The sequence below is a fragment of the Crotalus tigris genome, unplaced genomic scaffold (assembly GCF_016545835.1).
Source record: "Crotalus tigris isolate CLP2741 ecotype Arizona unplaced genomic scaffold, ASM1654583v1 scf7180000023639.2272817, whole genome shotgun sequence".
Lineage (NCBI taxonomy): Eukaryota > Metazoa > Chordata > Lepidosauria > Squamata > Viperidae > Crotalus > Crotalus tigris.
Window position 1 is genome coordinate 143,205 of NW_024100096.1, and position 72,089 is coordinate 215,293.

The window sequence follows — 72,089 nt, forward strand, 5'->3', positions numbered from 1 at the left end:
GTCACTGAATCTCCACAACTTCCAATCTCCCCTATTCAAACACACAAAACTCATCAATCAGTATTTCCATCTAGTCTTCCAAGGTAATAACCCATTGAGAGATAATCTTGTTTGAAAGAAGTTTAAAGCCAACTAGGCTTGCAAGCATCACATTTATTGTTATTTATCAGATTATTTATAGGCCAACTTTCACAGCTCCAAAAAGGGTCCCAGCATTATTAACACATATAAAAAAACTCTACATAGTCCCACTTTAGAACTGTACTATCAACTTTTATGAAGTAAGACAATATAGGAGTATTTATATATGTAGATCTAGATGTATATAGAAACACGGCTGAGCTTCCCAGCATTCCTCAGCTAATCAAAGTTGCCATGGTAAAAAACAACAACAAAAACCCAGGTTTGTTCTCCTCCAAAATCTCACCTGTCTGTACCAGTTACAGATGGGGCATAAGGATGACTACATTGTACCTGTCTGCCTCCCATTGGGGAAAAAAAAGCCTGTAAACCTATAAGCCAAGTTCAAAGCCACAAATCGCCTAGCATGCATATAGACGGATGGACTCATTCTCCTCTTTGCAATTTTTAATAATGGATCTCAAGTTCTTTCTATCTCATTTAGAGAATATGACCTTTTAAAAAAAAGGTCAAAATTAAGGTAAAGCTGAGCTGAGCTGAGCTGAACTCCTAGACTAGAGCAACCCTGAGCAGACCGTGGAGTTTTCTGTGATGGCAAGGGGAGGTGTGTTGCATGCCTTCTTCTAATAATACCTAGGAAACTCCACACTGTACATTAAGTTAGAAAGTCAAAAGGCGTGCCTTCTATGGGATGCCTTTTGATTTTCAAGCTCAGTGTACAGTGTGGGGTTTCCTAGGTATTATTATTATGGTTGGTTACACAGTCAGCCAGATGTTCAGACTGGATTTGGTATTTTAATTCACCTGTCAAGTCCTTGTCAAGGATGTGGGATAAGCAGATGTTGATGTTTGATGGTGTTAGCAATAATGTCTCAGGATGTAAGCTGTTTCTTGTAAAGCTGCCTTTTGCAATTGGCTGGTGGTGAATTTGTCAATGCTGAGGGTGTTCAATTGGTGCTCCAATTATTTTGGGAGTGCACCAAAGGCAGCCATCCCATCTTCATTTTGTACATCTCAAGATGTTGCACTTATCACTTCCACCTCCTATTTTTCCTACAACAGCTCTGTGAGTGAGGTGGCCTGGGTGAGAGCAGTGACCCAAACTTTCCAGCCAGCTTTCATGCCACAGGGAGGATCAAAACTCATAATCTCCCAGTTTCTGTTCCATTTCCTTAACCACTACTCCAAGTGGTTTTTTCTTATTTAAGGGCTGACCTGATCTGAATCCACCTGCCTTTCTTAAGAACAGTCAAGCTCAGTTTAGGTGCTGCCACCTGATGAAATCTGGCAAGCAAGCAGATATACCAAAATGAAAATAAATGAGGTGAAATCCCAGGTGTGATGCTTATTAGGATCAGGATCCTGATGTTACTTTCCTCAACAATGATGAGCCGAGGTGGCGCAGCAGTTAGAGTGCAGTACTGCAGGCCACTTTAGCTGACTGTGTTCAGCAGGTCAGCGGTTCAAATCTCACCGGCTCAAGGTTGACTCAGCCTTCCATCCTTCCGGGGTAGGTAAAATGAGGACCCAGATTGTTGGGGGCAATGTAAATATATATATACACATTGCTTACTGGTGTACACCGCTTAGAGAGTGCTTGCACTTAAAGCGGTATATAAGTCTCATAAATAAATAAATAAACAAAGCACTTTCTTCTGCATAACTAACACTATGCTCAATGGACAGGGCAAATATTATTTGTTTTGCCTGAGATTACCAGTTTCTTGGGCATTATAAATAGTTGGGTAAAGCATTTGGGCTAATGTCTATCAAAAGTGCTCAGGCTACATCCAGTGGCCATGTACACAATATTTTCCCCTTCCCCTGCTCATATACATATAAACCTCATTTGCTGATTGTAGGGATACAAGTGCCAGCCTCTCCCTCTTGAGCAGGGGTGTCAAACTGCTGGCCCGCGGGCCGGTTTCATCATACCGAAGCCGCACCCACCCCATTGCCGGCAATGCAAAAAGAGTTGTGATATGTCGTGACACGTTACGTAATGTGGTGAGTTTGACACCCATGCTCTTGAGCCTCTTCCTCTAAAGCTCATAAGCTTTTGCTTAGCCAAAGGGAGGTGGCGACAGGGAGTGGAAACAATATAGGAGATCTGGGATGTGAGGTTCATTGGTTGGCAGTATACCTTTCTTTCACATCAATTATTTTCTTGCTTGATGGGGGAGAAGCCTTTGGGTGGCAGTCAATTTGCATGTTAAATTATTTGGTTTTATCTTTTGATAGAACTATAGATAGCAATTAAATCAAAACTGTATGTGTGTTGATCAGAGCTTGATCAATATCATGCTTCTAAGATTTTTTTTGGGTGGGGGATCTGGCTTGTTCTAAAATTTATATTAAAAAAAATGTAAATGTAGAAGCAGAAAACAACTTCTGGAATGCTTTCCAATCTCTTTTACCAACAGTGACTATAAGAGATATTTGTAATTTCTTCTATGTAATGAAGTAATGTGTTGGGTCTGACCATGTGTTTGTGTGCTGTCCCTTCAGGTCTATATGAGTTGATGTGTAATTCTACTGTGGGAAGTATGGGGTAAATTGCATACATTCTACTCTGGGACATGTGACCCGGACCAAGGAGTGGGGCTTAGAATGGGATTGCTTGTTTGTTGGCTGACTGGGGGATTCTGGTAGTTGGTTGCTAAGGCTGAGAAACACTGCCATAGAATAGGGCTGGCTCAGGAATTCTGGGAGTTGAAGTCCATGAGTCATAAAAGAGCCAAGGTTGCCTACCCCTGCCATAGAAGAAATCCGATTCAGTCCATTTCCAGTTCATTTGACCAACTTCGACCAGCTTCTCCTCCTGCACCAAATTTGTTCCATGGTTTTCAGAAAGTTATCCAGTTGACAGACAGACTTCATCGACAATCTGAGTTGTGAACCCCTTTATACAATTTTTCTTTCTTTCTTTCTTTCTTTCTTTCTTTCTTTCTTTCTTTCTTTCTTTCTTTCTTCCTTCCTTCCTTCCTTCCTTCCTTCCTTCCTTCCTTCCTTCCTTCCTTCCTTCCTTCCTTCCTTCCTTCCTTCCTTCCTTCCTTGTGGTATAAAGCTGTTTCCCAGACTTCCTTGAGGTTTCTTTTTCTTTTTTATATATTTTATATTTTTAACATAATCACCTTAATATTTGGTAAACAGCATGTTGTCTGGGTTATATTTACAAACAATCAATAACAATTAGTTTCTATAATTTCAAAATCCACATAGTAGCTTTCCTTGATTTTCTTTTCTTCCAATAATATTATCTTTTATCAATCTTAAATTAGTAGATTTCTTAGTATTTTAATAGATAACAATTGAATATAAACATTTTTCTAGTATTTCTACATGTAACAACCACATCAATGTGAAGCTTCTTTTCTAATTAATCATCTTAATCTTTCTTTCTAAATTTCTGTTGGGTTGGAAATAATAAAAAGGTAACCGGATTGAATTAATCAGGAAGTTTCTTGTATTTATAATTCTTGAACATTTCAACCTATGTAGCAAAATCATCATTTGCTCAAGAGTTGTGACCGTTGCAAAAACAGCACTGAATCTTTTCCAAGGTTGACTAGACAATGCTGAAAGGATTCAATTAGAATTGCTTCTCTGTCACTCCACATTAATTTGTTCCCTATGCCATCCATCTGGTAAACTCTCAAGATTTGTTTTTCTCGCCATGCACATGTATACAGAATCCGAACTAGACTGTGTTGTTTTTCTGGGTCATATAATATATGTGGGCATATGCATAATTCTGTATTTATTTATTTATTTATTTATTATCATATTTATGTAGTGTATATTGGAGGTGGTGACCTTTTGAGACAAATATGTAACGAAATCTCATTTTAATGTATGCCGATTAATGTACATTTAAAGTGACAATATTCTATTCTATTCTATTCTATTCTATTCTATTCTATTCTATTCTATTCTATTCTATTCTATTCTATTCTATTCTATTCTTTCTATTGCCAATTTAGCTTAAATTAAAATAATCACAATTTTACATAGGCCTACACTTTTTAAGAGAAACCATTAAAGTAAAATGTGTAAAATTTTATTTATATGCTCTGTGATTCTACTCTCCTTCATATTTTTATCTCTCATAATTCAGTCTTCTTCTAATGCTTTTATATGCAAATATGGCAATTCTAGTAAAAATCATCTCAGAGAGCAAAGATGCATGAAATTTTGACAGCCCCTGCTGACTTCAGTGATAAAATATGACAGAGTATATGGATCAATTTAAAATCATTTTTTAATTTTTTTTATTTCTCTATATGTTCAGAGACCGAAACTGGAGTAGTTTCATATTAAGTACTGAAAAATCTTCAGCATAATCCACACTCCACAAGACTTCTGTAACAGTCTTCAAAAATCTTTTTTCCTTCTGCGTTGAATTAGCTAATCATGCTGATTGTTAGATGGAAAAGATGAAAAAATATTAAATCTTTTTCATAAAACTTTCCTGCTGCTCTTTGGGCACTATGGTAAATTTGTAACACATCAACAAGATTATATATGATCTTTCTTTTTTAATAGCAAATTTTGTGGGGGGAATCAGACACACAAACAGTGTAAAAGTAAGGGGGACTTTTAAAGATACTTTAGTTATTCATGAGCTTATAATGTTGTAAGCCATTTAAAAATATAGAATAAACCTAAGAAGGACCAAGACTTTTGCAAATGAACAATCACTGAAACATCAATTGAGAAGCAGGGGTGGGAGAGCATGGGATCGTTCTGTTCTTGCTCCTGACATTGTAAATTGCTTGGGAAGAAAAATTAGGCTTGCAAGAGATGGTGATAGAAATGTTTCAAAAGAAAGTGGTAGAAATGGCACAATTTTTGTCTCTCACACTGCAAATCTCTTCCCCTCTGCTCATATTCAGGGCTGACACATGCCAATTCCAAATTTTCTAGCTTGGTGAGTTATCTTCTACAAAGTCAGATTCTATAAGTCATTGATGCTGCTCATGTTTTCTGTGACATGAGGCAACAGATCTCCACAGCTGCAGACTAAAGCTCTTTCCATCACTTGCCACTAGGACCAGTTCAAGATGTTTTGCTGCCTGAGGAGTTTGGTCCCTCACCTGCCCAAAGTAACCAACTTATCTGGCATCTGAGGAGAAAATCTCCAAAGCACCTCTCCATATCAGTAGCAGTAAAAATAAGAGAATATTAAACCAGGCTTTTGCTGTCTTTTCATAATTCTCCAAACCTACGCTAATTTCTGAGATGGCTGTCTCATTCTTCCTAGGAGTAAGACTATAATTATGGTTCTTTTAGCCCCCACCCTCCAGGAAAATGGAAATTTCTATTTCCTTCTCTTCTGAATTCCTCTTAGTCAAGACTGTAAAGTCTGTGTAGGACTACAAAATCCTTCTTCCAACCTGTCTGGATCTTTAGACAGGAATCTTGCCCAAAGATAGTAGACATAAAATTTTGTGGCATATCTTATCTTTGCAGTCCTCTTGAGGGTGCTTTCACATAAGGCGTTTATTGTGCAATAGCCCTGCCTTATTCTGTGAGGAGTCCAGACAACCTCATTTGTCATTTATTAACACTTTGATTTCCTCATCTTTCTTCCATCTTTCTTCCTAACCTTCTTTATTTCATAAGGAGAGACCGAATTCTATTGGCAGAGGTTGGGGCCTGGAAGCAGCCTGAGTGAAGCTTATGGACAAGGGAATCAGGTTTGCAAATGACAAGTGAGGAGTCAGTCAGGCCAACAATCTCTGAGTAAATCTTTAGCAAGGAAGTTATATATGTACACAAGCGCTTGCACATATACACTTCTGCATATTGGGCTACAGTAAACGCAGACCGAATCTGAGCCTGTGGATGGTTAAAAAGGGGGATTTAGAAACTAAAGTGCACAGTTGAAAACTGAATTCTCTATCTAACAACCTTCAAGTCTGGCCACTAGTTTAAAGCTGATAAGGAGGAGACTGGTTGTAAAGTTCCCATGGAATGTTCTCATCCTTTGTTGGCATTTGCATGAGTTAAGAAAGCATGAATCAGAATCTAATTTTGCCAAAGAGTGATTGGATCCCTCAGAGGCACTGGCCTATGAATTACCCGAACAACATGCTCTGTTGAGCTATGGGAACGATCAAAATCCAACACCCCCCCCCCTTGCCCTCTTCTAGCCTGATTCTTTCCCACACTGTTTTCTTGGCCTTTTTCTCTCCAAACCAGCCTGAAAATATACTGTAGTCATTAGTTAGGCCACAATGTTTTATGAAAACCTGACTTTTCTCTCAAATTCAGTTGAAAACTGGAAGTCGGGTTTTGCTCAGCATAGCCAATACCCTGGGAATTCACCAAGAAGCACATAGTCATTTTACATAAATCTGGAATTTGTGCATCATGAATGGCAAAAAAAAAAAAGTGTTTGATACATTGGCACCATTAAAGGCCTTTCTGCATGTCTAAAACTAAAGGGGAAATGACCCAAAATATATACAGAAATTGTTTCTTAAAGACAGATGCACATATATGATTCATGGCATAAACATGTAAAATCCTGTTAAATTATATCTCTCCCAGCTAAGCTTGATTCACATAGTTTTTACTTGTCACAAAGTTATCCCAATGGCAAATTTACCTTTTTCCCCAAAGGCCATTCACTTCAACAGAAGAAGCAGGAGTGATTTTTCATTGAGGTAGAAGTTAAACTTACTCCCTGAATTCTCTGATTCCTGGTTTGGTCATAGTCTGAAATTTTCCTTCCTTCTTTGCTTATTAGAGTAACTTTGCCCAACTTCTTGTCTTCTACAAGTTAGGATTGTAACCCCTAACAATTCCAGCCAGTGATCACAGATTATGTGGCTCGTGGTCCAAAAACATCTATAAAAAGTCAGGCTGGGGAAGAGCAAGAAAGCACATTCTAATTTTTTGTTAACTGCATTGGCATCTGCACATTTTTAAAGACACAAGAAAAGATGCCTTTTAAGAAAAACTAAACCAGTATTAGAGGAGCCTCCAAGGTCTAGAAGAGAAAGGGGAGGAAACTGAGCAGGGGATTGGTCAGGATATAATCTGAATTTTCTCAAATATGTTGGCGACACCTGCTTTTTACTAAGGTGGCTAAGAGGAGTCTGATCTTTAAATGTAAAATGAGAGCTAATATAGCTTAATGCTAATCTATATATCAAGCAGTTCTTATCACAGAGCACACTAGAGAGCAGTCTGCTGCCCCAGCTATTTGCCTGTCAATTTCCTTAACACAGAGGTCACCAACCTTTGTTAGTTGGTGGACCGGAGGAAAGGGAGGGGGAAGCATTTTACACGTGTGCATGTGCCCATGTGCACACAGGGCCACGAACATGCACGCACCACAAATGGGGAGGGCTAGCACTCACGTGTTACTCACTAGCCTTGCTGTGTTCTTGCATGGTGCAGCATCTTGTTTCTGCGGTGGTGGCTGTTTTTGCGCCTTGCAGAGAGGCAGTGGCCCGTTTTTCGCTCCACGGCGGTGGCCCATTTCGGCACCCCGTGGTGCGGTGGTGCCGATTTTCACACCCCAAGGCACAGCGGCGGCAGCCCATTTTCATGCCCTGAGGTGTGTCATCGTCCTGTTTTCATGCCCTAAGGCACAGCAGCACCCCATTTTTTCACCCCAAGGCACAGCGGCGGCCTGTTTCACATCCCATGGCATGGCATCCTGTTTTTTCAGCCCACGATTGTGGCGCTAGCACAAGTGAGGGGGTATGCATGTACACGCATGCACACTGGCCAGTTTGTCCCACAGCCTGGTGGCCAGTAGACCACAGCCCACTACTGGCCATGGTCCACAGGTTGGGGACCCCTGCCTTAATAGATAATTGCTCACAATTATCTTAGGTCAACACTACTTGCTACATCAACAAATTATGAAACTAATTTACTGATTTCTTTTTCCAATGTTATTTTTAGCTTTCATTTTTAAATGTCATTTCCTATGTACATTTCCTAATACAGGGGTGTCAAATTGCTGGCCTGCGGGCTGGATGCGTCATGCCGAAACCGCGCCGACTCCATTGCTGGCAATGGAAAAAAAGTCATGATACATCACGACACGTCACGTGACGTTGCGAGTTTGACATCCCTGCTGTAGCAGATAGGGTGATAGAAATGGAGACCTTGGGATTTTCGATTTATTGCTGAAGGATAGCTACCAGCAGTATTATCCAGCACAATAGTTGGCAAAGAATATTGATAATTCAGTAAAATGAGGAGGATCCCTTATTTCCAGCCTTATTTTAAAATCTATATTGTCTTTCTTTGTTGCCTTTTGAGATCACGTTCAGTTCCCAAGCATCAGTGACTAATCCAAAGCATTTTTTTTTTTACCATTCAGTGAGAATTTAGTCCCAGGCAATGAGGCAAGGAAGAGGAGAACTTTTCATTCCTTTTCCATCATACATTCTTCTCTGGTGATGCAGTATAACTGCAGTTAAGTCCTTGTGAAAATCTCATTGGTTTTAATGGTACTGTTAAATAAGTTTTGACCCTCTTTGTGTTTGAGAGAAAGAATCAAGCCACCTGTCTATGGAGATTTTCAGCCATCTAGATCAGGGGTAGGCAACCTCGGCTCTTTTATGACTTATGGACTTCAACTCAGAATTCTGGGAGTTGAAGTCCATGATCATAAAAGAGCCGAGGTTGCTTACCCCTGATCTAGGTCTTGGTTATCCCAAAGGTGTTTTTTCAAAAGGCAACTGGACTTTCTTTGTATTTCCTTGAATACGTTTCTCTTCCCATCCAGGAAGCTTCTTCAGTTCAGGAGAAGCTTCTTGGATAAGAATCAAAATGTCCACAAGGAAAAACAAAGAAAGTACAGTTGCTTTTTGAAAAGGCACCTATTAGGACAATATTAAACAACTCCTATCTGCACTACAAAAGGTGGGTAAAGGAAGAAAAATCTGCTGAATTCTTAATGTAGATTAATGCTGGCAGGTAATGCATTAAAATTTTAAAATGCATTTCAGTGTAGCTCTATTATTACGTGATGTAGAAGGATCCCAGCACAATAGATTTGCTGTGTTGCTGACAATCAAACTCAAGGGATAGCAAAAATGTGGCTTCTTTTATGAGTGGTCAGAATCTTTTCTGAAAAAAGGTTGGGGAACTTAAGGAGACAGGGCTGAGAGGAGACCTACCCCTTCCATTTTCTGGTGAGTTCTTTAAAATGCTTCACTTTCCATTTGATTTTTCCATCTGCTCTCAGTTGGTGGCATCATCCAAGACAGCCTAAAGCATTGTGGTAAAATTAATTTAGTTTACTTTAACTTCATCACAAATGAACTGCATATTCACTCTCTCTCACACACATGCAGATATAAAGTTCCATTAATTCTCTCTGAAACCAAAAATAGCTAAGTAAACATGGATGACAAAATGAAACTTGAAATTTGCTTGTTCCCAAAAGTGGCTTTTAATGCAATGTTGCATATTCATATTCCAGATAAAAATTGGAATATGAATTGTGGCATCCCTTGCTTTCTCCTTTTCTATCTCTGTTTTATTATCATTTCTGCCATGTAAATTGATGTACTGGGAATGTGTCTCCCATATAAAAAGAAGGTCAAGATATATTGATACCTGTGTTTGCCTTCTATTTAATCTAAAGCTTTGATAGACCAGTCCTGTGAGGGAAGAAGAGGGAGAAAAATCACTATTTTGTATTCCTTTGTGGCTCATGCAGAAGGGATAAATTCAGCTGTGTTGTCTGTATTTTTATGTTCCTTATTAAATCCTTCTTTCTTGTTGCTGACAAAGGAAGGGAAGTAAACTATCTGTGTGGAACAAAAAAAGATCTTGAATTTGGTTGATCAATACTTTCATCAGATCTATCTTTGGCCATTTGTTGTCCTCTCTAGTCCTGGACAGTTCCATAGTGACAGAAATTACTTTCTGAAGTCAAATGTTCCATAACCCCCAAAGGACTGGCTTTGTCATCAAGCCTGAGGTCCCAGTGATATTCTAAGATGCCTCCATCAGTGTGCTTAATTTATTCTGCCTTGTGCCTGGTGGCTTGTGTATTTTAATATGACCGTTTTATATTTTAACAATGATTCTTTTTATGTTATTTTATTTAATTCTTGTACACCATCCAGAGTCATTTTCTGTAAGATGGGCAGCCGTATAAATTTAATAAATAAATCAATAAAGGCAAATGGATCTTGAAGAGTAGAAAAATGGATCGTGTTCCATCCTCCGAAGAACTTCTCTGAGGTCTCCTTCAAGGGTGAAAAAAGTCTTCATCCTTGAAAAAGAACTGAAAGATGCTTGAAACTACCATGGATTTTACATATTGTGTTTGTACAGAAGTATGCTTAATGGGGCAAATCACATATTTTGTTGGAAATCAATATTTATGTTAATTATGCTTTCTTCTCTGCAACTGACATTTCAAGAAGCAAAGAGCAATAAAACCAGCAATATGGATCTGATACATTCAGATTGTCCAACCAGATGTGGATACCTAAAAGGGTAGTAATTTTTACTAAGCAATGGAACTAAATTAGCCATTTACCATGCTTGTGAAGAATGAGCTCTGAGACATCGCAGAAAAGAGTGCCGTAAATACTAATTCTTTTTTCATTAAATGCCGTGGATGGTGATGTTACTTCTGCTTTTATAATGTATTTCTCTTTTTTCATTCTGTTTGTATATTGCGTATAATGCATGCAGTGTATTTTGTATAGATATATTGTATAGAGTAAAATTCGGCACTCTTGGCCAGTTCCTTCTATTAAGGCAGGCAGCATCTGCAGGGATCACAGGGATCAATGTCTGACATTCAAGCAGGCTGCTTCATCTCTCTTCTGAAAAGCAGATTGTAGGCAGATGAATAGCAGACAAGGAGGAGGCAGGCTGGCACGGAAGAATCCAGCGCCGACTTGCAATGAGTCTCCCAGAATGGGTCTGGGATTAGTAGAGCGATGGAGAAGGCATCTTGGCGGTAAGCCAGAAATAACAGGGCAGCAGTTGAGAGAGGCTGCCAGATCAAGACACAACTGAAAGATCAGCTAAACTATTAGGCATATTGTAGACACAAGCACACTGCCTGGAGATCCTTAAAGCTTAACGTCAAAGACTGACAACAATCAAGATACAAGAGAGGTTGAATTTTCAGGATCAGCTTCTCACATTGGAACAGCAGCAGCAAGAGCAGCAGCTAAATCAAAACCTGGGGCATTCATTATGTGTGCTGAGGTACAGATTAGCATCCTTAGTCACATGAACAGGAACTACAGTTGTCAGAAATCCTGGTGGGAAGTTCTTGCAATTAGAGACACAAGGTATTCAAATGGGACTCTGTGTGTATGTATGTGTGTGTGTATGTCTGTGAGAGAGACAGAGACAGACAGATAGAAAGAGAGAGATGTACACAGAGAAAGAAACAGAGACTCGCATAGGATTTAATCTGGAGATTAGGGTTAGCAAGGAAAATAGATGGGCAGAATTGCAGCAAGGAAAAACAGTCCAATTTAGCTCTCCTCTGCTGGAAATTGTATATGCTGAGCAGATCTCCTTACACCAAATTAGAATCATGCTCCATTCCAGATCCTCTCCTTTATCAGTATTGCTTCCATGGTGCCCTTAAACCAGTTCACCTGCTTGACTTGTTGCTGTATAGTGGTGCCATTACAAAAAAGAGCTTTGTGGTAGCTATTCTTTGCAGTTTAGATGACCAGCAGGGCACCAGTTATGACTCTTCCTCCCAGCCCCCAACACATAGTTTTTGACATAATTTATTCTACAATTTTGCACCCGATTCTGCTGCTAGATACCACGAGCCCGTATTAATACAACTAAAGTTCTAATTGATTTAGTATTATTCAGTGAAAAAAAATGAAATGGTTGATGTATGATTTATTTTAAGCTGATTTAAACTAATCAAACTGACTTTTGCTATGTATGTGCATATTAATAATCACAGTTAATTCTAGCTTAATTACTTTGGATTTTTGCACCATTAACATCCAAGCCCTGAACAGTCACTTCACTGAAGTTTATATTTCTCTGCTTGCCTTCCAGAAACATATAGCATAATATCCCCATTTTTCTCAGTCAATCACTTCTCTCAATTTAAGCTAGAGCATAACTTCAGGTGCTCATGCAGGCCCAGATTAAAGGATGCTTTGGCAGATATTCGTTAAAGCAAATGGAGAAGATGATCATTTGCTTAGAATCTTTGTTCACAAATCAACTAGCGCGAAGCAGTCTGAATGGAGAGCATTATCCTATTCATTTGTATTATTTTGAAAGTCCACAACCATTAGCATCCCTTCCTAATATTGCTGTCAGTCAATTAGTATACATGCTTTGGATACCAAATCCACTCTGGAGCATCCTAATTCTTGGAAAATCTGTTTTGTATTATTAATTGTGTGTAATTGAAGAAAATAAATGTCTAGATGGAGCCCCCTGATCCTGGACTTTTTGTCCATTTCATCCGAATATATATATGTACCCTTTGGAGAAAAGCCAATTTCTCCATTTCCTGCAGTCCTATTATCCTCTTGACCAGGAGAAGATCTGTCCATTCCTCAAGAAAATGCTAGAGGCTGTGAAGCATTACCCAGCATGAAGGTCTTCAGTCATGCTCTGTACATTGTTGAAATGTTCCTCACTTAGATCCATGACCTCAGTTCTGCCTTATATGTTGCTTCATTCATAAATTCACGATTGACGCTCATAAAACACCAGGAATGTGCATTTAATGCATACTATTACTTTTACTATTTATAATTGTCTCTTTTTCTCTTCTTCTCTTCCCCTTCCTCTAGAATCTCTTTCTCTGAAGAAAAAAAATGAATCGGCTATTTAAGATCTTCACATAGGCTACTAACAGATATATTGGAACAGACACAAAAACATGAACGAGCTTGTCTGAAACCCACTGAAGATTTTCCAGGGATACCAGTGAGCTTTAAAATAGACTCAACTTATTGCAATGCAGTTTTTGTACAAAGTGGAGGATTTTATTATATTTCCTCCAACTCTCTCAGTGTAAACATGAGAAACCCCATAATCTGAGTCACTTAATCTGCATGTCTTTATGAAAGGACTCTAGAAGATTCATCCTGACATCATCAGTCATATTCATCTCAAATGTGTGAACAAATTTCACTCCCCATCAAAGAATATTGGCAGCAGGACCTCAGTCTGAGGCTGAGAAGGATCCGTGCCAAAGATTCATGGCTTGATCCTAGATTAAATACTGCTGAGCTGGGGGGGGGGAGGGCGGGGGAGGGAAACCAAATAAGGCTCCAGAACCCAAACCACAGCATTAAGATTATGATTAGAACAAAACCTTCAAAGCAAATCCTCATCAGTTGGTCATTATCCTCTCTGTTTTCTCGTTCACACATTTCTGCCGCCTTTTTTTTTAAAAAAAAAGCAAGCCGTGTCTTCCCCACATACTTTTGAGGCAAACCTCATCAGTCAGCAATTATAAGATTTTTGTCATGAGTACAAGGCTTTTATCAGAGTGATGTTTTTCGTTGGGTATGTCTTTGTCTGCCACTTTCCTCGTGGGCCGCTACTGAATAGAAGGCAGACATTACTCAGAGTGGGAATGGCGACTGTCTCTGCTAGTCTTCACTGAGGCTTTATTTCGAACGACTGCTTTGCCAGGCAAGTTTGCATGGGCCCTTTATTCTGGCATCAGCTCAAGCCCTTCAGATCTATTGATTGGTAACAAGATAGCACTGTTGCCCTTTTCTTCCCTTCTTTTCATTAATCCACTTCTTTGCAGCTGGCATTAATATTACATTTTTATCCCCTATGAAACAAAAAAAATCCAGAATGCAGGATATCTACATGCCATCTCCCTTTTGAAGACTGAGCTATTGTTGTTATGAAGATTGCTTCATCACTGTCTCCCCCCACCCACCCCTTCCTTCCAAATGTTGGATAAATTGAAGCTGAGAAATTGAACTACCATGTAGCGTATTTGGTTATGACTTACTATTATGGTAGTATTACAGGCACCAACAATTATTCCATTCTGTCTCACACACACACACACACACACACACAGAGAGAGAGAGAGAGAGAGAGAGAGAGAGAGAGATGATATACTGTGTATGATACAAAGATAGAGATAGAGATAGAGATTGTTGTTAGTTGCGAAGTCGTGTCTGACCTATCGTGACCCCATGGACAACATTCCTCCAGGCCTTCCTGTCCTCTACCATCTTCTGGAGTCCATTTAAGCTCACGCCTACTGCTTCAGTGACTCCATCCAGCCACCTCATTCTCTATCGTTCCGTTCTTCTATTGCCCTCAATCTTTCCCAGCATTAGGCTCTTCTCCAGTGAGTCCTTCCTTCTCATTAGGTGGCCAAAGTACTAGAAATAGAGATAGAAATAGAGAGATATACACATACACGTGCACACTTATATATACTGTACATATATAAGAGTCATGGTGGCCCAGTGGTTAGAATGCAGTATTGCAGGCTAATTGCCAACTGCCAACAGTTCAGTCCTGACCGGCTCAAGGTTGACTCAGCCTTCCATCCTTCCAAGGTCGGTAAAATGAGGACCCAGATTGTTGGGGGGCAATAGGCTGACTCTGTAAACCACTTAGAGAAGGCAGTAAAGCACTATGAAGTGGTATATAAGTCTAAGTGCTCTTGTTCTTGTTATATACATATACATGCACACACACATAAATACACGCATATGCATATATACATATATGCGTTTTTATATATACATACATACATACTCATCAAAGCACTCAAGTCTGTGACTTCTAACCTGGGAGAGTGGCTCTAACAGATCCCAGGAATGACATCAGAGTACTCTGTGCAGAAGAGTGCAATGCTAGGACCAGCTAAGATTCTGCAAAAGCCTCTTTCAGTCTGTTTAATTATTATTAAACTAACTTACAGACTTCCCATCTACAGAAGGAACTGTGGCTATGATAATTGTGACTGATAGGCCTGTTTTTACCCTGGATGCGATTTTATATGTATTGGGTTTTTTTTCTGTTTTTCATACTTTTATTATTATTATTTTTTAATGCTGCTAGTGGTCCAGAATTATGTACTTGAGATGAGTGCCCTTATATTTTGGAATAATAATTATTAAATAATTAAAATTCTGAATCATCTCCAGTTTCTGAATGGTTTTCAAAGGTAGCCCCCTTGTACAGTGCATTGCAGTACTTCTGTCTAGTTGGGAAGTGACTGAGGCATGAAAGACCTTGAATAATGCCTTCAAACTAGGAAATGGCACAACTGGAACACAAGACATGGATGGATGGATGGATGATGGATAAACAGATGAAAGATTAAACAGAGAGATAGACAGATACACAGATAGAGAGATAGACAGGTTGATTGATTTCTGTTTTTTGCAGAAATCAGACAGATCTTCCCTGTGAATATAGCTTTTATCTTATCTTCAGAAAATCAGCTAATTCAACAGTTTCATGTCTGTGAGCTTTTGCTGAAAATGAAGTGCCTGAAGAATCAAAATGCATTGCCATCGTAGACTTGTAGTCTGACAGTTATGTATCTTTCGACATTGCAAAGTACTGTTGGAGATGACTTAGCCCTGTTTACTGGACATGTTGTAAAATGATAAAAGTTTGTCACTTCTTGATTATATAGAACAAGTGCAGATGTCTGAGGGCAGACAAGGCCACACTGAAGCTGGGTAGTAAGCTAGGGTTCATATTACCAAGAGAGGACAGGATCAGGATGTAAATTAAATTAATTAAATTTGCTAAGATCACGTAAAACTGGAGAATATGAATATGTGCTCATGCATAGATAGTGAGTAATTAATCAAATTTGATATGGGCATGTGTAACTGGAGAATATGAATATATGTACAGCCAGTAATTAATTTAAATAAATTGCTATTTATTCAATAAACTCAATACATCTATTTTTTTCAATAAATATTGGATATTTATTCAACATTCTCCAATTATTCAATTTATTCTCCCTATTGAATAGGTAAGACACTCTTGAAAACATCTCTTCACCTATTCAGCTCATTGTAAATCCATTCTGATTTTTCCCTCTGCCTCTCTTAGTGCCAGTTGCCGACTCCTTTCCACTTTTTCCCCTCTGGCACTCTTGCTTACCTAAAATCGCTCCTAAAGCTGGTCAACATATACTGTAGAACAGCTCATCAAGCTGAAAACATAGTAATAGAGTTTAATTATCTTAGCCTCCCTACTTGCATGCCATGTTGTAAAGATACCGTTTTTCAATAGACTGTTTTTGCCCGTCCGTACAGCCCAGTTGTATACAGGCAGTCTTCAACCTATGACCACAATTGAGCCCAAAATTTCTGTTGCTAAGTGAGACATTTGTTAAGTGAATTTTGTCCCATTTTTATGACCTTTCTTGTCACAATTCTGAAGTTATGAAACAGTCATAAGTCCCTTTTTCAATGCTGTTGTAGCTTCGAACAGGCACAAAATGAACTTTTGTAAGTCAAAAACTTCCTGTATATATTTCCCCTTAATAAAGTGGGGAGGGGAGAAAACCCTGAAAGAGCAAGTCACTGTGAAGAACATCAAAAGGAGAAGTTGACTGTCAAGGGCATTTATAGAAGAACTTCAAAGAGAAGTGAGATCCACCTTCTACTTTGGCAACATAAAGACCACCTAGTCAACATTTCTCAGCACTTGCAGTAACAAAATGATGTTGAAATTAGGTTATGAGGCCATTCATTTGGCATTGCTATAATACACACTAAGAACTTACAAACGGTTTTTTTCAATGGTCAAGGCACTTGATAATGATATTGGTAAGTATCGTTACTTAATTTAACATTACTTAAAAATACTTAAGTATCTACTATAGTTAAGTAGATATTGCTAAATAACTAAGCTAAAGCACTATTTCATGTTTTATTCGGGGTAGAGTAATGCCAAATGAATGACAGGTCAAGTTTCTGAACCAGTTATTTCCAGTTCTGTGATGCTCCAAAATGAATAAAAAAATTCCAACAGATAGGATTCCAAGAATTATTCTATCATTCCTAGACATAATTTCTTTTAATGAAAAGATACATTTTCTTTGCCTTCAGGAACCAAGGCAGAGAACTGGCACTTGCCCAAGGCCACACAGTGAATCCAGAGATCTGTGTCAAGCTATCTATCTAGAGAATTTCTATTTTCAGTTTGGGTGTCCTGAGAAAATTGCCTTTGTTTGATGGTCAACAAAACAATCCTTACCAAAGTCTCCTACCATAGCAGTGCTGTTTATACATTATGAAAAAGCTGTTATAGCTCTTCTGTATAACCCAAAGGTGTTTTTTCACAAGGCAACTGGACTTTCTTGTTTTCCTTTGAAGATGTTTCACTTCTCATCCAAGAAGCTTCTTCAGCTCTGACTGGATGGTGGGCTGAAGAAGCTTCTTGGATAAGAAGCGAAACATCTTCAAAGGAAAACGAAAAAGTCCAGTTGCCTCATGAAAAAGCATCTTTGGGATCTCCATAGACACTCTTCTATATAAGTCAACAGTTCTTGTAGGTTTACAGATAGATACCAAACTAATATATAGCAAAAGATACAAAGGTGGCTAGGTACTGTATGGAAAAGAAGGCTAATCCCTAGGAGGAATTCCTTATTAAAAAGATGGACCAATACAATCCTTGATAGAAACTTTCTGAGGTCCCTTTAGATCAGTGTTTCTCAACCTTGACAATTTTAAGGCATGTGGACCTCAACTCCCAGAATTCCACATGTGGAATTCTGGGAGTTGAAGTCCACATGCCTTAAAATTGTCAAGGTTGAGAAACACTGCTTTAGATGCAGGTTGCATGGTCCTTCTGTTTGCCATGAAGTGTAAGTCATGCTGTATTCCAGAAATGCCTCCATTGCCATGGCAATGGCTATTAATAACCAGCTATTCAATTTGTATAGCATATGGGATCTATAAAAAGCAAAAACTATTAATACAGACAGGAATTTTCCCACGGTAAAAAAAAAAGGAAAGAAAGAAATTAAAGTTGACTTTCATTTGTAAGAATGCTGCAAATGCAAGATTTGTTTCCGCCTTACCTCTGTCGAGCTCTTTTATATAAGGTTGTGGTTAGTGTGTTTGCTGTGGGGGATTGAGTAAATTGCTATGTTATGTGATTACTGTGCCCTTTCCCTTATAACAGGGTGCTCCATCTTGGCGTGTCTTGATTAACACCTTTGCCTGCTATGGCTCAAGTTATCATTCTTCTCATGGTACAGAATTAGTAACATTCGTTTATTTACAGAAAATGATCAGTGGAAACTCTGGACTGGCAGAGCAGGAGGCACCGAGAGAAATATCTTGCCTTAGCATTCTCTGATAATGAACCCTGCTACAAAATGTGGCAATTTGAAGCTATCTTAATGAAAGATGCCAGTCATTGTTTTTCCCTCTTGTTACAGAGTCAATCACTATACTGATGTTTCAGCAGTTCCTCTCTCCCAGGGTAATTCTTTTTTTCCTCCATTTGCAAATTGTGGGATTTTCTCAAAATGGTTGTTCCTTCCTTCTTGCTACTAGTTTACCTATTTTGTAGAAGCAATTGTATTCCACAGACTGAATGTTAGAAATAGAAGGTCATTATTTCAGTCAATGAAGCATCATGTGTGCCTCAAATATGGCTCTTCATGCACATGATTTTATGTGCATATACTTTTTTGTTCTTCATTTTCCATAATGGAAAATATTTGAATGGATTTTTTTTAAGGCCATGTTAACTTTTGAGATCCTAAGAGAATTTGTCTTGAGTTGGAACTTTTTCAGTTACGGCCCTATACATACTGTAAGGTTTAAACTAGGGGTCTTCAAACTTGGCCCTTTTATGACTTGTGGACTTCAACTCCCAGAATTCCTCAGCCAGCATACCTGGCTGAGGAATTCTGGGAGTTGAAGTCCACAAGTCATAAAAGGGCCAAGTTTGAAGACCCCTGGTTTAAATGATGCATACTTTCAGGCAGCCTTAAGTGCCATCAGAACAAAGTCATAGATTTTTTTTTTTTTTTGCATTTATAACAACATAGGTGGGAAACAGGTATAGAAAAAACCCTGGTCTAAAACTTTGTGGAGTGCTGCCAGAAGAAATAATAAATTAGTTCTGGGTAAGATAGCTGAGGTACTTGATTGATTGAATAATTGATTGATTTTTTTTGTTCATTCATTCTACTTGTATAATTCTGAAACAATAAAAACTCACAGCAGTTTTCAATTGTGCAGATGAACAATAATTCATTTAAAACATCCATAGAAAGTAAATCAGTAATCACAGGAAATATAATTAATCAATAATAAAGTTATACAACAAAGGTAGAAAATTGCAATGAATCAATTAATTTAAAAATATAAATATGAGAAGATAGCAACAAGCAACTAAACTCCAAAAACACATGGGAAAATATTTGTTTTAAGCAACTTCTTGAATGTTAAAGGGAGGGGATAAACTTGATCGCCATACCATGGTTACCAGAATTACTCTCTCTGTGTGTCTCTCTCTTGTATCTGTCTGTCTGTCTGTCTGCCTGACTGCCTGCCTGCCCTCCTGTCCGTCCATCTGTCTGTCCATCCATCTATCTATCTATCTATCTATCTATCTATCTATCTATCTATCTATCTATCTATTCCAATAGTTTCAAATTTGTGAAGATTTGACTTCTTGCTTAAATCAGAATGAAAGTGTTCCACTTCTTTGAGAGAATCTGAATCCTATTGATAGGCAAACAATGACTTGTTAGACAAGCATAGCACTTCTGGTAACACAAAAGAATGTAACTGTGTTAATGAGGCTCCTGTCAAAGGCTTCTAAGGCTCCCTTGACTTTATAGCTCCCCCCCCTTTCCTTTGATGCTTTTTATTATTTTAAGTAGGACTGGATGAAGGGTCAGCGAAGCTATTTTACAAATATCTTGGGAAGTAAGTATCTGAAAAAGTGTGGGAATTAAATACAGGTGTGGACCTTCTTCCTTATCAGAAGGAGGAAACCAAACCACTCACACACACGACTGTTTGCATACAAAATCAGTACATTGATAAGCTGGTTTCACCCTCCAAGAGATGAATTTAATTTCCTGTGATGTGTCAACAAGGGCAAAATGTGTCATTTGATCATTTACAGTGGTATTAATAGGCATGACAAATTTCAGAAGGTCCTCCCTATTTTGGTGCAAATTTACATATTAAAACAGAAAATATATGCAGTACAGTACTCCATTTTAACAGGGCAGGTTGCCATTTTCCTTTCCAGACAGTGAATCCAGTTTCTACAGACTCCTGCTACTGCATTTCTATGTCATTATCATCTTCTGGCAGCACAGTAAACATTAGCCATGCATTGAAGGAATCCTTAAAATAGATCTACAAGGCTTGTGAAGATACACAAGAGAAAACCTATAGCACAACCATTTAAGTGATTGATCAGTAGAACACCTTGCCTCCAGAACTTGTGAATGCTCCAACACTAGAAGTTTTGAAGAAGAGATTGGACAACCATTTGTCTGAAATGGTACAGGGTTTCCTGCCTAAGCAGGGGGTTGGACTAGAAGACCTCCGAGGTCCCTTCCAACACTGTTATTCTGTAAAGTTGCCATATATCCTGCTTGATTTAGGGCAATCCATTGCTTGAAAGCAGCTTCTGTTGAAAGGTATTGAGGAATATCCTGAAGAAATATCTCTGAAACAATGACCCAAGAGGTCATGAGTTATGTAGCCCCCAGCTAAAACCAGGAGTAGGTACAATCAGATCTCTGCTGAGTCTCTGCATTGCTACTTTCTTATAGACACCTAAATGGATCTCTGAGGATGAATGCTAGATTAAAAAGCCTTTGGTTTGATCCATTAGAGTATTCCTTACGTTCTATCTCATTTTCACATAAGTGATCCCTCTTGTTTGGGAAGGAAGACAAAAAGGCATCTAAAAGATCAAGGGAAAGGAAATGTCTCTGCCTCTTTTCCTCCTCCAGAATAGTCCTAAAATCTAGCAAACAACAGGACTTGTTCATGAGAAATGTGAAAGGGTTTCAAAGATTAACAACCATTTTTAAAGTTGCCTGCCAGGATTTGAGTACAATTCAAAATCCTTTTGTTTGGAACATTCTTCTTTTTTAAAATTAGTAAATTATTGTTTGCCTTTTTTTCTTGCAAATTTTTCTGTCAAGAGGTATTTGTTTTTGGATCTGGAGGTGATAAGTAAACATCCTAGTGGTTTTCAGATCAATAAAAATTTCACAAGAAAATAAATATGTTTACGACACAAATAAGATCTATTGTTCCAGTTTGTGGAAACATAGCTTAATATTTCCATTATTTCTCTTAAAAGAATTCTAAATACAAAACATAGAATTCTATCATACTTTGAGCAATGGTCTAATTTGTCTGCAACTTTGTGTAGAATACTACTTTGCAAATCATTGCCAGATGATCATATATAAATTTAAAAAATGAGATCATGTTGCCTAAATTAAAATAAAAATAAAAAAAATATGTGACTGACTATAAGAGGCAAATAGGGATAGAAGCAATACACGGTGTAAAAGTTACACAGCTTGAGGTAATTGAGTGAATATTAAAAAGATATCAGGGATGGATAGAAGTGATGGCGTTTTATAGAATCAAGGAAGAGATCTTAGAAGTCATCTAGGCCAACCTCTTGCTCAGTAGACAACCTAGATTATTTCTAACAGATGACCATCCAGAATCTGTCTGAAGATTTCTCATGAATGAGAACTCACCATACCAGGTGGCAATTTGTTTCAGTGGCTGACACCTCATAGCCTAACCTTCCTTTCTTATAGTTTTTATGCACTGGTTCTAGTCCTGCCCTCTGGGGCAATAGAAAATAAATCCAATTCTACTTCTATGGGACATTATAGCATCATGATCTCTAGGTGACATCATATCTCCCTCAGCCATCTCTTTTATAAGCTAAATATACTCAGCATCTTTAATTCTTCTCATAGGGCTTGATTTCCAGGCTCGTCAATTTGTTACTGTCCTTTCTGAACTGCAGTGTCCAGAGCTGGACAGTCGGTTGATAGAATGGAACTATTGTATCACTTCCTGTGATCTAGGCTGTGTGCTGTTGTTAACGCACCCAAGGTAACACTGCTGACTCATGTGGTTGATAAGGACACCTGGATATTTTTCCCATGTTCAGCAGGCAAGCCAAGTCTCATATGTCCTTCACTTGTGCCTTTCCTTTTTTCAACAGAGATATAGAATTTTTCATTTTTCTTTGTTATATTTCATCCTATTTATTTCAGTCCAGCATTCAGGTCTAACTTAAGTCTTTTGAAATCCTCTTTCTCTGTCCTCAAAAGCATTAGCTGCCTGTCCCAGATATGTGACAGTTGCAATTGTGACACGTGTCCCCTCAACTATCTATCAGTCGAAGTCACTGATAAAAACAATGAATCTCCTGGGACACAGGGAAGATCCCTGTGGCACTTCACTGGATATTTTCCTCCAGGCTGAAGCAGAGCCATGAATGAGAACCTTTTGAGTGTAGCCATTCAGCTAATGGTGAGTCTGTCTAACAATAGTATTATCTGTCCACATTTTACCATTTTAACCAGGAGAATATTATGAGGAAAAGGTTTTCCTAATGTCCCTATACTCTATGGCAGACATGTCAAACACAAGGCCCAGGGGCCGGATGCGGCCCACGAAGTGTTTTCATGTGGCCCGCGAAGCCATCCTGAAAACAGTGAGGGAACGGCCCCCACTGTCTTGGCCCTGGCCCAGGCCACCCGGGAGCCAATGTACAATTTTGTGGTGGCCATCTTGGCACTTGTCCTGGTGGACCATGCCTTGGCACTTGCCCCGGTCCCACCCCCTTCTGCCAGAGACCCTCAGATCTGTCCCACTCCTGCCCAGGCCCCCATAGGCACCCTTGACACGAATGATGTAGAACTGGCCATGCCCACCCAATAGGTCACACCCACTCCATCCATGCCCACCCAGTAGGCTGCACCCACTCTGGCCACACACCCCTGACCCCCCCCCAGGGCAACCACAATGCTGATGTGGCCCTCAGTGAAATTGAGTTTGATTACCCCTGCTCTATGGCATTCCCTTGATCTATAAGTTTTAGAGGAAAATAGGAGGAGACTGGAATATTAAATATGTTCGCCATCTTGAGTTATATAAAGAAACTATAACACAAAAAGAGATAAGATTAATCTGACACAGCTTGTTTATAACAAACCCATTCTGGCTCCTGTGCTCCATCTAAGTGCTCACAAACATGCTGTTTAATAATCTGTTTGAGAATCTTTCCCTCTATAGATAACCTGATAGGCTTGGAGTTTACCAGATTATCATTCTTCCAATTTTTGAAGATGGGGGCACATTAGATTTACTCTAGTTTTCTGGGACCTTCAACTATTATTCAGAATGATTCTGATTCACTTTTGTAAGTTTTTAACTACTGTAGGATTTAATCCACCTGGACCTAGGAGACCTTGATTAATTTAAATTCTCTTTTATCCCCTTTTTATCCATCCTAAACCACAGTTCCCTAATTTGCCCATTGCCGAATAATGGCAGCTAGGGCTCCATTTCTTTTCTGAGAGAATAGAGAAGCAAAATAGAAGTTCTGCTGATTATTATTTTTCCTTTTTCTTGTTGAAATGACCTTTCTTTGGCTTTCCTTTTGTTTCCCTCACACTAAAATAACCCTTCTTGCTGATGGTATCTTTTGCAAGCTTTGGCTCATTTCCAGCTTTAACCCTTTTGACACAATTTCTAGAGATTATTTTGAATTCTTCTTTGGTTATATTCAGTGATGGGATTCAAATCTGTGAACAACCAGTTCTCTGTGTGGATGCCACTTCTGGAAGTCCATTCTGGGCCTGGGCAACAAAAAATTAGCTACCGGTTCTGCTGAAGTGGTGTGAACTGGCTGAATCCCACCACTGGTTATATTCATTTTTCTACACAAGTTCCTTCTTTTTCTTCAACATTCTAGAGCTGAAGAGGGGAGCCCCTTTTTCATAAAAAGAACAGAATCTAAATGTATCTTTTTAAATTCTATTTACTGGGATTTTTATGAAAATATAATATGGGTATTTGTTCTGTAATTGGTTGCAAGTCTGGATTGGCTAGGACCATTCAATAATCTACGTGAATATTTATTTAGACTCCAGATACTGAAGTATAATTAGGTATGTAGGCTGGATCATGTGGAAAAGAGTTAAAGATAAAAAGGATGCTGAAGCAGAAGCAAAGTCAGGAAAGTAATACACACATATAAATACACACTCATATTGTATACACAATTCAGAATATTTCTGAATTCACTAGTGCTGGACTCTAACAATAATAATACAAGATAATATTAACTTCAAATCTCACACTGGATGAAAAAGGATATGAAGAGACATCAGAAACAGCTAGATATTATTTGCAGAAATTACCTATGGAATGAAACAAAATATGAAGCATTTTCTTCCAATCAGACATCCAAGCTGCCATCAATAGCAGCTATGATTGCTTATCATTCTCTCTCTAAAGAAGATAACATATTAGCTATGCAGGGAACAGAAGTATATTTCTTCTATCCCCGAGCTCAATGGTGGGATTCAAATACCTGAACAACCAGTTCTCTGAGTGGATGCAGGTCTGGGCATCAAAGGTCTAGAACAGACTTCCAGAATGGTATCCACACACTCCCAGGGGGCCGTTCTAGGCCTGGGGGGCCTCTTCCAGCTGATTCTCTGAACTCAAAATTTTTTAGCTACCGGTTCTGTCGAACTGGTGCGAACTGGCTGAATCCCACCACTGCCCGAACTCCATTCACCATTCAACCTCCAACGGATACCTTTGGTTCTTATCAGCTTCCCTTCCTTTCTTAAACTCCAATTGTTCCTGTCAGTTCTAACATCTGAATATCAGCTTGATATTATTGAAATGCAGAAGAGTCCAATTATTTGTTTTCTTTTATGTGGCTTAGCTGGGGCCTCATTCTTGCTCTTCATGCAGGCTTGGAAATTAATGGAATATAATAGGGAAATATAATAAACTCTCCCTTATTTGTGAAGCTATCTAGGCCACAGCCTAAGATTGGACTACAAATGAAACAGGAAGATTGATACTCTTATCTAATTCAACTAAGGTAGATTACACTAGATATTAAACATCTGCCATGGAATGTGGGAATGACCTTGAGGGATGAGGGGAAGAGATGCTTCCTAGGGAATAATCAGACAAGAGAGGGTGGAGCCCACAGTTGCTTAACAGTCAGAGAAAGAAACTTAGGAAGGACCTGCCCTAATTGATCAGACTGTTGGAAGTGACAGTGAGAGATTTGTATTTTCAGACTTGCATGATTCTATTAATGTAGACTTACCACCAAGTAGGATTAGCTCATCTGTCCATGTTTCCTGTCGGCTTTACCTGCCAGGGCTGATACTAAGATACCTTATTCCCCTAATACCATAAACTAGTACAAGTGACAATGAAAATTCTCATAGATATGAGGATGCAAACTGGCTATCAATCCTATTTGGCTAATTCTGTGGAGATCCTAGGAAATGGCCTTGTAGGACAGGAAGAAGAGCCACTATTGAAGCAATAATCAGATTAGCAGGGCTTGAGCCCAGGCCAAAAAACTAATTTGAGACTGCATCTCAGACAAGCCCCTTCCTAGTTCACACAAAGGTAAATGGAGAGGAGGAAGCATATCTAGACTTTTAAGTTTCTATTACTGTAGCTGTTAACAATACAAATAGTCCTGACTTACATGACATTGGCTTCTTAGGCTGGCTTATCTTGTAGGGCTGACATATCAACATTGTTCAATTTGGGAGAGAGCTCTGGTTTTGAGTTTTGTGATTTTGAGAGAATGTTTTTTTTTCCTGTTGGACAAGCTTCATAACAGAAGTCTGATTGGCTGTGACTTCCTCCTTGGTATCCTTCCCAAAGGCAATGCAGAGGCAATCAATATAGCTGGACATGCAGAAAATGGAAATAAGGGAGACCAAGGAAAAGATGCTGTTGGGATCAGGGTGATCAAGAAACAACAAAGGACAACCACTCATATTGAGGGCAGAAAGGCTGATATGGAAGAACGTAAAGCAGGAGTGGATGATATCCCTGGGTTCTCACCTGCTGTTATAATGATTAGGAAAGATGGGCACTTGAGTTCCAACTGTCTCCAGAGGGCAATATTTCTAAAGAGCACAGTATGTCTCCTTTGGACTCCGTAATGATGTTCTTCCATTTTTTTGATAGTGAAGCTGAACCCTTCTCTGCCGCCAAGGGTAAAATTTTTCATAAAACTAGCTCAACAGCTGCTAATAATAAATGAAAATTACTTGTCTGGAGATTAATTTGCTGCCATGGTAAGAATTTTTCAACTAATTAGTGAAACAGTGGAGAAAGCCACAAATATTAAAGCCTATCACATTCAACAGCAACATTCTCACTGAATTCAAGCTGGAATTTAATTACACTCATTGGGGTTAGATATGTTTTTTCTAAATAAATTTGCATGCCATGTACTTGTATAGTTGTTTTCCAGAATGAATAAGGATCTCAATATATGGATAAAAAGCTTCAGGGAATGATTCACAAGCCTCTGCAGAGGTTCCACTGGAGACCTTGCTCTTGGACAGACAGATCCATACCTGATTCTGGTTTGGCATCACTTATTTCAGAAAGGAAGAGAGATATCACTTGGTTATCCAGTTTTTACTTAAATAGAACCTATATGACTGAATCCAGGCGCATGCATATCCCTTCCCAAGTTATATTATTTATTTGTGACAAAAATGACTATTGTGCATTTTTAATGTATTAAAAGACCCTCTATTCAGAAATATCAAATATCACATTCTAGTTCCAGTTTTATTTCTGAAATTTAACTTCCAGTGTCAAATAATAATTCAAGCTTTCAGTAAAATTCAACAAAGGGAAAATAGCATTATTGTAGGTGTGGTGGAATCCAGAATCTCAGAGCAAACAAAGAATACAGTCACCATGTGCTTTACAGCTCAACTATTTAACTGTAACAGGAAACAGGAAACTACTTAAAACAAAAGAGCATAGAGTATATGCCATAGATCCAAAATTGTAAACATTGCCATCTACTGACTGAATACTACTGTAGTTGTTGCATAGAAATACATTCCAACAATGAATTTCAGCAGGTGGACACTGGTAACATTTCACACAATTATATCTAATAGTATAATATGCAGGTATTGTTGTTGTTAATTGCTACTTGGAAGCTCAAGAGCAGCTACAGCATATATCCTGTTGTTTCAAGATATGCTGAACAGTTGGGAGTATAATGAAGTCTGCTACAAGAGATCTAATAGGTTTTCAGAATCCTTTTCCTAAGTAGGCATATACCTCTCTCTCTCTCTCTCTCTCTCTCTCTCTCTCTCTCTCTCTCTCTCTCTCTCTCTCTCTCTCAAAAGGAAGATCCTGCCACTTCACAAAAGCAAAAATATTCCATGGTTCTGGAATGTTTTACAGTTCAAACTGTCAATTTCTCTTTTTGGAGGAGGGGGAGCAGAGAAAATAGTGGCAAGGGAAATAACCCAGATGCTGGAGAAAAAATGCCTGCCGACAACAACCCAGAAATAGCCAATAGCCAATAAGCACATTGGATTCACATCATGGACCATTGGCCATAGAATTTACTGTAAGAATCATGTCAGATTGTATATCCTTTGCAACTATTGGCTCCAGTGGGAAAGTACTCTTGAACAAGCACTACCTGAACAATTAAAGATGACCCATTGCTTATGGGCAGGGAATGAAATGATATAAATTTTATTGGGACATGGAAGAAAGATGTTACTAAGGTACGTTTATAAATGTGGTTAGGTACAAATGGGGAAAGAGCCAGAAGAGTGACTTCCAATATACTGTTACACTTGAACAGGAGAAACAAATGAATTTGAGGAAGTTTCTCTAAGTCCTTACCTGATAATTGAATGCCCCCTCCTGTTTCTCTCCTTCCATCCTCACCACGCTGTAAGCTCAGGAATAGCATTAGCTTTTGATCAGCAACTACTGTAAATAAATTGCAGGTTGAAAAGTCCAGGAAATGCCATTTTTCAAGGGAGAGAATCCTAGTTTTCTATACTTAAACATTGTTGGAGGATAAGATTAATGGTTTCTTCTTTTTGAGTCCAAGCTGAAAACTGTGGACATTTTGTGAAAGTTTCCCTAGGTCTTTTTGCTGGGTGCTATCTACATATAATTAACTTGTTTCCTTGTTTCCTTGCCCCAGTTCCTTAGCCTGTTCTCCATGACTGTTCATCTCTTCAATTTAGTCAGGGGTTTAAAAACAGACAACACAGCTGGTTTGGTGCGGTGCTTAAGGCATAAAGCTAGTAACTAAACCAGGAGTTCTATTCCCACCTTAGGCACAAAGCCAACTGTGTGACCTTGGGCCACTCACTTTCTCCCAGCCCTAGGAAGGAGGCAATGCAAACCACTTCTGAAAAACCTGGCCAAGAAAACTGCAGGGACTTGTCCATGCAATCTCCGAGAATCAGATATGATTGAAAAAAAAAAAAAAAACCAGACAAAGCTTTATTGTCCTTTGTAGAAAAAAAAAAATGGGATATGCCTTTCCAGAAAGGCTTGTAATCCTGGGGGCACAAAGCTAACAGTCCACCTGTTTCTGAAGGGCAGGATCTGTGAAGGAAATAAATGAGTTATCCAATATTTTCTCATCGACATCTAACTTCTTCTCCTATCCATATTGATAACAAAACCTCAACTACACATATCCAAAAAGAGGACTTCTTTTTCCTTTCTAAAGAGGCTATAGTTTGCTCTAGGGAGGATCATGAGACACATAGTCACATAGTCATAGTCAAGTAGAGGTAATCTTCATTTAGCAACCACAATTGTGACCAACAACTTGTTATTAAATGAAGCAGTTGCTAAATGAAACCATGACTGCACATACGATCTTACTTCAGCTTTCCTTTACTTTATAGACCTGTGAAGGTTGTAAATGTGAGGATTACTTGCAAAGTAACTTTTTCTCCATCATTTTAACTGTAAACAGTTGTTAAATGAGGTAGGTGCTAAATTAGGACTACTTGTAATGTTTTTGCAACTATTACTAGGCTTTGCAATAGAGGGAATTGAAGCCCATAGGGCCCTTGGTCTCTTTCTTGGCATTCAGGGGAGATTATGCCTTTGTGGAAATAAGTCTTGAAATCCAGAATAGCCACTGCCCCTTATAACTTTATAAGTAAAGGTAAAGGTTTCCTCTGTCCAGTTGTTTCTGACTCTAGGGAGCACTGCCTATCTCCATTTCTTAATCGAGGGAGGCAGCGTTATCTGAAGAAACTTCTCTGGTCATGGGGCCAGTATGACTATAGGCTGAGGCACATGGAATACTGTTATTTTCCCACCAAAGTGGTACCTATAAGGGCAATTTGGAAATAAATCTCCGTTTGGTTATCAATGACTGATACTCACAGAAACAGAAATTTTATTATGCACATTAGAAAACTACAACATTACATTACTTTTCGACATAATCACCATGCAAATTGAGGCACTTGTCATAACGTCTTACAAGGTTTGAAATTCCTTAGTAGTAGTCATTCAGCGCCAAATCTGGGCTATAGGGGGGTGATCAAAAACATCCCAACGGAACTGCTTCAAAAGTTCTTGGGTGCGTCTAGTGGTGTGCGGGTGAGCATTATCATGAATCAACACCACACCGGAAGTGGTGCCATAGAAAATCCCGCCAAATGTGAAGATGCCAAAGGAGTACTGCTAGTGAAGTTCACGGAGTGTAGTTCGACCATCAATTCAGAAGTCTACTGTGAAACGTTACAAAAATTCAGACGAGCCATTCATAACAAGCGTTGGGGCATGCTGATTTCTGGCGTGGTATTGGTTCATGATAATGCTCACCCACACACCGCTAGATGCACCCAAGAACTTTTGAAGCAGTTCGGTTGGGATGTTTTTGATAACCCCCCATAGCCCAGATTTGGCGCCAAGTGACTACTACTAAGAAATTTCAAACCTTGTAAGATGTTATGACAAGTGCCTCTGTTTGAATGGTGATTATGTCAAAAAGTAATGTAATTGTCAAGCCCTCCCAGGCTCGACACACAAGCAGGGGGGGAACCAACCTACTGGCCGAGAGGGAAGAACGTATGGCGGGCAGCGTTTCCAAAACAAACATGGTTAAGAGTTTCCAGCGATAGTGCGGAGCCAGCGATACTGCGGAGCGGGAGCCGACATGCGCAGAAGGACTGTCGCACATGCGCAGATCCATCTCAATCCCCGACGAACAGCTGACTAGCGGGAGAATTGGAGTCAGCTGATGGAAGGCGAACCGCGGATCGCAATAATAACACAGGGTGTCCGGCAGAAGATTGAGTCTAAGAATGAATTAAACGCTGATTGGAGGCCAGGAGGGTGGGAACGGGGTTGGTGCAGGTGTAGGGTAATGAGCACGGGTGTGGTGAAGGTGTGGTCAGTAATAACCTAGGGTGGGACGCAATTGTAAATGTACTTAAATAATGCTGGGAGGCGGTTGCTCCCAGCGCAAACTTTGTAGAGCACAGAGCTAGTGCTACGCTTGTCTGTATCAACCGTCAATGCATTCTCTGAAGTAAACCGGAGCTGTTCCCACTCAAGAATCTCGTCGGTATGTTCTTCGTGCGACATTCAGTAGGGAGGATGACAGTAATGTTGTAGTTTTCTAATGTGTATAATACAAGTTCTGTATCTGTGAGTGTCTGTCATTGATAACCAAATAGAGGTTTATTTCCGAATTGCCCTCATATTTATCTACTCGCATTAGTGTGTTTTCAAACTGCTAGGGCAGGAGCTGAGGCAAGTAACAGGAGCTGATTCTGTCATACAGTGCTTGGGTCTCGAACCTGGACTGTCTGACAAGCTCAGTTTCTTTAAACTCTGAGCCATCGTGCACACACACCCAGAACTTTATAAGACTTATAAGCAATTGCCAAACTCCAACAAGCAATCCTCTTTGTTTTTTCCTTTATCTGAAGTATCACAGCAAATGGGAGCATCCAGAAAACCTTCACAGACCTTGAAGAAGCAGGTTTGGACCTGATTAGTCATTAGATTAGAGATTACCATGAAATCCCAGCCTTATGGATTAAATGTTGAAAGCAACATCCTGGAAGAATATGTTATTTCCATAATGCTGTCCAGAAAACATCCAGATGTGGTCACCAGGAGTTGAGCTTGAGTCAAAAAAAAAAAAACAGTCCAGCAGATGGCAGCACATAAGTAAACTTAGTTGACTTAAAAGGTTAAGCAGAGTTGGATCTGGTTAGCCTTTGGATGGGAAATTACTAGGGCTGCAAACAAAATAAGAAATAAATAAATCATACCAGAAAAAGACAAAGGAAAGCAATTTCTTTATCACTTCCAGAGAAAACACCCTGGACCTGTCCATGAAGATATCAAGAAATCCAGCTTGAAGAACACATTAATTTTACCTGATCTGTTTCTTTCTCTCCTGCTATGAATATGTCCCTTCAACCTCTCATTCTCTCAACATTGTATTACTGAGACATGAGCCTTCCTAGCTGCGTTTAAGCCTTTAGATCTGCATCACCAAGATCTTAGCAGACTTACTATTCCCTCTTAGACAAACAACAATTGTCTCATTCTGTCTTTTCCAATTCTACAATTGTGATCAGGGACTTGATGCCAGACCAGCAGTGGTTTTTTTCTGATAAGGTGGGGAGGGGAAATAAAATAGGATTAAGTCATTGGTTATTTGGAAAAAATGGTAGTGTAAAATACAATGAAATAAAATATTTGTATAATGTAAATATTTTTATGCAGTAGGTTTTACCATAATATTCCTGAAGCTGATTCTTGAAATATGGCTCTCATTCTAGGTGTGAAAAAGATCCTAGCGTACATCTCTCTCTCTCTCTCTCTCTCTCTCTGTGTGTGTGTGTGTGTGTGTGTGTGTGTGTGTGCGCGCGCACACGCACGTGTGCGTGTGTGTGTGTGTGTGTATGATTGGACATATGGTATCACAGAGAGACCAGCTCATCTCCTTTTGGCAAGCCTTGTCAGCATGTGGTAACATTAGCCAGTCTTTCTGTCTCCTTCTGTGGGCAGCCTCCTTCAGTAGTCATGACAACCAGTCCCTCCTTTCAAAGAGGCCTATAGAGTCTGAGACTGGAATGGCCAGCTTCCTTCCTTCTATTGGGCAGCATCAACATGAGGCCATAATGGCAGCTTTAGCATTTCTCTTTTCCTTACTCTCATTGGAGCATGTTCCCACGTCTCTTTGCCAGCCCTAATGCAAGGAGGCACCATCATTTGTGGACACTGCATTTCTCACCGAGGTGAACATAGTCAGGAGCAACTGAACATCACCTTTTCTTCTGTTGAAACATTTCTCTCACTGAAAAGGACAACTGTATAAATAGAGAAGGGGAGGGAATTAAGAAGACAAGCAGGCAAATGAATTCTTTCTAGCACTGAAAATTGATTGATTGATTGAATGAATTTCTATACCACCCATCTCACCTATACAGATGTTACCTAGTCTGGTAATGAAACATCTGCAAGCATCCAACCAAGTTCAAAGAGCACCAGGAACTACACATTTCAACCCTGACTTACATATAGATATTTATTATAAAAATGTCTGCATAATTTAATACCCCTTACTTCTATAGATATAAGATGATATATCTTCCTATAGATGTAAGATGGGCTGAGTCATGAAGATTTAAAATATAACTTTGAACCTTTACTGTGCATATTTACTGAGCTTGGGATGTCCAAGGCGAAATCTTGAAGTGAGTTTGTTAGTTCTTAAAAGAGTTTTTGACAATTTTGGTTGGATTCTTATTTTCAATCAGGTTCCAATAAATACACAGTTTGAAAAATTGTATGCCAATATAATAGGCTAATTACATTTAATATTTTCAGTTTAAGGCAAGTTTGCAGGCCTAACCAACTATTCATTCTAATTTAGGCTTGCTATTCAAATATTTTATTAGGACATTCACCCAATGCAACACTGCCCCAAGTTGTCATGTACAGATGTTGCATATACTGTATTCAGTGGGGTTTGCCTGTGATGTTCACACATGGAGTATAATTAGTTGCAGGAACTGAGTCTTTGTATGTACAGCAGTCGGACGCCTAATATGGTTGATACAATTCTAAGATCGGTTCCTCATGGATTTCAATACTAAGTCAATTCATCACATTACCTAAAGAATATGGTTCCCTATTACAGACGATTTTTTAATCTAAGTCAATTCAGTATTATCAAAATATTTTTAAAATTACAAAAATGTGGGCAAAGTACAGGATATCTGGCATAAAGAATGGGAGTATCGTGTTTTGCAAAATTAGTTGTTTTAGGAAAGATCAGTTATCTAAAAATTAGTTCAACTAATTTTATCTTTTTTAAAGGGCTGTTTCAAAGAGGTTATTTGCCATTGCTGCAATCATTATAAAGTTGAAGGAAGTTTAATACATATGTTTTGGTCATATCCATTAGTAGTTTCTGGTTGGCTTAATATTATAACCATGATAAATTAGGTCCTTACAAACAAAGTAAAGTTTAAGGATGTCTACCACAATTATATTTCAAAAATGTGTTCATTTTTAAAGAACTTTTCGATATAAAGAACAGACTTTTGCCAATAGCTGATTCTGTATTCTTGGAAGGATGAACCTATACAGATTCTAGAAACTGATTCAACCAAATTTGTCATCGCTCAGTCTTAAAAGTGGCTCTGAATTGGCAAAGAAGCAAGATCAGAGAGTATGACTCTGAATGTCCTAGGTTTAAATCATTTCTTAAAAAATAATAATAATGACTTATACAATTACAGTACTATTGCTTTGATGTTATAGAAAAAAGTGTAAATAAAGAAAATTCTCTTTCTCTCCTTCAACAATAATTGAAATGAAATACAATTCTTCACCTTTATTCCTAATTGTTATTACTTGTGGTATCACTTGTATTGATTCAAAAACCCTCTTGTGTGTATGCATGTGTGTGGAGAGAGAAGGGGGGGTTGGTCATGCCTGTGTGGGTGGGGAGCAATGCATATAACTCCTTGGGTTGAAAACCACTATTTACTCTTAGAGCTTTTCAACTTATCCATACTGTTAAAAAAATTCTGCTGATAATATAAGACAGGGGTGTCAAACTTGCAATGTCATATGACTTGTCGCGACATATCGTGACTTTTTTCCCATTGCCGGCAATGGGGTGGGCATGGTTTTGGCATGACGCATCCGGCCTGTGGGCCGGCAGTTTGACACCCCTGAAATAAGAGACGCATTAATTATAGTGAATAGATTCCTTCAAGTAGCAGTCTCTCTCTCTTTTTTTCCAGGCTGAAAAGAAAACATGAAACAAAGAAGAGTTGCTTTAAAGATTGGCAGAGAGGTGCTATGTTTGTACTTTAAAAAACTTTTCAGAATAATTTTTATGGCACATCTGCTCCTACTGAAGGACTTGAATGTGGAGAAAAAGACTAATTGGATAAAATAGATCTGAGCATGTACCAGAAGTTATTCTGAAGTATTTTTAGATGTGATCTTACTGGGAAAACAATACAAAACAAGTCAACATCCTGATAGTAGCCAAAACATAGATGTAGCTTTTTCTTTTTAAAAAATACACATGACTTGCCACTTATCTGTGATGTGTTTTTGGTATTTGGCAGGAATTTCCCTCAACCAAATAACTCCTGAAATTGTATGAACGCTTTACCTGTCAAAGTTCAAAATCTGAGCAGGCCGAAGCACAGCAACCTTATCTAGCTTTTAAAGACTTGCTAACCTTTAAATAAACAAAATATGTTTTCTTCTCCAAACAATGATCTTATTGTTTAGACTATACATGGCCAGCTTTCTTAGGAAATGAGTGAATTGTGGGGCTGTCAACTGCTATTTCGGTCCACATCTAACCTTATGAAGGAATTCCTCTCAAGTGCTTGCCTTCAAGCAAAACAGATTGCGAGTGACAACTTCCAAAATGGATTTGCTGTACCACCATGGCAGATGGATGTGTTTCTCCCTGCATAATTTTAAAATGATCGACCATCATTTCTATTATATTGTAGGGATAGCCAGTTTGATCTAGTGGCGAAGGCACAGGGCTATAAACAAGGAGACTGTGAGTTCTAGTCTTGCTTTAGATATGAAAGCTGGCTGGGTGACTTTGGGTCAGGCCATTTGACATCAGGCCATTTGACATCAGGCTCAGGCAAAAAGCCAATTGATCAATTCCTGTCACAATCAATAGATCGATGCTCAGCTGATTCAAAAAAAGCAGGCCCTGAACTCGCAGGAAAACATTAGGAAGACAAAAGGCATTTCTATTTTTTATTATTACTCTATTTTAATAATTATTTTTATGTTTTCCACCATTTGTTTTTCCAGGTAATCCAGAACACAAGAATAACAATCCAGTAAGAGCAAAATGTGTGGCAAAGCAGAGTTATTAAAAACAACCTAATAGCAGCTCCTTCCGAGGTATATTGTAGCAATCTGAATAATTAACAGTTCATTTCAGTAATAATTATAAGATTTCATAGAGGATATTACTGCAAGACAGTAGCAAAAGATAGTATTTATCTACCGTTAATCTGTCTGCTTTGAAAACAGATCTGATATTGTTAAGTACATTCCTGTTGGCCAATTTTTCAAAGGGCTCAGAGCAAAACACAGTTGCCGGATTTCTTATGGCAAAAGTTTTCAAACTTCAGAGGTAATGAGCAACTGGAGAGGTTATAAGTTTTTAAATTGTTTGTCTCAGCTATGATTTTGGTTTATTACTAAGCTTGTAAACTGGATTTCCATCTGCTGGCTTTTTTTAAATAGAGACACAAGGGCTCCATGAACCAGCAACAGTATTGAATTCCTTCCATTATTATTATTTCTATTAGAGAATGCTATTCTGAAAAGCCTTTTCTTCTTGCATATTTATTTATTTATTTGAAACTTAGCCATCAGAAACCCTTCATTGTGACAGAAACATCGATGAAAGTTTTCACATTGCTTCGGCATTTTGAATCCAGTTGAATGGAGAAAACTCTCATATCTGTAGTGTATAAAAACTGACATCGATCATATGACAGATTATTATCATGTATTGATGAGCTATTGACATTGGCCACTAATGGCTAGGTTTGTCTTTTCTCAAAGTGAATGTATTTCATGTAAATTTACGACCAATTGGGAACAGAATTTCCATTACTGAGCAAGGCAGTTGTAAAAAGGAGTCATGCCCGATCTCACAATCTTTTTTGTCATTCTTGTTAAACAAATCAATGCATTTGTTAAGTGAATCATGTGGTCGTTAAGTGAATCCAGTTTCCCCCCATTGACTTTGCTTGTTGGAAACTGGCTGGGAAGACTGGCAATGGTGCTCACATGACCTCAGGATTCTGCAAGCATCTTAAATACAAGCTCATTGCCAAGCCCCCAGATTCGGATCTTGTGCTCATGGGGAGGCTGTGACACTCATAAGTGCGAGGACCAGTTGGAAGAAACTTTTTTCAGTGCTTGTAACTTTGAATGGTCATTAAATGAAAGGTTGTTAGCTGAAGTCTACCTATGGTACTATTGTATGTCTTAGACTATGGAGTATCTGTAAGATAAGATGAGATAATCTTTTTTGTAATTTTTTTATTTTGGGCACATTGGCACACATTAAAAATAAAATTTAATTGCTTGCTCTCAAAAGTGTACACATGCATTAACACACATTTAAACATGCTATGTACAACATATGTATAAACCTTCACCTTTACATATAAATAACATATAAATATTAATCACTGACCATCTTGAATATGATACGGAAAGAGGAAGCAGAAGAAGTGTATGTATCAGTGAAATTCAAAATGAAATCACATTTCTAGTTTTTTAAAATGTAATCTTTCCTATTGGAAGATTAGTAAAAGCTTAAAGATGATCAATACATTGTTAGTACTAATAAAAGCAAACTTAAATCAATAAAGTATTTTGAGAATTACATATCTTTTGGTTTCACAAATTTTGGGAGGGTTTTTGAACTGAGCAAGAACATCTTTATGATATTATTTGATGTCTGCTGAGAATATGAAATCAGATTAAAACGTTCTGTAGAAAAAAGTGATGTAAAAACATTATATGACTATTTCACTGTGTTATTTGATAAAGAGATAAAATGTTATTGAAATTTAGTAGTATCTTTCTTTCTCGACTAATTCAAATCCCAATTAAGTCCTTCCTGGAGGACAAATTCATTATCATTTTAATGTGCAGCAGTATACCAAACTTTAAAGAAAGCATGAATCTTTAAAGAAAGGATGAATCTGTCAGCTTTGTTTTCACCAAATACATTTTTTAAACAAAAATTTTAAAAAAATAGTTTCTGTACATTCTGTAAAGAAAAATAAGAATGCTCTTCTTACAATTTTTTTTAACAAAATGGAATTCTCTTATTTGCCTATTCTAATCAAGACCATTTTGTCCCTGCCTGTTGTATAACCATGAGAACATTTCAGAAAATAAAGGAAGTAGTAAGTTGAATCTATCAGTTGTGTTTTCTTCCCTCATTTGAAATTCTTTGTTCTGTCTTATATTTAAAATGGAGTTTACAAAATTAAAACAGAAACAAACTCAATTCTCACTCATCCTTACATTTCTTACAGCTGTTTTCGTGTTTGTGTGTGTGTGTGTGTGCTTGCATGCTTGCATGTGTACACATATGTGTATATTTTGATATCTTCAAATATTCTGAAGTTATAACTTCCAGAAGTTCCCTACAAATATGACTGTTCACTCTGCTGCCTATAGAATTCTGGGAATATTATCCTACCACATATAAATAGTGCACGTTTTGGCAAACTAAGCCAGGTTCAGAGGTACTGAAGAGCAAGAAGTTTCCTAAAAAGCAGATTTGATCTGAAATCTAGACTAATGTAACAATAAAAAGAAAGCTATTGAAATTAAATTACTTGCAAAATCTGGTAAAAATGACAGGTACTCTCATCTGTCTACTTTCTAATGGCCCATATCAAAATTTAAATTTAGCTATATGGAAAAAATTGAAAGAAAACATTTTAAACACATAAGCACTTTTTTTTTAAAAAAAAATCTGAATGCAATAAAAATAGGGCAAATAGGAAGCACCAAAAGAGTGAGAAAAGATCTTCCTTTTTTTAAAAAAAAAATGGGGACAAATGTGGCCATGTTCTCTATAACATATCTTGCTTTCAGCCATACCCGTTGTATAAAATAAATCCCGAGTTTCCTGTATCCTCTTCTTGCACTTGGGCTTCTATCTAAGAAATTGGCAAGAGCTGTATTTCACTTTTACAATTTCTCCTAAGCCACAGTAGATCTCCTCTTGGAGATCTTCATCAAAAGTAAGTCTTGCTCCAGAAAGCAGCTGGGTATTTCCTGTAGTGCGCATTCTATAACTCTTGGTCAAGTAAGGTGCACTCATTTTTTTCCTTTTCATGTCAATTCTGAAAAATAGGCTAGATTCTTGGACAGCTGTGAGGCCTCCCAGGCTTGTACAGTTTTGTGGCTATTCCAGAAGAGATGTATAAAATAACACGCGTCATCTGATTTTTCATTTGAGATGTCCCCTACAAAGAGTTCCCAAAATTGGAGGATACACACTTGGACTAAAAAAAAAAAATGCCCACAAAAGAAAAAGAAAAATATTTTTCTTTAAATTTGCTCAGAAACAGGGTCAGTTGCTCCAACCTCATCTTTCTTTATAGGCAAGCGTAGAGAGAGATGGATGTTTTAATTTTATTAACAGATGGCATCCTTAGAGATTATAAGAATATATAAAGCCAATAAAAAGGAAATCTGAGAATATTTATTTGCACGGAGACATGGGTTGGACTATATCCTTCCAATGTTTCTGAGTAATAGAGGTGGTATCCATAATGCTAAAGTAATGATGAAATGGGTGGGTAACTCCCTTGAAACATATTCTTTTGGGTCTCCAGATGCTGCTGAACTGCCGGGAGCCCCAATCAACATGTCCGGTGTTGGGAGATGTTGAAAATGTACTTCAACAACATCTGGATGTCATGGTTCCGATAGATGAAACCCATCAAAAGAACTCTGAGGCAATCATTCTTCCTTAAAGAACATTTTATTCAGGAAACAAAGTATTGGCACTACATAGCTGAACCCAAAAACTAAATTCCCTTCCCCCAGATACAAAGTAACAAAGTGCAATTCCCATCCCCAATAAGCTGTCATAAATCACATTCTCCAATTAGCCTTAAACGTGGGCTTTCTCACCAGCTCCTCAGCCCGTCAAAACATTATCAGTTTGTCCTTGGGTTCCTACAAAGCAGTGTTATTATTATGGCTAGTTGATCTCGAGCATTTTTCCCAACTCCCACTTTCTGCACCTAATTTCTAAATACAGGAAAAAGCATGTTAAAAGCAAAGAGAAAATGGTTGCAATTTTCATCAGTTGTCAGAGTGGGAACGTCCAATGTTTGCAGCGTTGACACTGGAAGACCATAGATTCTGAAATCATAGTGTAGGGCAAAGGTAAGCAGTTCACAATCCATTTGCAGTCCTCAAAGCATGGTCAGATTGTACCACTGAAATATAATGGCAGAATGGCTGATTTTTGGCAGGGTCATTTTTGTAGAGAAATGAGCGTAGTAAATCTGCATCAGGCAAATGCACCATTTCCATCCTTTAAAAACAGTGGCAAAATTCCAGCATTGCAATGGGAGTCAAACCACAAAAATAAGGTTACAAATGAACATACTTTGTGTCCAACGGAGCTAACACAATTCATTATGACTGGCATCGGTTCTTGAGGAATGATAGCAGAGAGAGACTTTTGTTCCCTTTCCATTGGCAGTGTAAACTAGAGACATTTTGTGTATAAGACTTCACCACTGAATACTCTCTTTCACAAATCTTCTCCTCCTGTGTTCTCTCCTCCTATCTTCCAGGAAACATTGCTTGATAAAAGCTTCTTTTCTGGTCCATTCTACCTAGAGGTTGGGGCAGAATTAACTATTTTAAATAAATGCAAAAATATAATGTCTCTGAGAGAGAGAGAGAGAGAGAGAGAGAGAGAGAGAGAGAGAGAGAGAGAGAGAGAGAGAGAGAGAGAGAGAGAGAGAGAGAGCCTTCATAGCTATCATAGCCAACCTTCATAAAAAGGTGTTAATCTTCTTAGTTTTTAAGCTCTATCAAGACTGAGCACACTCTAAGTTCCTTTCTCCATAAGGATAGACAAATAGGTAAATCATTTGTTTTGTTTGTTTTAATTTTTCTCTTATGAAAAATATATGAGAAACACTAGGCTTTTTGCAATCTTCGTGCATGAGGATGAGTGTACTACAGTTCCACCATCCCTTTAAGCAAGCATAGTAACCCTGCTGGATTCATATATATTTATATCTTAAATCAAGTATTAGGGGTCCTTCTATCATTCTCTCAGTGGATGCAAGTGTCTCTTTGTGTATATTTATATACATATAAATATGTGTATACTTCTGACCATATTGTATGAATTGATGATATTTAGACCTTTATTTCCAAAATTCAATACAGAATAGAGCTGGAAGGGACCTTGGAGGTCTCTTAGTCCAACTCCCTGCACAAGCAAGAGACTCTATACTATTCCAGACAAATGGCTGTCCAGTCTCTTCTTAAAAGCCTCCATTGATCGAGCACCCACAAATTCTGAAGGCAAGCCATTCCACTGGTTAGGAAGTTCTCACTGTTAGGAAGTTACTCCTTAATTGCAGGTTGCTTCTCTCCTTGATTAGCTTCCATTCATTGTTCCTTATCTTGCTTTATGGTGTTTTGGAAAATAAGTTGACCCCCTCTTTTTCATGACAGCCCCTCAAATACCCGAACACTGGTTTCATGTCACACTTAGTCCTTCTCTCTAGACTGGCCACACCCAATTCCTGCAACCATTCTTCATAGGTTTTAAACTCCAGGCTTTTAATCATCCTAGTTGCTCTTCTCTGCATTTCTGGCTTGCTTTTCCAGATTTCTGCATCTGACACTATAACTCAACAGTTATATAGCTTTTCTGTAACTCAGAGTGAGATTACAGAACTTTGTGGAATAACATACAAGTTTTTTTTTTTAAAGCAGCCCCAACAGTGGTTTGGGCAACAAAGAGTTACAGGAATCCCTTTCTGACTAGTAATCAGAGGAGAAGATAATGGGCTTTAGTTGCTTTGGCTTTGCAAAGACGGATGTGGGTACCCTCCAAGCAAACAAGGCAGCAGCTGGATGACGCTTCTTAACACTGGAATGTAGATGTTGGCAGTGGCCACTAAGCCCTTGGTTTGATTTCTGGCTGGCCTCTGGTAAAATCCTTGATTAGCCTCTGATGCCGGCTTGTGCTGAATTGCAAGTAGCCCAGAAGAGCAGCTGGAGGTCAACCCACTGATAGAGAGGGATGGGCTTGAGATTCACACAGTATCTAGGCCACACAGTGAATGATATGATGACTCTGTGATCATAGAGGAAGAGTCGGAAAATTGCAAACTACATGCATCTCCTTCCCTTTAAGGTTATCCTAAAAGGCTACGTTGTTTTGCAAGGTGTCTTTTAAGGAACCAAGTTCCAGTATGAGCATCTCTTTGCTGTCTCACTGAAATCCTAATCAACTGGTTGATTTGGGAGAGCTGATGATGAGCTTTTCCAGCCGTGTACTGCTTTGCTAATGCAGCCTAGAGAAGGGGACATTTTCAAGTGAATTAAAAAAAAATCTTCATGGAATGGTTCTCCCCCTATCCACAGACACCTGGAAACACAGACACACTCAGTAATTTACAAACTGAGCATTCAAGGCAAAATTAAATGAACCAATTAAGGGGATGGTTATGTACCCCTCAAGAGTGGTAGTAATACATGTCACCAGATGTAGCCATCACATTTGACTTTATTAACACATTAGATCAACAATCATTTCAGGCAAGATTTGGAATGGGAAAAAATGTTTGTGTGGTAGGGAAGGAATATAACCGCTCAATTGCTTTTGGCACGTGTTTGTTTCCAGTTTATTTTTGGAAATTATGTTTTCAGTTCAAAACAAGGAGATGTATTCATTTCACTGTACAGGCTTCACTGATATACCACTTGTTCAATGTCTTTAGAAATGTGCCCCATTTTGTTTAAACCATCTCTGGGAATGCAGCACAATGGTGTTGGCATCTGGTCACCCTAGCTTAAAACTTTCCTCCAGAAACTGATGCCTTTCCTGGAATGATCCTCATGACCATCCAGCCAAGTGCTGGGTGGTCCATGGATCAGCATCTCCTGTGTGGCAACTCCACAGCTACAGAAGGTGATTGGCATCAGAGCAGGGCTTAATGGGACACCTCCCATTAACTGTATACCCATTTCATCTGCCAGTTTGGTTACTCATATCCTTCACATTTCCCCAACAGCAGGCTGAAGCTCATCTTCTATTAGGCAGGACATTGGAACACAGAAATATGTTTTTTTGACTAACAAGTATAACAAAATTATAAAATACAAACTTAAAAATTATTTTCCAACAGCAGGAAAATGAAACAACACATACTGTATATTAAGCCTTTTTTTTCTTTTAACAAAGTGCAAGATTGCATTAAAAAATCTAGGTCAGAGATGGATAATTTGTGATTCACAGGCCAAATGTAGCTCATCAACATTCTCTTTGAAGTTCTGAGATTGTCCCAAATCATACAACCATAACTAAAAACATGCCAGTTTTTTTCTCTGAATAATTGACTTCTTGTTTAACTGAAATAAGAGTAATAAATAAAGAGACATGAGTGAATTTTTTAATCCCCTAACTACTATAAAAAGTACAAACAACAATAAAACAGTACAACCCAAATCTAACCATGTTACCAATCCCATTCTAGGTTGCAGAAGGAAGGAGGGAAGGAAGGAAGGAAGGAAGGAAGGAAGGAAGGAAGGAAGGAAGGAAGGAAGGAAGGAAGGAAGGAAGGAAGGAAGGAGGTGCAGAGCTTGGTTGTAAAATGGTTGCCTGCCTCATTCTATATAACTAAAAATGTCATCTTCTGATACCAAACAATTTATCTGGTGGACAAATCCACTCTTAGAAAAACCTTCCTAGAGTAGATACACCTCAGTCTGTAGCATGGTTCCTAAAATCAAAGAAAGAATATGCATAGGATGATTATTTTTCAGAGAAACTGGTCTCAAGGTCTTATGTGCTTTCTTGGATAAAACTTGGATAGATTCAATTGGGAGCCAATGGCACTGATTAAGCATTGGTGCAATATGACGGCCATGCTCACATGGCTTGTGAAATGATACAGCCCTTGTCCCTTCTATCCTCATGCAGATATCATCTGGATTCTTATGCTGCCTTCATAAAAAGCAAAAGTAGGCAAAAAGTGTTTTGGATGAATTCAGGTATTACAGAGTAGGAAAGGGATAACTTTAGACTGGCAGAACTAAATTAAATTTTATTTAAAATCCTGAACTCTGCCAACTAATCAGGAACACGTGCCAAACAAATATACCAGATCCTTAATTATTGTGATTTTCAGTACCAGAGCTGAAGTGAGAATACAATGCTCTGTCACAACCTTCTCCTGATTCTCCCACCCCTTTCCTACCTTTTGGTTCTTTGTAGGAAAGAGTGCAATTTCGTAAAAGAACTGAGAGTCAAAAGTCTTTGAGCTCTCTTCTGCCCATCCTTAATTTTAAATACTGGTGAAGTGGGTAGAGCAGCGCCTGTAATTTCTGTGTTGAATGAGAAAAGCACATCTTCCTTCCCCTGTCCTTACCACTTTCTATAGACGGAAGATCAAGAGCATCTTGTCATATTGAATTACAGTCTGGTTTGGAAGCATCACTGCTTCAGACCGGAAGGCAGTGCAGAGAGTGGTGAGGATGGCAGAAAAGATCATTGGCAGTTCCCTCCCTTCCATCCAGGCCATATAAGCGTTGCTTGAGCAGGGTCCGCAAGGTTGTCTGGGACACTACACATCCTCTTCATGACCTGTTTTCCTTGTTACCTTCTGGGTGGAGGCTTCGTAGTGTCTGAAGCAGAACATCCAGATTCAATCACAGTTTCGTCCCATACAGTATTAACCTTGTGAACTCTCAAGCTTCTTCCTCCCATTATGTATTCAAGATGGACAGTGATTAATATATATATGTTATTTATATACAAGGGTATGAGTTTATACATATATTGTATATAACATGTTTAAATGTGTGTTATGTATGTGTACACATTGAGAGCAAGCAACAGAATTTCATTTTTAATGTGTGCCAGTGTGACGATAAAGGTTATCTTATCTTATTTTGAATGAAGAAGGTAAAAGAATCAGAAATCAGGAATCTTTAAGGAGGTCAGTGAGTCAAAAAGCAACTTTACCCTAATAGAGGGATAGTTTCCTCTTCTTTCTGCTTCATTTTCCCTCATGACTGTTTTTTGAGCTTTTTCTTCTCAGAGTTTTAAAGAAATATTTGAGACTAAAATGTTGTATTCTCTTGGAAAACATTTTGTTTTTAAGCTATTTTGAACATGGCCTTTTTATAGCCTTCAAGCTACTCTTGGCCTTTTCTCCTGGAATTAGCCTTCGGGGCTGAATACTTTATCTCTGAGCAAACAGCAGATTTTGTCTTCTTTTGCAAGGTCTTCTCTTTTCTATTTTGAACCTTTTTCCTCAGCAAGCTTTTTGCATTTTTCTTTCTTGACATCTTTGAATAGGTCCCTTCAAATGTTCACCCACAAGAATCTCTCCCTCAGCTCTTTATTGACTATAGTAGCTGGGAAAAGGTAATATTTAGGGCAACTCTGTAGCTGGAAGTTGTAAGACATTATATTGAATTAGTTAGACTCGTGGAAGTTTAGGTTAAGCAAGAGTAAAACAATAACTAGAAATCCAATAGCTATAAAATGCAAAACCGATAACATGTTTGCCTGACAGTTAAAAATTAAACTGTATATAACACTTATTATAAGACTCGTTTCTGAATCTTTCTCAATTGTTAATAATCTCAGTTTGCTAATAACTTCAGATTATTAATACATCCATAGTTTTTTATTCATAACATCATCCTTTCTACAACTCTCCCAGTTCCATCCTAACTACTTCTCATTTTCTCCAAGAACACAAATTCCCTAAAAAGGAAATAAAAATGAAGGTTATTGTGTAAGTGAAGAACTGGGATTTTCTGGCATATGGAAACAAGAGGTTAGGAAGATTTTTTTTTATCAAGTTAATTTATTTTTAATCATCATAATAAAAGGAATGGTTCTTATGCCCCCATGGGGAGCCCAAAAGTCATATGTTATATCTAAAATTTGCTTTCCTTTGGCTTTCTAGACATGGATATATGGCTCCCTTCTTCATTTAAGTTCAAAGTTTCTGCAGGGACATTTAGGGGACAAATGACTATATTATCCAATGCCATAATTTACACATTTGCACCAGGCATTGTGATACAAGTATGCAACTGTTGTTTGAATGATGATATTATGCATACATTAAGCACTATTGTTCAGTCCTTTAGTCACTTTTGAGTCTTCATGATCCAATGGACACCATTTAGGCATGATTATCAGTAAGTGTTTCTTTGAATTCTTGTGAGCACATACTAGCCCTATTGTCTGCCTGATTTTTATTGCTTCCAATCTCTTCAAGTATCAGAATCTCCTCCTGTGATTCTTGCTTTAACATTAAATGTCCAATATTTTGCTATCAGTGCTTTGATACCAGTGAGCAGTTTGGTTTTATTTCATCTAGAACAGAATGATTTCTTCTTCTTGAGATCCAAAATATTATTAACCATTTTCTGCAGCAGTGCAGTTAAAAGGCATTCTTTTTTTTTTTTTAAATCAGCTTTCCTGATGATCTACCTTTCACAGTCATATGTTACAGCAGGAGAACTCAAAAGTCTTGTACCTTAGTATGTACGTTAGTTGTAAGCATGCTTCTCAGCACTTTAATATTTTGAGTACAGTTGGATATAGAACCATTCCTGTGAATTCCTGGGATTTTTTTTTTTTAAATGAGCCAAGGAAAAGAGAAGTACACTATCCACTGGAGAACAAGTATCTGTGAAAACATTCCAGCATAAAAAAAATAGGGTGTTTAGCAATTGTATTCATTTACACATATTTATTAGTAAACCCATTGCATCCTTCTAGATCTGCTCCAGGTGGTTTGATCATCCTCTACAACTGATTTTACAGTTTGGGCAAATACAGAAAAAGATAAGCAAAAAAACTCTCCAATATAAAGTCCTTTTGAACAATGTTGAATATAGCTCATTTAATTCTAAAAGTTACCGGAAAGCAACCTTTTCTTTTTCCAAGTCTGTTTGAAGTTCTGCCAGATGATACCTATCATTTGGATTTTTTTTTACTTGTTTTTAAACTTGGAACAAACTAAAAAGGTGCCAAGAGATAGAGTTTAATTGGAAAAAAATTGTTGAGGCATGAATTTGTATTATAATTAATAGTAATTTAGATGTCTTTCCTGTACAAGCAGAAGGTAATATACATAACTTTATCTTCTTGGCAATCTAAAGTCACCCAATATTTTTCTTGGCTCAGGATTGATATTAACCTGGATTTCTCTGGTCCTAGTCTAGTATTGTAAACACTATCCTCCACTATCTCTCTATCTCTCTCAATCATTTTAGAATCCCTCTATTATAGATAACATTGGGAATGTACTTTCCTAAAACTTTGTGCAGAGATCTGAAGAATCCTCAGGCTGTAGACATAGTATGGTCATGGCTGTAAATGATAAACATCATTTAATTGCATGTAATATATGATATAATACAATTTCATATAATATTAAATTATATCACATTTATTACTGTATATGGATGTGTTTGACTTGGAAAAAGTCCTTAAAGTCAGTATAACTAAACTAAACAAATATTTTATTTTCAAACTATAGAAATAATGATAGAAAAGCAATGAAAAAAACATTTGGAAGCCTAAAAAAACTTGTTCAATGTTTTATTTGCAGCACCACCCCACAAGCCAGATCTCCCTCAGACTGATTTTCTATCTTTGGACTCAACTTACAACCATTTGTCATGTACATACATATATCTGAGCCAGACTGTTTTGTTTCTCTATGTCATCGAATATATGTGGGTATGTGGGTACATGCAATTTCTTTTTCTTTTCTTTTGGTTATATTTATGTAGTGTATATTGGAGGAGGTGACCCTTTTAGAGCTGTATGCAATGAAATTTCATTTTAATGCATGCCGATTAGGTTACATTTAAAGTGACAATAAAGTTATTCTATTCTATTCTATTCTATTCTATTCTATTCTATTCTATTCTATTCTATTCTATTCTATTCTATTCTATTCACTGACCATTCAAAGTTACAATGGTCCTGAAAAAAAAATATTACTAGTCCTCGTGCTTATAACTGTTTCAGCATCCCCCTGATCATGTGATCAAAAATCTGGACGCTTGACAACTGGTATGTATTTATAATGGTGGTAGCATCCCAGGTTCACATAATCATCATTTGCAACTTTCCCAGCTGGCTTCCACCAAGCTAAGTCAATGGGGGATGATGGACTCCCTTAACTACTGCATGATTTACTTAACCACTGCAATGATTCCCTTAATGACTGCAGCAAAAATGATCACAAAATTGGTCATGAATCACTTACCTACCGATGTTCTGGCCTCATCTGTGGTCCTAAGTCAAGGACTAATTGTAATGTCCAACTGAAGGCTGTATTTGCCCCATGAAAGACATGCCAGGGCCCTACTCCAAGTAACAGTGCATGCAGCCAGGGCATTCACATATGATCAGTATGCTTATTGTTAATGTCACAATAAAACACATAATCTGGTAAAATGTTTTGAAATCACACTTAGGCTATCACAGGCCACATGTTTCTCTGATTGAAGATGGGATTTTGGTGCTTTTAGCATTTGTCATGTCTGAAACACATACCCACCCTCTTTTTAAGGGCCTCTAATGCCTTGGGGTCCTAAAGTAACATTGTACGTTGTCAGACTTTCTACTCTCATAGCCAGTCATGTGATTTAACAAACATTTAATCCGTCTTTTGTCAGGCTGAAGCTAGGGATTAGTGACAAAGGTATATTCGGATGCAATTTTGAAATAAAAGATCCATACATGCATGTATAGAAACTTTCTCCTCGATTACTACTGTCTCATTCAAGTAATCAGAAGCAACAATATGTGGGGAAAGTGATATTTGATAATGATATGCTTTTATAAGCCTCCACTCTTGGGACCAGTTTAGAGGATACAAGATTCATTTCAGTTCACCTGTCGGTGTGCACTCCCCCCTCCCCACTGTCCCGTTTCCCCCCTCTTAGAGACGATAATCACTTTCATTTTGCTACACCATAGTCCTCACGTATCATTTCTCAAGCGCTAAGTAGTTCAAAGTTGCAAAAATGTAGCATGCCTATAGGAAAATGGTACTGAATTTCTAACTTGCAAACTGTCAGTCAGGCTCAAGACTTGTATCCGCCCCCTTGTCCTGTGGCTCTTGAACACATCATTCACCAATAGCATCGTGCTGTAAATATTTAGGCTGAATCAGTGCACTGTGAGCATCACCTTAAGTATAGAGCATCTTGGATTTATTGAGATAATTTTCAATCTCCATATTCAGTCCAGGGGGGGCATTATTATATGCATGTTTCAACAATTTTGAATCAAAGCAATTATCAGTGTACCCTCTCTATGGGGATAGTGGGGATTATGATCTATGAGGATAATGTCAAAATATTAAAAAGTGACATGGGTCAGACAAATTTCTTACTGGCACTAGATGACATATTTTGATGTTATGTTTTTAGTAGTTGCTGTTTAACAAAAGTGGTTCTTATTACTGCTAGCTCAACTATGCCCTATGTATTTGTGACCCTACCTATAGCCACTATGAGCAAATGCCATTGAGAAGAATGAGGCTTATATAAGATTGCATGGCAGATCTATAGGTCTACCTCCATTTACCTGGAAGTGAGTCCATATTATCTCAGTGAAACTTACATCTGGGTGCAGGTAGTTCTCAGCGTATGACCACAGCTGAGCCCAAAATTTGTGTTGCTAAGTTAGAAATTTGCTAAGTGAGTTTTGCCCCATTTTACGACTTTTCTTGCCACATTTGTTAAGTGAATCCCTGCAGTTGTTAAATTAGTAACATGGTTGTTAAATGAATCTGGCTTCCCCACTGATTTTGCTTGTCAGAAGGTCACAAAAGAGGATCACATGACCTCCGGGACACTGTAACCATCATAAATGTAAGCCAATTGTCAAGCATCTGAATGTAAATCACATGACCCTGGGGGGAATGCTGCAATGGTCATAAGTGTGATAAATGGTCATATGTCACTTTTTTCAGTTCTGTTGTAACTTTGAATGGTCACTAAGTGAAGTATCGTAAGTCGAGGACTACCTGAAATGTATAGGACTCTTAACTAAAGTTTACGAAATGACGCTATCTCATAAGGAAGGTGTTTGCATCACAAATGTGCATGGCAATGGATCAAGATAAACAAGGATCTCTTTTTTTTAACTTGTTAGTTAAAATTCTAAACTGGAATAGTGTGAGACACTGGATATGCAAGTTTAAGATTGCTGGCTTAAATATGCCCATGAGGCTTGCTGTCTGGTTAGCAGGATCAACAAAAGAAACAATAAAGCATTTTTTATTAGCCTTGAAGTCGAGCCATTAGGAATTTTTCTTTCCAGGGAAGGGCCCACCCTACATATATTTCATAAATTAACTTCCTCCTGCCCAATCTATTTATACAAAAGAAAGCAAGAAAGAAAATAACTGGGAATATGATGGATTCATCCTTCAACAATGCTATATAAGCTCCCATTATATTTCAATGCTGAGACATTTTTAAACATAATGGTAAACATTAAGCTTCTTTTAAAAAAAAAGATTGTTTTCTGAAAGTGGCGTGAAACTTTCCATTACAATACAGACTTAGGAATTAGTTTTTACTTGAGGACATGTACTTGGGTTTTGCTTCAACCCTTCAGATTCATTCATATCTAAATGTATGTAAAGGTACTGTTCTACATCTAAAGATACTGTAATTGGTTAAAATTAGGATTATTGTTTCTGATATGTGTACTTTGACAAATCCAGGAGTCTTTCGAACAGAGTTTACAATTTTTCCATCCATAAATCTCCTGCCTATCTGTATGCTTCATGAGTGTCAAATCAATCCATAGAAAACGTATAATCATCTACAATTATAGCTAAGAAACTGCTTCATCCAAAAGACTTTCTATGAACCAATAAGTTCAACTTGAATCCAAATGAACTCCAAGAGTATTGCAGAAATAGATCCCGAACATCCAGGAGAACTGTTACGTTGAACACAAGGCTTGGTATCGGTCCAGGCAATATTGTATCCCTGGTTGCTTCGAAAGTGAGGATTTGAAAGCTGATATTTCTGGACACGGCTATCGGTCATCATAGCCATCTGGAAAAATGAGGGCCTTAGTCCTAATACTCTTTTATTTAACAAGGGCCTCTTTTTCTCAGCAGAGTGTTTCTCTACTTGTTATGACTTGTCATTGGAGTTGGGTATTTCCTCAGTCTTTTTCTCTGCGTCTTTGGGCCATTCAGTCACACAGGTATCCTGAACCTAGAATGGAAGTTTTAAACAGTCCCTAACTCCTTGGCTCCATTCCACTATGTCTTGAAACTAACTGCTGTCCTGGAACATCTATATTTGAGTGATTGATTTGGAAATCAACAAGGAAAATAAGAGAAGCTGAAATCAGAACTTTTGCAAAGGATTAGAATTCCATTTCCAGTTTCGGAAAAAGAAATCAAGTGATCCTATGGTCCTGGGATGGTGTTCTAAGCACCATAAAATTAAAGCCTTATCTTTTTCTACATTAAGAAATTTTCATACATTATAGGGAACCAAATTCCTTTTCACAGTCTGAAATGGAAGAAACCAGAAACAGATCTAGCTGTTCAGTAAGAAAAAGATATATATTCCAGATGTGGCATCAGCTAGATATAGTTATGGATTTGCATATATTCAGTTTAATGAAAACTCTAGTACTATATAGCTCCAAAATTCAACCGATTATCATTAGACATTTAAATACAACTTATGTTTGTTGTAGTATGAATGAAGACCAAACAATATTACAACCAGTAACATGATTAATATTGATCTGATTTTGTTTTAATTTCATAAATAAAAATCAAACAAGGGAGAAATATCATATCCATAATCAAATAATCTTGGGTTATTTATCATAAATAGATTTGTCATTCTCATGTCCAGGTTTATCGACATCTTTATTCTTTTTCAATAAAAAAAATCAAGCCAGACAATTTAATTCTACCTGAGAAATAAAAATATGTAAAGGTCATGTAAGCATTGGAGCTGGCTATATATTGATTTGCTCATGGAATTATTTAACATTTATTTCAGTACAAACTAATCAAGGAGAAAAGCAACCTAGAACTAAGGAGAAATTTCCTGACAGTTAGAACAATTAACCAGTGGAACAACCTGCCTCCAGAAGCGGTGAATGCTCCAACACTGGAAGTTTTTAAGAAGAGACTGGACAGCCATTTGTAGGGTTCCTACCTGAGCAGGGGGTTGGACTAGATGACCTCCAAGGTCCCTTCCAACTTTATTATTATTATTATGGATCATTGCACAGTCAGCCAGATGTTCAGACTGGATTTGGCATTTTGTCTACCTATCGAGTCCTTCCCCAAGACCTGGGATAGGCAGATGTGGATGTTTGATGGTATTACAGGTATCGTCACAGGATGGAAGCAGTTCCTAGTAAGGCCGCCTTTTGCAATTGACTAATAGCGAATTTGTCAATGCCAATGGTGTTCAAGTGGTGCTCCAGTTGTTTTGGGATTGCACCCAAGGAGCCTATTACTATTGGTACTACCTTTGCTTGCTTTTGCCACAGTCTTTCTATTTCTATTTGTAGGTCTTTATATTTTGTTATCTTCTCCAGTTCTTTCTCATCTATTCTGCTGTCTCCAGGCATTGCCACGTCCACTATCCAGACTTTTTTGTCTTTCTTATCGACAATTGTTAAGTCTAGGGTGTTATGTTGCAGGTGCTTGTCTGTTTGAATTCTGAAGTCCCAGAGCAGTTTAATTTTATCATTTTCTATGACTTTCTCTATTTTATGATCCCACCAGTTTTTGCTTACAGGCAAATGATATTTTTTTGCAGATCTTCCAATGCACCATTGTTGCTACTTTGTCATGCCACTGCTTGTAGTCAGTCTGTGCAATCTTCTTGCAACAGCTTACCAGGTGGTCCACTGTTTCTTCAGCTTCTTTGCATAGGCGGCACTTACTGTCTATTGCTGTCTTCTCAATTTTGACTTTATATGCATTTGTCCTTAAGGCTTGGTCTTGTGCAGCCAGAATTAGTCCATCGGTCTCTTTCTTCAATTTTCCTGCTCTTAGCCATTGCCAGGTCTTGTTATTATCTGCTTTCCCAGCTATTTTTTTAATGTATTGGCCATGTAGTGCTTTGTCTTCCCATGCCTCTATTCTGTTCTTCATTTGGTCTTTCTTGTAGGTCAGTTTGGTCAGTAAGCCTTCCTGATATACTAATTTCAGTGCATCTTCATCATTGTTCTCCAGATATTCTTCCAAAGCCATTTTTTCTTCTTCAACCATCTGATGTACTTGTAGCATTCCACGCCCCCTATTTGCCTTGGTAAATAAAGTCTGTCAATGTCACTACGTGGATGAAGGGCATGATTCATTGTCATTATTTTTCTGGTCTTCCTATCCATTGCTTTTAGTTTTGCTTGAGTCCAGTCCACTTTTCCAGCTGTGTACCTAATGACTGGAATTGCCCATGTGTTGATTGCCTTTATGGTATTTCCTCCATTGAGTTTGGACTTTAAGAGCTTCTTCACTCTCTTGATGTATTCACCTCTAATCTTTTTCTTGACTTCAATGTGTTTGATGTTGTCAGCTTGAAGGATACCCAAGTATTTGTAGTACTCTTCCTCATCCAGACTCTTAATGATATTTTCGTGGGGCATCTTGATTCCTTCAGCTTTCACTACTTTTCCTTGTTTGATAGTAAGTGTGGCACATTTACTATCAAACAAGGAAAAATAGTGAAAACTGAAGGAATCAAGATGCCCCACGAAAATAACATTAAGAGTCTGGATATTATTATTATTATTATTATTATTATTATTATTATTATTATTATTATTATTATTATTTCATCCTCTTTTGACCATTTCACTCATATGCTTTTACTGTATATACTATAATCCTAATTGAGGAGGGACCATTAAGCATTCTCATAGAGGTAATACAAACTAGGAATGTATGATTACAGGATTCTCCCTACCCACGGATGGAAGAACGTGGTGGGACCAATTTGACACACTCAACTCGCCACAGGACAACTCACTGTGGCCAATTCAACTCATTGCAGGAAAATTCAACAGTTCAATTTAAATATTTAAAATAATTTAAAAAATAATGTAATTTTTGCCATTCACATTTCATTCTGTCCCTTCTTTTGCATCCTTCTTTAATGATTCTATTCCACCATTCCTTTGATATTAGTGTAATTCTTGTCCTGCAGCAAGTTGTCCTTTGGTGAGTAGCAAGTTGTCCCAGAGTGAGTTGGCTGTGGCGAGTTGGCTGTGCCAAATTGTCCTAGACCCCTCTATCCCATGCCAGCTGGATTAGGGCTAGGGTTAGGTTTGGGGAGAGGGGGAAATAAGCATTTTTGTTGACTAAAATGTTTTGTTATTGGAGAGCAGAGGCTCTAGGGCAGATGAAAGTTGCTCCAATTTCCTAATTTTGACAAAAACTTTGAAATGATCGTCAAAGAATGCCACGTGGTTGTTTTCTAATAAAATGCTGAGATTTCACAGTGAACAATATAGGTCTGGTAACATTCCCGCCTTCTCCCCCCCCCCTCTCCCTGCAATCAAATGCTTTTATTTTAATGGCCATCTAAATTCAATCAAATTTTTCCCCATTCCTTGACAATCTGGAGGAAACATATTACCAAGTCCACCCTTGGTAGCATTATTTACTCAAGCCTGGCCTTGACAACAAGCAATCTCGATAAAGTGCCTGAATTCCTACAGAGCAAATGAAACAATAAACACAGAAATATGAGGAAGAAATTATGCCCATTTAATATGGGGGGGGAGAGACTGATGAATGATATGCTGGCTGCTTATTCAACTTGGAAATTTTACACATGATTGAAGCTTTATTTAGTCTAATGAAATGTGCTTCCTGAATATTGCATCTGAGTGACTGCATGACCCAGAGGACAAAGGAAAGTATTATGCGATTAGACTGAGATCATTCGCATTTAAAGTCATTGTGGTATGAATTTTAAGGGTTTTTTTTTTAATTAGCAGCCAGGACTTTCATGTACATTGCTGCTTTTATTGCCAGACTTCCCATTCTTGCCCTGCTCTGCACTCTCTTAAGAAAAGTAAAAGGCAGCAAATCTGTTTTTAAAAATAATTAATAAATGTGCTAACATTTATTAATTTATTACATTGACAGTGATGATGATAATAATAGCAACAATATCCCCACAGTCCTATGAGAAATAGAGATACAGACATTATGTTGTTATCTGTCAGTGGCACAATTCCTATCTTGAACTCACTCAGCTTTTGCCAAGAAACTCTTGGGAGGACCGTGCAAGAGAACTGAAGGTTCTCAGCTGTGAAAATTTGGAAAGGAGACATTTCCATGCAATTATACTCTCCCAGAAATCACCCTGATGACTCTCCAAGGGAAGTCTTCAATTCTAGATTGCCGCAGAACATTAAGAAGGCAACATTCAAAGTAGCACTGAATCTCTAGGAATATATACAGCAACATTGGAAATACAGTTTTGCATTGTGGTAAATGAAATGTCATTATCAGGAGCAAAAATATACTTTCTCCTGCTGGACAAGGGTGGGATAATTAGAGCATCTTGAAGTTCTGTATAAAATTGGCAATAAGAAAAAAACATGCTTGACAGTTTTGATTTGTCCTGAGTCAAAGGGACATAGCTCATAAAGGATATGACATCTGTTTTGTTTCTTCCAGCAGACATGTTGAAGGAAGAGCATTACATCGAACTAAGGCGAAGGGCCTTCTCTGATTCAGGATCTTAAGCTGTGTGAATTACACAGATGGAGCCATAATATATCTTAGGCTTTCTGCCATGGGAAACTGAGTGGTATTACCAGATTTGTTTGATGGTCTATGTCAAGCAAACGTTGCTTACTCCTAACCCAGAGATAGCGAGTAAGTAGGGCAAAGTTCTAGGACAGACAGCTTGTTGTAAAGTGCTTGTTACTACCCACTGTGAAATGTCCTCTAATGTCATGGAACTAAGCCTAAAGGGAAATGTGTCAGCTTCAACCAATAGCCATGGAGGCTGGGATGGTGAAAGTGGAGACTAGAATATAGAAGGTTGTGTTACACTATTGAGAGGTATTGACAGAAATAGGGTAAAATATACTCCCAAAATTCAGTGAGGCTGATTCCAGGTAAGTTGCACAAGTCTGGAATCTAAGAAGGTAATGGTAGACACATTTCCGGAAATTAGGTCCAGTAAAACTAAACACAATTGCTCTGCATGCTTCTTAGATTATGGCAACATTTTCCACACATTATTCCACTTTCCAATCCTGAAAGTGTCTAATTGTTTTAATTGTTAACTGGAAAAAGCCAAGGGTGGAAGATAGGGAGACTGAACAAGGGCAGAGAGCAAAGGCATGACATCTTAAGAAGTGAAAAGCTACTATAATGTATCATTCCTTTGTACTGACTATTATTTTTAAAAACCAACATGGGTAGGAAGTCTCTGTTTTAAGAGCAATAGAGATTTTCCACCATGTTTCAATGGATGTGCAAAATATTTTATTGCAGTCAAGCCTAAAGTTATGGGGCTGGTCTTTGACCAGAGCTTGTGAAATACCTTCTTCTGAAATGTTACCACACTGCTGTATTGGAATATGCAGTAGTGAAACCAGCTATTGCAAATGTACCCATGGAGTTATCATTCTGCTGGAAAATCTTTTCATAGAAAAAAGAAGCCTCTACTATCATCACTTGCAGATGTATGTGTGTTGCAATTGACAAGAGTGGCAGGGTCAAGATTGATCATTCATTTATTCATTCATTCATTCATTCATTCATTCATTCATTCATTCATTTACATGAAACTGCTAGCCATAAGGCATCAGATGATATAGGACAATCTGAACCAAGGGCTGTCATTATTTAGAACAGTTTAACAGTTTAAAAAAACTTACTTCACAACTAAAATTTACTACTTGTCTTATTGCAAGAGCTGTGGTCGTGCAGTGGTTAGAATACAGTATTTCAAGCTAATTCTGCCAACTGCCAGCAGTTCGATCCTGACTGGCTCAGCCTTCCATCCTCCCGAGGTCGGTAAAATGAGGACCCAGATTGTTGGAGGCAAAATGCTGACTCTGTAAACTGCTTAGAGAAGGCTGTAAAGCACTATGAATAGTCTAAATGCTATTGCTATTGCTATCTAGGATTGTATTTCATTTTAAAACAGAGCTTAATTTCTCCAGGCAAGGGCCTTCCTAATACATATACTGTATATATATTCACTCCAGTGCTATAATCAGAGGCCTTTTTGTTCCAGTATAATATTTCATTTTCAAAAGTCTTATCTTTCCACAAAACATCAACAGAAATTAAAATTAAGGATGACAAAACTTCAAAGGGAAAGGATTTTATAAAAAATGCTAGGAAAAAGAAATAGGTACAGTGGTACCTTCAACTACTGTGAAACTCATCGAATTTGGTGCTCAGTGCATTTTGATGTGAAAATTTTGTCCTAGTAGTCATCATTTATTCGGTACTCAATAGACAAACTAAAACTTGTCAGTTTCAGCTGCCTTGTGACTTTTATTATATTATTCCTTATGGGAAAAATCTGTTTGGTACTCATCATTTTTGGTACTTGTCATGCCCAGAACCAATTAACAATGAATATCGAAGCCCCACTATATGCCCTTTTTTAAAAAAATTCACACTTGTCAATTTTAATGGCCATCATGAGATTTATGACATCAGTTTTCCTCATGGATGTAATGTTGAGAGTTTAAGCATAGGACAAATGTGGAGAGGCAAAAAAGAGTAAGGCTGTGCCATAAACGGGATAAGAAAAACAACACGTGATTTTGGGGCACGTGTGACTGTGCACTTCGCAATTTGCAGGGATACTTAAAAACAGAAACATCTTTTTTTTTTCCTGGACTTGCATGGCTACAGGAGGGGAACCTTCAAGTTCATCTCTCATTGGCACTCTTTAGGTTGTAGCCTAAAACTTGGTGCTGTAGTTTCTCATGTATTACACTACCTGGCAACAGCTAAAGTGTTCAGTGATTTTTTTCTTCTTATTTTGCTCATTCATGTCCGATTCTCATAGATCAGTGATGGCGAACCTTTTAGAGACCGAGTGCCCAAACTGCAACCCAAAACCCACTTATGCATTGTCGGGTGCCGGGTGGGTGTGGCCCATTGGCTGGGTGTGGCCAATTGGTGTGTGGCCCAGTGGGTGGGCATGGCTCATTGGGTGGGCGTGGCCCATTGGGTAGGCGTGGCTGCAGTGGTAACAGCAGAGTGGGTGGGACTAAAAAGTTCAAACAATAAATTCCAACTTTGCAAGATCTTTTTTTTCCCCGTGAGAAATTGATTGATTGATTGAACCTTTTTTTTTGCACACGATAGCGGAGGCCTAAAGCGATAAGGTTTTATAAAACCCAGCTGAAGGCCTAGGACTGGGATGACGGCGCGCATGCCCACAGAGAGGGCTCTGAGTGCCGCCTCTGGCACCCGTGCCATAGGTTCGCCACCACTGTCATAGACTGCATGGACAAGTCCCTGCAGTTTTCTTGGCACGATTTTTCAGAAGTGGTTTGTATTGCCTCCTTCCTAGGGCTGAGAAAAAATAACTGGCCCAAGGACACCCAGCTGGCTTTGTACCTAAGGTAGGACTAGAATTCACAGTCTTCTGGTTTCTAGCCTGATGCCATAAGCACTACGCCAGACTGGCTCTCCCATTCAGTGATTACATTCAGTGCCTTCAGTGGTACCAACTGAAAATAGGCTTGGCAGAGAAAGTCCAATGGATGCCAGATGTTGATCTGACTGTACCTTTAAAAATACCATTAATTCTTTATAACATCTTTAACCTTTACAGTATTAACTTTGTTCTAAAGTGGTAAAAAGGGCTTTGTGCATACATGCTTTTAACCACAGAGAATGGTTTAAATTTTGGAGTATGTCATTAAAATCACACATTACTCACGCAGCTCCCTGCCTCCACTCCGTAACAGAACAATCTCACTTTTGACAGTTTATTGTGCATTTTATGTGTTGCTGAGGTTTTGGCACTTTAACAAGGTTTGGTTAATAAGATGCAGGTGATATTTTGGAAGTAACAATAGGGAGCAGAAACACAAGATGGCCATTTCGCCTCTTGGGTTTGTAAAACTCTTTTACATTGTTTTGGCTACATCGTAGATGGATAACTTTTTACACAGCTTCCCTTGAGTTCCTCCATGCACACTGTGAATCCATCTGGTCTGAATATCGACTCCTGGCCCACAGCAGCAAATGTGTCTGTTGCATAGTGTAATATGAAGGTTAGCCATGGAGTAAGACCGAAAAGTAATAGGAGGGATCATAAATTGTTTCCTTAAAAGCACCATCATTCAATACAGTTGATGATTTCCAACTTCATAAATCTTTACTGTCAGTGCCTCCAGCTACCCCACACAAGCTTCCCATAAAATGTCACGCCGTGGGTGTGTGCACCTGTAAAAATTCTGGTTTGTGTCCATTTGGAAGAGGCAAACTTTGTAACTACAGGCTGCTCATGATCATTGCAATAAAATGTAACCCAGATTGAAAAGTAGGGAAAGAAGTGCAAACGATATTATAGCAAACAAAGAGTAAAAAAAAAACCAAAGATTGGTGACTATAAAGGTAAATAAGTAAATAATTTTTTTTCTAAGGATTAAAATGAACATTTCATGAAGGACATTTTTTTTTTAAAAAAAAGGCATTACACATACCCCAAGATAGGTTATTGATAAATGCCTGTGTACAACAATCCTTAGGATTTTGAACTGAAAAAAAAACCCTATCATTAAATGTTTTATCATCATCTCTGCTTAATTCAATTTGTAGCAAAGTACTAAATGTGTTTTCTTTGCTTGGTTTTTGCTTTCCATACCAATTTGTCTGTCCTACATCATATTAGTAAGCATTTCCACCGCAAATTATTATATGGTCTTCAATTTACAACTGTTCATTTAGAAAAGGTACAAAGTTATGATGGACCCTCCCCCCCCACAAAAGCTACTTACAACCCTGTTCCAGAGTTTTGACAGCCCCTCTTCCTCACAGACATATGACTGCATTTTGGGCATTTAGCAACTGGCCCACATTTACAGACACTTGTAGCATCCCGTAGTCCCATGATGACATTTTTGCCAGGAGCTGGTGTCTACTACTGATTTCCAGCAAAAAAAAAAACATCCCACAGTGAACAATGGGTTTGCTTAATGACTGCTCCATTCACTTAATGACCACTATAAAAAAAGTCATGAAATTGGGTTGGTCAAGTGATGGCCCACTTTACAACTGTCATAGCTTAAGCCCATAACTGCCAGACTCAATTACTGTTGTAAGTCAAAGGTGACTTATATTGGTGAGATGTTCAAGAAGCATGGTAGTATTATATTTGGAGATGAGAAGATGCTGTTTCAAGTTAGAAAATGTCGCTTCAGAAAGGGCAAATTGATGAGTGCATTAATGCATTGGCGTTCCCTGCCGCCTCCTTTTGAAATCCTATCATAGTAGTCTATTGACTTAATTGGATAAAAGAGCCCAGATAGAAAATTATTTATATCCCAGAATTCAAAGAAAATGAAACTTTACCAACAGGATGAGTTCAGAGTCCAGAGCATATAGTAGCAATTCTCTTTTATTTTAAGAATAATAGGTAAGGAATGTATGTTCAGACATGTGCTTCAGAGGGTATTGGCTAGCAAGTGAACAATGATGGACCGACAGAGGAAAAAAGCATAGATCATTCTTTTAAAGTTGGTGCCATAGTCTTGATTCAAGAATATCAACTGCTGACTTGAAAGTTTCTTCTTGTTCAGAAAAAATGAAGAAAGCGCAGAATGCTTTGAAGTTTCACACTCTGAGTGATGATGTCATTTGACAAGTGGAAACTTCAACTTTGCTCAAGTTGTGTTTGCACATGGAAGAATCCCAGGCTTTCTAGGAATGACCACTTATCTCATAGACTAGAGCTTAGTTCCAATAAGAGTGAAAACATTTGATAGCTCAGGATGTATTTTATTGGATTCCAGCCCATGCAACAGCAAAAGAATAAGAGACAACTCAGGATGTATTTTATTGGATTCCAGCCCATGCAACAGCAAAAGAATAAGAGACAAGACAACTATATATATATATATATATTAGCGCTAATACAACATTCACAGTCAGATTATTGCTGAAAATGTCACCTGAAAATGTCACCTGCTTGCACAGTACTAACATCTATCCAAGAGAAATTTGCTCTGGCTGAAGAGAGGTGCTAACAATAATATTTAGAGGAATGCACAAAATCCCACCAGTTTATTTATGGAGGAAAAATGACAATGAAATCCAAGTTGGATGAATGTTTTTTTTTCATTTATTAAGGAAACAGGAAATGCTAAAGTTGTTTTAAGTGTACCCTGCAAGAAAGCTCTTCTAGATTATCTAGTCTGTAGCTATTCTCAATGGGATCTTCTCCTCATTTTTCAAGAAATACTGGGATTTCCTAAACCGTTGGTTGAAAACAGCTGGCAAGAAATATTCTGAGTATTGTAGTAATATTGCAGCTGTTGTTTAACAACTACTATAAACCGGCAACATGGACCAGCATTATCTATTTAACGTGTTGGCATTATTTCTATGCCATTTTCAGTTTTCTATTGGCCAATGGAGAAATAATAAAATCTCAAATAGAACATAAATAGTTATGTACCAGAAATATTAACACAGCAGAAAGAATTCCTGAAATGTCATCGATCCCATGCCTCGAATAAGGGGACAATCTGAAAACTGCTTTAGCAATAAGTGTTAGTAAGTCTCAACCAATCGGTTCTCTTCTCCTGCCATCTGTCCTTTGGGCACTTTAAAAAAGCCTCTTCTTCTTAATGCAGATGCCAGTGGAATAAAAACTACTCCAGATTTCATATATATATATATATATATATATATATATATATATATATATATATATATATATATATCCCCCAAGGAAACCCTCTTTGCTGAAATGGCTTCAGCTGTTATCCATTACATTATTCTGATAGCTATCGTGCCCTCAACTCCTTCCCAGAGTGAGGCTTAGGGCTTACAGCATTCTGCGGGCTGATACTGGTTATGCTGCCGATGTTGCCCTTGTTGGTTCTTCCAGGAGGAGCTCAAAACAAGACCAAGACTCTCCTCACTTTCTTCCCTCAAAAAATAAACTTAGGAAAAAGAATCACAACATCTTCCTGAGTTGGCTGATGAGGAGGTCCATATTTGAGAAAGAGTTGGAAGATGGTTTTCTCTTAGCTTTGGATTGGTAGAGATTTCTGAGAGAAAGAATTACAGAATAATGGAAGGGGCCATGGAGGTCTTCTAACCCAAACAGGAAACCCTATACCAGACATGTCAAACTCATGATGCCACATGACATTGCATGATGTATCGGAGCTTTTTCCTCATGGCCGGCAAAGAGGTGGGTGCGGTTTTGTCATGATGCATTCAGCCCATGGGCTGACAGTTTGACACCCCTGCTCTATACCATTCCAAACAAATGGCTGTCCAATTTCTTCTTAATAACCTCCAGTGATGGAGCAGCCACAACTTCTGGAAGCAAACTGTTCCACTGATTAATTATCCTCCTTTCAGAAAATTCCTCCTTATTTCCAGGTTGGATCTCTCTTTGAGAAGCTTCTATCTGCTACTTTGAGGGCAATAGAAGAACGGGACGACAGAGAATGAGATGGCTGGATGGAGTCACTGAAGCAGTAGGTATGAATTTAAATGGACTCCAGAAGATGGTAGAGGACAGGAAGACCTGGAGGAACGTTGTCCATGGGGTCGCGATGGGTCGGACACGACTTCACAATTAACAACAACAATCTGCTACTTTTTTTTCTTTGAAGAATAGATCAACCCCTTCCTCTCCATTACAGTCCCTCAAATATTGGAACACTGCTATCATGTCACTCCAGTCCTTCTCTTTGTTAGACAAGAAATACCCAGTTCCATAACTATTCATCATATATTGTAGCCTCCAGTCCCCACCTTTGTTGCTGTTCTCTGCACTTCTTCTATAGTCTTAACATCTTTTTTTGTATCATGGTGGCCAAAACTGGACACATATTCCAAGTGTGGTCTTGCCAAACCAGGCTATGTTCTCCTGTATTTGAAGACATGCACCCTTGTTTGGACTTGTGGTTAGGCTGAACCTTTGAATGACAGGCTCATAACTTATACTAGTGGTCACAGTGCTTGCTGATCAGCTTTATTTACATTTTTCTTCTCCCTCAGTGACTAGAGAAAGCTCCAGTTGCTTGCTCTTCTGAGTTTTTGTCATCTCCAAATAATTGTCTTTTATTTACTTGTTGCAGTCCACACATTTCCTGTTCCCCCCATGAGATTCTTTCCACTCTTGATTAGCAGGAATCAAGCATCCGTGCCTGAGAAGAGGACTGAACACTTGGCAGGCAGCCTGTCTCAGTAAGCCTCACTGGGCTCTTTCTGTTTCAGGGGAAGTGGGCTGCAGGGAACACTTGGAAACTGAGAAAAATGATTTGCAGTCTGAAGGAAACAATTATGGAAGGGAAAAATGGGTGCTTGCTTCTTTTATATGAAGGAGCACTGAAGCCACATTATCAAAACATTTTTTTTAAAAAAAAGTTCAGGATATATTTCCATGTCTTTAAATGGCCAACTCAGGGTTAATTTGGGGATATAATTTGGTTTATCCCTCTAAGACTCAACAGTTTTGCAAATTGATTGTTTACACCTCTTTACTCTAAAAAGCCAGATGTCTTATAAATGTTCAAGGTGTCAAACTGACCTTGCCTTGCACCTGAGACCACTCTCTTTGGTATTTATTTGAACAATTCTGTCTGTGGTGAGCACTGGAGAGAGCAATACATGGCTATTTCATCTATTTATTAATGTAAGAACTGCAAAGGAAGGTGGAGGATGAGCTTTAAAAATGTAATGTTATTGTCTTAGTCATACTGATACAGTCTCCTCCCAGAGACATGGTGGGTCTCTGGTTTCCTAGCCTTTTGAAAATATCAAAAGACCTGGCTTGGCCATCTTGTTTGGGATACACGGAGCAGCACGCATCAAATTTTAACCACCCTTGCTCTATTTAAAATTTTTATACTCAAGTTTTATGTTCTAAACATTTTAATTGTTTACACAGAGTCTCTCTGTGATGGAGATGGGCAGTTTCTAAATCTGATAAACAAACAAACCAACAAATAAATAAAACATCAAATGCTTAGAGAAGTAAGCAATGTTTACATATAATCAAAGATATCCCCTTATACCAAAGCTATGGATTCATGGTTTGGCTTTATGAATGCAGCTGGACAGTTTTAGGAGGTAAAATTCATTTGGGCATCAGCCTTTTGCTGTTTTTATCTTCTGCTATGGGCTATAAGGAACATCAGACTGAATCATCAAACCAATTTTTTGTTCCACCCCACTCACACTCACATGCCGGTATATGACCCAGCTCCATCCTTCTCCCAAAATGTCACTTCTGTTATTCTGAAAAGATATTTATTAGCAGTGGTATATAGTTCCTCTGAATGTATGAGGAGAGGCTTCAGTATTTTATTGCAGTAGTTCACATAGAAGAATTCAAGATCTAGCTCCAGATAACCTCTGTTCCAGTTCACCATCTTAAAATTTTTATTTTGTGAACAGGTGTCTATATCCTTTTTTAATGTCCTGCCAGAATTGTTTGCCAGTCTTGTGGGAACTTGAAAATAGCTCAAAAAAACCCAGCCCAACCCTTGACAAAGCCTTAGAAGAGCTCTGTAAGGCTCAATTCCAAACTCTTTAGTTCCTCTAAATTTTATAGCAAGATTTAAGACATGCCTTCAATTTCTCTTTGATTGAAAGGCCCTAGTTTTCACTGAAAATCCTTACTGCCAATCTTGTGAATACACACACACACACACAGGCAAAATTGAAATGGATGTTGGCCAACATGGCCTAATCAGGATCAACACAACCAATTACGGGAAGGTGGGGGGCAGGTGGACCGACAACATGCTCAATGGCCAGGTTGTTAAAATCCAAAGGGCTATAAGGATGAGCGTTCCCAGAGCCTAGCTCACAACATCAACAGCTGTTGACGAAAGCTTAGTATTGAATAAAGTTTTTTCATCCCGGAGATCTGCATGGCTCAGCTGACAAAGAAGGGAGGAGAGCTGGTGGCCTAGTGGCTAATACAACTGCCTAGCATGCAGGCTGCCCAGGTTCGAATCCCATAAAGGGTATGGCTAGCTGATGAGAGCAAAATAAGCTCGAAATAGCTATTCTAGTCTCCCACTTAACTCTTTGTCAACAAAAAAGAAATTTGGATTTATAATATATCTCAGTAGCGACTTGAGCCTGCTTAACGCCTCTAGTTTGGGGGGCTGCAAGGCAAAAGTGATTATAAGTAGAACTGCAGTATAGCAGTCAAAATACCAAGGTGATTAATCAGACTGATCTGTTTGGAAAAAACTTTCTGTATATATATTCCCTTGGCTTGGCTGACAAAGAGGGGAGGAGAGCTGGTGGCCTGGTGGATAATACAACTGCCTAGCATGCAGGCTGCCCAGGTTCGAATCCCATAGAGGGTATGACTAGCTGATGAGAGCAAAATAAGCTCGAAATAGCTATTCTAGTCTCCCATTTAACTCTTTAACTCTTTGTCAACAAAAAAGAAATTTTTTCAGCATGAAGCTGAAAACACCAGCCTGAAGATGATGAATGGGACTTCGTCGAAACGTCACCAAGACACTTCCAATTTTACGTGGGAGAAAACCTGAATAACCAAAGACACACACACACACACACACACACACACACACATATATACATATGTAGGTCTTTGGTTGTTCGGGTTTTCTCCCGCGTAAAATTGGAAGTGTCTTGGCAACGTTTCGACGAAGTCTCATTCGTCATCTTCAGGCTGGTGTTTTCAGCTTCATGCTTTGAGCAGCAATGTGTGGTCTTAGCTGTTTCTTCCTTTTAACTGCCAGTGGGGGTATGAACTGATTGGGTGGGAACTTGGCTGTGTTCTGATTGGGTGGAGGTGTGTTCTGAATGGTTAGGGGCTTGGCTGTGCTCTGATTGGCTGGGGGAGTGTTCTGTTTGGTTGTGCTCAGGTTAGTCTGAGTTGCAGAGGGGTTTAAGATTTTGGGCTGCCTTGCTATTTTTTGGCTTCTCGTTCGTGGTTGTGTCTCCTCTTCATGGAGGGTGTCAGTTTGCTTCATGTATGGATTGGAGGGGTTTAAAGTGGCTAATGATGCAGCTGTGGTCTGGCTTCTGGTTTGTGGTCGTGCCTCGTCATCAGTGTGGCTTTGGGTTTGTTTTTTGCGTGGATGTGTGGTGGTGACCTCCTGTGTGGTTTTTGTGAGTGTGGGTCTGGTATCAATTTTTTGTGTTAGGGAGTCGTTTGTCAATAAGGGCGGGTTTCCAAATGGCTGGTAGGCGGGAGGTATCATCTCGCTTGTTCATGCTGTGTGGGCGTTTTTCTATCTCGATGGCTTCTCTGATTATTCTGTTATTAAAATGTTCACTTTGGCAATGGTTCTGGTATTTTTAAAGTCAATTTCATGTCCTGTGGCTTTAAGGTGTTGGACCAGGGAAGATGTTGGTTCCTCTTTTTTGACTGAGTTCTTATGTTCTTCAATGCGTGCACTTATTCTTCTGTTGGTTTGTCCGATGTATGTGGTGGGACAAGTGGTGCATGGGATTTCGTATACTCCTTGATTTTCTAATTCAATTTTATCTTTGGGGTTTATAAGGATGGTGGATATTTTTCTGTTTGTGCAGAATGCTGTTTTGATGTTGTGTTTATGGAGGATCTTACTGATTCTGTCTGTGGTGCCTTTTATGTATGGGAGGAGGTCTTTGCTGTTTTCTTGTTCTTTGTCTTGGATTTTGTGGGGGTTTCTTTTTGGATTAGGTTTGTAATCTTATTTCTATGGAATCCATTGGATGTTAGTACATTGGTGAGAGTGTGTAGTTCGGGTTTTAGGTGTTGTTCGTCAGCTAAGCGTTTTGTTCTGGAGATGAGTGTCTTGGCTACAGAGTTGATCTGTGCTGGGTGGTGGTGTGAGAGAGCGTGCAGATAGCGGTTTGTGTGTGTTTTCTTCTGGTAGATGGTGTGTCCTAGGGAGCCATTGGATTTCTTGTAGACTAAGACATCCAGGAAGGGAAGTTGGTTGTTAGCTTCTGTTTCCATGGTGAACTGTATTTTGGGGTGTAGGCTGTTGAGGTGTGTGAGGAAGTTGTCCAGTTTTTCTTTCCCATGTGGCCAGATTATGAAGGTGTCGTCTACGTATATGAACCAGAGTTTGGGTTTGTGATCCAATTTTTCTAGAGCTGCAATTACATTGGGGAGACAACCAAATGGCTTGGAACTAGAATCCATGAACACAAATTGGCCATTAAATGACATGAGCAATGCTCGAAGGTGTGGGTCCATATGGCCAACAACAATCACATGTTCAACCTTGCCGGGGCGGAGGCCATCACACAGGATGTCTCCAAAGGTGGCCGATTACTGAAGGAGGCTTGGCTGTCGGATGAACATTCAATTAATCACCACATAGATTTACTGCCTGCTTATCAGGCACTAAGGAAGTGGGAACAACAACGCAACAACCCACAACGAGTACAACGGGTACAGCTTATGCAAGACCAGAACTGCTGTCTCATGCAACATCAAAGAAATATGACTGGCAAAAGGGGAGAAATCCCCAGCATGATTCATACAGGAGTCAATGATGGGAAGCGGAGTGCCACACTCACAACAAGGGATGGCCATAAGACAGGATGCACTGGGGGATCATCCTATAGCAAAGTGTACCAAGATACCCCCAAAGCATGCAAAGAGAGCGGCAATAAGAGAGGTGGTGATCCCTGAACTTACAAATATACAAATATACAGATGGATGCAAGACTATTAGAAGTAATACAGTCAACTGGGGTGGACAGACCAGTGATGCGTTCTATGAGCAGAGCACATAAACTGCCAGTCTTATGAGCAGGCTTTCAAACCTCCGGCATTCCACTCTGATGATGTTGGCAGTTAGTCAACGAAAGCTAAGTTTATCAAACAGTTCTTAGTTTATTAAACAGTTGTTTTTATTTATCCCGGTGTTTGACTACTTCTCTTAACATGAATATACCCAGGATTCGCATTTTTAGTATAATTAGAGACTAAATATAGTCTCTAATTATACTAAAAATAGTATAGACTATATACATTGCTCCTCGAAGCACAAAGCTGAAAACACCAGCCTGAAGATGACGAATGGGACTTCGTCGAAACGTCACTAAGACACTTCCAATTTTACACGGGAGAAAACCTGAATAACCAAAGACCTACACACACACACACACACACACACACACACACACACACACACATATACATACATATATATACATATATATATGTAGGTCTTTGGTTATTCGGGTTTTCTCCCACGTCAAATTGGAAGTGTCTTGGTGACGTTTCTTAAAAAGACCATAACTATCGCCAAAACTGAACACTTTAATAACAGAATAATCAGAGAAGTCATCGAGATAGAAAAACGCCCACACAGCATGAATAAACGAGATGATACCTCCCACCTACCAGCCATTTGGAAACCCGCCCTTATTGACAAACGAGTCCCTAACACAAAGAATGACACCAGACCCACACTCACAAAGACCACACAGGATGTCACCATCACACATCCATGCAAAAAGCAAACCCAAAGCCACACCGATGATGAGGCACAACCACAAACCAGAAGCCAGACCACAGCTGCATCATTAGCCACTTTAAACCCCTCCAATCCATATATGAAGCAAACTGACACCCACCATGAAGATGAGGCATGACCACGGACGCGAAGCCAAACAACAATGCAGCTCACCATCTCAACTCCCCCTGCAACTCAGACTAACCCAAGCACAGCAAAGCCCCCACCCAAACAGAACACTCCCCCATCCAATCAGAGCAGAGCCAACCCCCCATCCAATCAGAACACAGCCAAGCTCCTAACCAATGAGAATACACCTCCACCCAATCAGAACACAGCCAAGCTCCCTTCCAATCAGTTCATACCCCCACTGGCAGTTAAAAGGAAGAAACAGCTACGATCACACATTGCTCCTGGAAGCAAGAAGCCGAAAACAGCAGCCTGAAGATGACGAATGGGACTTCGTTGAAATGTCACCAAGACACTTCTAATTTGATGCGGGAGAAAACCCAAATAACCAAAGACCTACATATACATATACATATACATATACATATACTTATACAGCTATGCAAGTAAAAATATGACTCTTATTTATTTATTTTTATTTATTTCTGAGACTTATATACCGCTTTAAGTGCAAGCACTCTCTAAGCGGTGTACACCAGTAAGCAATGTATATATATTTTACATTGCCCCCAACAATCTGGGTCCTCATTTTACCTACCTCGGAAGGATGGAAGGCTGAGTCAATCTTGAGTCGGTGAGATTTGAACCGCTGACCTGCTGAACACAGTCAGCTAAAGTGGCCTGCAGTATTGCACTCTAACTGCTGCGCCACCTCAGCTCTTGGATATGTTCATATTAAAATCAATAAATAGTTGAACACCAAGAGAATAAAATTATACAAAAGTTAAAAATGTTAAAACTTTTATTTACTAAACCTAGCTTTCGTCAAGAGCTCTTGACATCATCAGGGTGTAAACGGCAGTCATTGGGAGGGCTTATATGCAGCCTCCAATCATTTGCGCTCGGCTCTTGGATCGTGTCATAGGTCCCAGCTGTGTGCATTGTAATCCAAGTGTGTGTCCTGCATTGGGGTGTAGTTGTTTCTCACCCTTTCTACGTATGCTGTTACGTGTGTCTTTCTCGCTAGTTCTAAAATTAGCTGGGGTATTTCCCCTTTCCTTTCAGTTAGTGCATGTTTCAGTAGTTTCCCGTTGGAGGTGTTTTGACAACTGAATTGCAGCAGGAAAGAGAGAGCGAGGCCCCCCCAATCGGGTCAATAGGAGAAATACAAACGGAGATAACAACTGTGGGGGGAGGAATAGGAAATACAGCATACGATAGAGCGCTCGGACTACAATCGCACATGCCGGGGGGAATGATTTACCCCCCGGGGAGTGAAACAGACACTCTCGTTAGGCTAGTTGGGCTGGTTTGTGAGAGGGAGGGGAATAGCTCTGTGGTGATTGATCCCTTGGGAGGACAGAAGACTATGAACGGAGCGTGCCTGAGAGATTCTCCGATGAAGGATGAGGACAGAAGCCCCAAATGGAGTGAGCAACGGATTGACCGGTTATGAGCTAGGCAATGCCTTACTGACATGCACACACTCCAGAACGACTCCTCCCAAGAATACAGGGAGGAGAGTGATGATAGATCTAAGGGAGTGATGGAAAGGAATAGGAGGGAGAGTGGTGCAGGACGGGATGGCACAGGGGGGCTATGATCTGAGAGAACAGGAGGATTGGAATGTGGCTCGGAGGGGATGGTTGGAGGAACTAGAAGGAAGCAGAAAACAGCAACTACTGCCCGTGACAGACAGAATCACAAATGGGAAACTAGTGAAACATGCACTAACTGCAAGGAAAGGGGAAATACCCCAGCTAATTTTAGAACTAGTGAGAAAGACACACGTAACAGCATACGTAGAAAGGGTGAGAAACAACTACACCCCAATGCAGGACACACACTTGAATTACAATGCACACAACTGGGACCTATGACATGATCCAAGAGCCGAGCGCAAATGATTGGAGGCTGCATATAAGCCCTCCCAATGACTGCCGTTTACACCCTGATGATGTCAAGAGCTCTTGACGAAAGCTAGGTTTAGTAAATAAAAGTTTTAACATTTTTAACTTTTGTATAATTTTATTCTCTTGGTGTTCAACTATTTATTGATTTTAATATATACATATACATATATATGTGCTTCGAGGAGTGTGTGTGTGTGTGTGTGTTTTCTGAGGTTTTCTGCTGCTGCTCAAAGCACGAAGCTGAAAACACCAGCCTGAAGATGACGAATGGGACTTCGTCGAGACGTCGTCAAGACACTTCCAATTTTACACGGGAGAAAACCCGAACAACCAAAGACCTACATATATATATAGGTCTTTGGTTGTTCGGGTTTTCTCCCACGTAAAATTGGAAGTATCTTGGCGACGTTTCGACGAAGTCCCATTCGTCATCTTCAGGCTGGTGTTTTCAGCTTCGTGCTTTGAGCAGCAGCAGAAAACCTCAGAAAACACACACACACACACACACACACACACACACGTGTGTGTGTGTGTGTGTGTGTGTGTGTGCGTGTTTGTTTTCTGAGGTTTTCGCGGGTGTTTGTATGTAGGTCTTTGGTTATTCGGGTTTTCTCCCACGTAAAATTGGAAGTGTCTTGGTGACGTTTCGACGAAGTCTCCTTCGTCATCTTCAGGCTGGTGCTTTCGGCTTCGTGCTCTGAGGAACAATGTGTGGTCTTAGCTGTTTCTTCCTTTTAATTGCCAGTGGAGGTATGAACTAATTGGGTGGGAGCTTGGCTGTGTTCTGATTGGGTAGAGGTGTGTTCTGATTGGTTAGGGGCTTGACTGTGCTCTGACTGGCTGGGTGGTTGGCTGTGCTGTGATTGGCTGGGGGGTTGGCTGTGCTCTGATTGGCTGGGGGAGTGTTCTGTTTGGGTGGGGGCTTTGTTGTGCTCAGGTTAGTCTGAGTTGCAAGGGGGTTTAAGATGGTGGGCTGCCTTGCTATTTTTTGGCTTCGCGTTCGTGGTCGTTCCTCATCTTCATGGAGGGTGTCAGTTTGCTTCATGTATGGATTGGAGGGTTTTAAAGTGGCTAATGATGCAGCTGTGGTCTGGCTTTTGGTTTGTGGTCGTGCCTCATCATCGGTGTGGCTTTGGGTTTGCTTTTTGCGTGGATGTGTGGTGATGACATCCCGTGTGGTTTTTGTGAGTGTGGGTCTGGTGTCATTCTTTCTGTTAGGGTGTCGTTTGTCAATAAGTGCGGGTTTCCAAATGGCTGGTAGGTGGGAGGTATCATCTCATTTGTTCATGCCGTGTGGGCGTTTTTCTATCTCGATGGCTTCTCTAATTATTCTGTTATTAAAATGTTCAGTTTTGGGATATTTCTGGTATTTTTAAATTCAATTTTATGTCCTGTGGCTTTAAGATGTTGGACCAGGGAAGATGTTGGTACCTCTTTTTTGACTGAGTTCTTATGTTCTTCAATGCGTGCACTTATTCTTCTGTTGGTTTGTCCGATGTATGTGTTGAGACAAGCGGTGCATGGGATTTCATATACTCCTTGATTTTCTAACTCAATATTGTCTTTCGGGTTTCTTAGGATGGTGGATATTTTTCTGTTTGTGTAGAATGCTGTTTTGATGTTGTGTTTATGGAGGATCTTGCTGATTCTGTCTGTGGTGCCTTTTATGTATGGGAAAAGGGCTTTGCCGTTTTCTTGTTCTCTGTCTTGGGTTTTAGTGGGGGTTTCTTTTTGGATTAGGTTTGTAATCTTATTTCTTTGGAATTCATTGGATGTTAGTACATTGGTGAGAGTATGTAGTTCGGTTTTTAGGTGTTGTTCATCAGCTAAGCGTTTTGTTCTGGA

At 38.8% G+C, this 72,089-nt stretch overlaps 1 long non-coding RNA gene across 1 annotated transcript; it reads left to right on the plus strand.

The window, feature by feature from the left end:
- Positions 1 to 22,544: 22,544 nt before the first annotated feature.
- Positions 22,545 to 47,228, plus strand: LOC120297633. The gene is made up of 4 exons (XR_005553845.1): positions 22,545 to 22,646; positions 34,475 to 34,527; positions 35,526 to 35,618; positions 47,105 to 47,228. It is a non-coding gene; the product is annotated as an uncharacterized LOC120297633 (long non-coding RNA).
- The last annotated feature ends 24,861 nt before the right edge of the window (positions 47,229 to 72,089 follow it).